This window comes from Rutidosis leptorrhynchoides, chromosome 9 (genome assembly GCF_046630445.1).
Source record: "Rutidosis leptorrhynchoides isolate AG116_Rl617_1_P2 chromosome 9, CSIRO_AGI_Rlap_v1, whole genome shotgun sequence".
Taxonomy (NCBI): domain Eukaryota; kingdom Viridiplantae; phylum Streptophyta; class Magnoliopsida; order Asterales; family Asteraceae; genus Rutidosis; species Rutidosis leptorrhynchoides.
Genome location: NC_092341.1, coordinates 231,150,077 through 231,222,165, shown reverse-complemented (window position 1 = coordinate 231,222,165; position 72,089 = coordinate 231,150,077). Strand labels below are relative to the sequence as shown.

At 31.9% G+C, this 72,089-nt stretch overlaps 3 protein-coding genes across 3 annotated transcripts; 1 reads left to right on the top strand and 2 right to left on the bottom strand.

The window, feature by feature from the left end:
- Nucleotides 1-24,210: 24,210 nt before the first annotated feature.
- On the bottom strand, nucleotides 24,211-34,710 carry LOC139868576 (uncharacterized). Its single transcript, XM_071856912.1, has 3 exons — nucleotides 34,120-34,710; nucleotides 24,442-24,533; nucleotides 24,211-24,352 (listed from the first exon to the last, which is right to left on the bottom strand). Exons 1-3 carry the CDS (start codon nucleotides 34,708-34,710, stop codon nucleotides 24,211-24,213), a joined length of 825 nt encoding a protein of 274 aa, XP_071713013.1.
- Nucleotides 34,711-34,717: 7 nt separating this feature from the next.
- Nucleotides 34,718-35,799, bottom strand: LOC139868575 (uncharacterized). The gene is made up of 3 exons (XM_071856910.1): nucleotides 35,519-35,799; nucleotides 35,040-35,381; nucleotides 34,718-34,979 (listed from the first exon to the last, which is right to left on the bottom strand). The coding sequence occupies exons 1-3, from the start codon at nucleotides 35,797-35,799 to the stop codon at nucleotides 34,718-34,720; spliced, it is 885 nt and encodes a 294-aa protein (XP_071713011.1).
- Nucleotides 35,800-51,279: 15,480 nt separating this feature from the next.
- LOC139868574 (uncharacterized) lies at nucleotides 51,280-70,255 on the top strand. Its single transcript, XM_071856909.1, has 8 exons — nucleotides 51,280-51,607; nucleotides 64,390-64,779; nucleotides 64,876-64,959; nucleotides 68,625-68,764; nucleotides 68,834-69,404; nucleotides 69,519-69,590; nucleotides 69,698-69,947; nucleotides 70,225-70,255. The coding sequence occupies exons 1-8, from the start codon at nucleotides 51,280-51,282 to the stop codon at nucleotides 70,253-70,255; spliced, it is 1,866 nt and encodes a 621-aa protein (XP_071713010.1).
- The last annotated feature ends 1,834 nt before the right edge of the window (nucleotides 70,256-72,089 follow it).

Here is a 72,089-nt window from a genome sequence, read left to right as displayed (position 1 = left end):
ATACTTTCACAACAATATCCATTCTTTCATATAAATCAAAAGAATCATACTCATTCAAATTCAATTACATATTCTGATTTTGAAATCGCACAATTCAATTCGAAATATAACTAGTATCATCACTCTTAGATTCCTATATCTTTCAAAGCTATACTTTGAATTCAAAACTGTATTAGAACATCATATGTATTAACGATTACAATATGTGCTCAAACCCTTCGAAATTCCTGAAGACACTTCAACTAAGGAACAATCGAGATGATGATCCAACCACATGTTACCCACAGTTATACACCTGAAAAACTCTCAAAACCCAAGTCATAGTTTGACACGTATCCGTGTTAGACCCTTTGGCATTTACTAGCTAAAATAACTTTTCAATTCCGTTTCAAAATAGACAGTTTTGTCACAGCTCCAGCAAGTCAACTTCGATTTCTCAATCAAAACAGTCTTATTATAACCTCGATAGATACGTGGCCCTTTCGCCGACGTTACCGGGAAATCGTTTATATTCACCACATTAGCAATAAACTTACCAACAACTTCACTGATCTTTCACTTTCCAAAAAAAAAAAAAAAAATCATTATAATTATCGAAACCCTATCATATACTCATTCGTACCTTATAACAAGAATTGCCATACCAATTGTTGAGAATCAGCAATCAGTATTTTGAAACCTCGTAGCATGTCTACATCAACAATTACATATACACACAACGTCTACCTCCAAGACTTACATTCTTTGAATGAGAAATTTCTGAAAAACACCCTAAACTGCGAACCAGTTCTCGAAATTTTGAAAAATGCTGATGAAGCAGCAAAAACTGTAAACGACCTTAACAGTAAAAAGTTGGATGATAAAGGATAGTATATTGGCAAAGCTCAGAAAAAGAGATGCTTTGGAACTGGAAAACGGATTGAGAAAAGTATGAAGGAGGCTGTGGACAAATCACAAAGGCTGAACCTGCCTTCAAAGAATCCAAATGATTCAGTACTTGCTGAAGTCATTAACGAATACCTTACTCCTGACTCTAAACCCCTGCGGACAATATCCTTCATCATCCTCTGATATTAGACATTCTGAGATATCATCGTATCTTTCATTATAAATATCATCCATACTTCTGAAGATATTTTTATAATTATTCTTATCTAAAATCATTTACCTCTTCGCGCTATCTGTATTATATCATAAAAGAAACTATTTTAGTTTCTAAATTCTGAAACATTCGAGTTTAAAATAGGAATATTCTTGAAGAAGTGTTGGGAGCTGAAGCATGAATTAGTATAATATAATGACACTTGATCAACGTGATTATATTACAGTAATTCATGCTGAGTTTCTAAATGAAACATGATGATTCACAGATCATAACGTCATCATGTGCTATGTTACACGACTCTTGTATTCTCTTTGATCTCGAAATATCAAGAAAATATTTCTTGATGATTCGTCCTTTTCCGAGGTATTATGGTAATTTGACAAGTCAAGATCGTGTCATTACAATTTTCTTCCTAGAACATTAACAATGTTCATTCCAAAATTTATATCTGCGAATTCTGGACCATTACAAGCGGTGCTTAATCGCAAGAAGAAGAAACGAAAGGACAAAGCTCCGAACTAGAAATGGGAGTATAAATCATAACAAATAGAAGAGAGCATTAACTGTGGATGACAGTGATTATAGAAGAAGCAAGGACTTTGAAATATAAGGGAAGATATAAAACCCAACAACAACCAGAAATCACAAACCGTATATATCAATGCATATAGCAATATAAAGACACGGGAGAACTAAAAACACTATAAAACCAAGAGTATAGTAGAAGTAAATAGATTCTTCCGGAGGCAGATGAAAAAGAAGAGCGACAGATATGAAAGTGAGGAGTATATCAAGAATCAGCACTGGATGAAGCATATTGACAAATACTTTAAAATATGAGTTGAGAAGGTGTCAGTTGTAAGAAAACAAATGAGGTGGATTTATAGTGAAATATCCGACAGAGAAATCAAAATGGATTATCGCATTAATTCGAAGAGGATCATAATTTCCTTAATCGCTGAATAATCAAATCTAATATAGATTACAAAGATTTTCTTTTCGGAGATCAATCGTGATGACGTCAAAAGATACGACGAATCACTATTATCTTATTTCATTCATTTACGATAACTTCACTCACACGCTTCGAGTAATCGAATTATTTTATCCATTCTTCTTGAACATGATAAAACTCTATAATCGTTATAATAACATCCTCATTGTTAGTCATGACGACCTCTATCAAATTTCGGGGACGAAATTTCTTTAACGGGTAGGTACTGTGACGACCCGGAAATTTTCGACCAAATTTAAACTTTAATCTTTATATTATTCCGACACGATAAGCAAAGTTTGTTAAGTTAAATCTCAAGAATTTTAAACTATGTTCATACATTCATTATAACCTCGACCAAATTCCGACGATTCACGAACCGTTATATATAAATAGATATGTATATGTATATATATATTATAACTTGAGAATATTAATAAAGTATTAAACGTATAATACTTTACACGAACGTATTTGTTTCAATATGATTTTCGACGAAAAAAAATATATTAAATGATTGAATTATCAGAAACATTGAATTATGATTACAAGTCTCTGTTGAGAGGTCCACTATGATTTGAGAAAATCTATTCCTCTTAACGATATTCAGAATAATTTGTAAAGCTATTTATAAATAAAAACAAAAAGTGTCATTTACGAAAGTTAGACAAAAGTTAGTGGAGAATTGGTTTCCATAATATTCTATTAATCTATTTTCAAACGTACAAAGACGTTTTCGGTTTAAAAAGAACTTTATTATTAAAACGTATATAACTTTTATAAATATCTAGAATCACTTTTGACAACTCATTACTTAACCAGTATAATAAATATAATGATATTTATATTTTATTTCATTAAATATATATAACGATTTAAATTAATATTATATATATTTATACGCGTATTATACATACATAGTTTTTATACTTTTACTATACTTTAACTTTACCTTGAATTTACTTTTACTTTACTTTAACTTTAATAATTCACTTTAATAATTCATACTTTAATAATTCACTTTAATAATTCATACTTTAATAATTCACTTTAATAATTCATACTTTAATAATTCACTTTAATAATTCAAAAATCTATTATAAATAGAATTCAATAGGTTTCATTATTTCATAGAAACTTAAAAATATAATTTTCTAAACTCTCTCAATCAATTTATATATATATATATATATATATATATATATATATATATATATATATATATATATATATATATATATATATATATATATATATATATATATATATATATATATATATATATATATATATATATATATATATATATATATATATATATATATATATATTTGCTCTGTATTATTTCAAGATATTATTAGTATACATAAAATATTACGACGGAGTGCTGTCCGAGTGATTTCAAAATAGTTTTTTTTGAATGAGTCGAAGCTAAGGAAATTATGGGTTATAGCTATGGAGGTGATGGGTATGGTTCATGGGTATGCTCGTGAGGTCAATCTAGTGTTTATTATCTCTGTTGCGTCTACGTACTTTTCTGCAATATTGAATCTCAATATTGATACGTTCGTGAATCCGAGGCCAACCTTGCACTTGTTAAATGACGTTATATGTATTTTTACTACGAAATACAGTATGGTGAGTTTCATTACTCCCTTTTTATATATATTTTTGGGCTGAGAATACATGCGTTGTTTTATAAATGTTTTACGAAATAGGCACAAGTACTAAAACTAATTCTATGTAGGTTTAAACCAGAAATATACCCTTAGCTTGGTAACATTAAACTACCTGTCTATGTACGGTAGGCGCGAATCCTAAAGATAGATCTATTGGGCCTGACAACCCTATCCTGACTATGGGATGCTTTAGTACTTCGAGGTTTATATAACACACCTGATTCGGTGTACTTTCAGAGGGTAAAACATGAACGTTAAGGCTTGTTACCGGGTGCCTACAACTTATAGAATACTTTTATACACTTGCGAGTGTATATATATTTATAAACGGAAATCTTGTGGTCTATTAATATATTGAAATGATTGTTATGATAAACCTATGAACTCACCAACCTTTTGGTTGACACTTTAAAGCATGTTTATTCTCAGGTATTAAAGAAATCTTCCGCTGTGCATTAGCTCATTTTAAGGATATTACTTGGAGTCATTCATGGCATATTTTGAAAGACGTTACATTCGAGTCATTGAGTTCATCAAGATTATTATTAAGTCAATTATAGTTGGATGTATTATGAAATGGTGTACATGCCGTCAACTTTCGTTGTAAAGAAAGTTTGTCTTTTAAAAACGAATGCAATGTTTGTAAAATGTATCATATAGAGGTCAAATACCTCGCGATGTAATCAACTATTGTGAATCGTTTATAATGTATATGAACGGGTCATTTCAGCAACGCCCCTGCAACCTTTCAAAGGTGCATGATGGCGATTTTTCACGACATGATAGAAGAATGCATGGAAGTTTTCATGGATGACTTTTCAGTCTTCGGTGATACATTTGAATCATGTCTAGTTAATCTTGAACGAATTCTTATTAGATGCAAACAATCAAATCTAGTACTTAATTGGGAGAAATGCCATTTCATGGTTAAAGAAGGCATCGTTCTTGGTCATAAAATTTCAAAGGAAGGAATTGAAGTAGATAGAGCTAAAGTAGATGTAATTGCTAAACTTCCACATCCCACCAATGTTAGAGGAGTTAGGAGTTTTCTAGGGCATGCCAGTTTTTACCGACGTTTCATAAAAGATTTTTCTAAAATTGCCACTCCTATGAATAAACTCCTAGAAAAGGATGCTCCATTCATCTTTTCAGATGAATGCATTAAATCTTTTAATATTCTTAAAGAAAAACTTACTAATGCGCCGATCATGATAACTCCAAATTAGAATCTACCGTTTGAACTAATGTGCGATGTAAGTGATTTTGCAATGGGAGCCGTTTTAGGACAAAGGATTGATAAACGATTTCAACCTATATATTATGCTAGTAAGACGTTACAAGGAGCACAAACGAATTACACAACTACTGAAAAAGAACTCCTTGCTATTGTCTTTGCTTTTGACAAATTTCGTTCATATCTCGTTCTAGCTAAAATGGTGGTCTATACCGACCATTCTGCTCTTAGATACCTATTTTCGAAATAAGATGCTAAACCACGATTAATCCGTTGGATCTTACTCTTACAAGAGTTCGATATTGAAATCCGAGATAAAAAGGGAGCAGAAAATATCGCCGCTGATCATCTTTCTCGTCTTGAAAATCCTGAATTAGAAGTTCTAAATGAATCGGCCATACAAGATAACTTTTCTGATGAATATCTATTGAAGATAGATTACATTGAAATTCCATGGTTTGCAGACAATGTAAAATACTTAGTATGTGGATTCCTTGAAAAAGGGTTGTCGTACCAAAAATGAAAGAAATTCTTTAGTGATATAAAACACTATTTCTGGAAAGATCCACATTTGTTTAAAAGTTGTCCCGATGGAATAATACGCCGATGTATATTCGTGGATGAAGCTAGTCAAATCTTAAACCATTGTCACACAGGACCAACAGGAGGGCATTATGGGCCTCAGCTCACAGCAAAAAAAGTTTACGATGCTGGATTCTATTGGCCTACAATTTTCAAAGACACACACCTTCTTTGCAAAATCCTGTGATGCTTGTCAAAGGGCCGGAAAAATAAGTCAACGTGATGAAATACCACAAAATGTCATTCTAGTATGTGAAGTATTTGACATTTGGGGTATTGACTTTATGGGCCCATTTTCAAAATCTCATAATAATCTCTACATTCTCGTTGCCATTGATTATGTATCTAAATGGGCGGAAGCACAAGCTCTCCTGACTAACGATGCACGAGTTGTAGTCAACTTCTTAAAACGTCTTTTTTCAAGGTTCGGAACACCGAAAGCTTTAATAAGTGATCGGGGTACTCATTTTTGTAACAATCAACTTGAGAAAGTTCTCAAAAGATATAGAGTAACTCATAAAATCTCAACTGCTTATCATCCACAAACAAGTGGACAAGTTGAAAATACCAACCGAGCTTTTAAACGTATTCTAGAGAAAACCGTGTGATCAAATCCAAAGGAATGGTCCATGAAATTGGAGGATGTACTCTGGGCTTTTAGAACAGGCTACAAAACTCCAATTGGAACCACATCTTTTAAACTCGTTTACGGAAAAGCATGTCATCTTCCAGTAGAAATTGAACACAAAGCATTTTGGGCTTTGAAGATATGTAATCTTGATTTACATGAAGCTGGATGTCTACGATTAAGTCAACTAAACGAATTAGAAGAATTACGACATGAAGCATACAAAAATTCGTTAATCTATAAAGAAAGAACGAAGAAATGGCATGATAAAAGAATCAGAAATTCAAAAGAATTTAAAGAAGGAGAAAGAGTTCTTCTTTTCAATTCAAGATTCAAGCTATTTCCTGGAAAATTGAAATCAAGATGGTCTGGACCATTTATAGTCAAAAGAGTTTTCCCATACGGAACAATAGAGTTAATAAATTCAAATGGGATTGAATTTAAAGTTAATGGTCACAAAGTTAAACATTACATACATGGTCCGATGGAAGTTGACAATGAAGTCAATCATAATTTCACCACCCAAGAAAACCTTCAAAATGAAAACATAAATATGTTATCAACAACATATGAAAAATCAAAATTGAAAAATGGGGAGGATTCAAATTGGAGTGATGAAGAAGAATTCTTATACAAACCTCCCATTCCAAGAAACGAAGAAAAATGTGAACAAGAAGTTCAAATAGAAGTGAAAGAACCAAGAAAAGAACACCCGAAAAAGGTTTACAAACCAACTCGACTTACTAAAGCAGGAGACCCGGGTGAATTTATCATTTCTTGCTTGCTTAATGATGGTGCTGTATATAATGGACTCGCAGATTTCGGAGCAAGTGCAAATATTATGCCTCTTTCCTTATACAAAAGATTAGGTATGGGTAAATTAAAACCAACCAAAATAGGTGTTCAATCATTTGACCTAACCATTAAACACCCGGTTGGAATAGCAAATAATTTACTTGTTAATGTGGGAAGTTTGACCTTTGTTGCAAACTTCATAGTGATTAATATGGAGGAAAACCTTGATATTCCTCTAATTTTAGGTCGCCCATTTTTAGCAACCACCGAGGCGTTCATTGAAGTAAGAGAAGGTAGAATGACACTTAGGGATGGTGATAAATCAATCACCTTTGTGAACCAAAAGTTTAGATCTCCACCAACCAAAACTGTTAGACCAATAAAAACACATAAGTGTGGGGAAGATGAAGAAACACTTAATGATGAACCGATCACAAAGAACCCCGTTGATGATACGAAATTAGATGAACCCGTTTTTAACAGTTCAACGAAGAAACTTTATAAACGGATTCACGATGCTAAGATTAAGGGAAACTTTAAGTTATGTAACCGATTAGTATCCAATTTATCACAAAAAGAAAAGGTGATGTTAGTTGAATTTGTGAAAGTTACGGAGAAAATCAACAAATGGATTGAAGCAAAAGTCAGAGATATACAAGTTGTTGATGATCCAATTGAAAATAACGTTAATCACAATTTCAGCACCACATCTAACTAAGTGTGAGAAAGTTTGAATCTTTTTAGGATAATATATATTTTTGTTAGAGTTAGATATTCTGTTTTCGTATAGTTTCCGAGAATGGAATCCGAATGGTCTTTCCCTAGCAGACCCTAAAGAACTAGTCTTCTCCCCCCATTCTGAATTTTTATTTTTTTTAGGTTTTACGAGATGAAGAATTCCTTTGATCTGAACCATGGTCTAATGCTACACGCTATGATTACTAAACGTAATAATGACACACTTTCGAGTGAACTGGTATCATTCATAAGAGGCAAAATGGACGGAGTAAGAAAAGAACTCAGGAAAGATCATCATAAAATACATTTTGGAAAAGGAAAATCAAAATCCGCAACAAAAAGAAGAGCACGACACCTTGAAAGATGTTATAAATGCGGAAAATGGTCACACGAAGGAAAATGCTCGACAAATCAGACATATTCCAATACCGAGTTCGTTACTTTATGCAGAGAAGGACCGTTCATATGTTTTGAAGAAAAATCGTTGAATGCTCGAGGTTATGCCTATGTAGCTATGGAAAACCAATTAGTCCGACTATCTTATGAGTGGGCTAAAGCAGGTCACTGAGAATTCTATCTCACAGGTAAGTATGTACAGTTTTTATTTTTATTCTATTGTTTTTAAACCTTTTGATAATAAACGCTGAATCGTTCGCTATAAAGTATTAAATTGGTATTCATTAAAATTAGGTATGCGTAACCGAAATTATTGATATCATACAAAAATTTATTACATCACTGCGAAATTTACCGTTTATTCTTAAGGTATAAATATCTTTAATCAATCAACCTAAAATATTTCAGAAATTCGTCAGGAGTAAAACTAGGAAATATAACCGAAATTACTTTACCGAAAAAGAGGGGCGTATATTTTTGATAATATTTGATTGATTAAAGTGGGATAAAAGACCAAAAAGATTTTTAATTTTTATTTTTACTTTGTTTTTAAAATTAATATATTAATATTAAATTATTATTGTAATTTTTTTTAAATCAATATATTTAAGTTTGTAAATATTTGAAAAATTAATATTTTTAATATAAGATTGTATGTATAAAAACAAAATTATAATATAAATTTGGTGTGAATTTTTAAAATTTTAATAATATGAATTTTTAATTTTATGCATTTTAAATTTAAGTTTGGTGTGAATTTAAAAACAAAAATTTACTTTATTTCGTTAAGTTAAAAATTGATTTTTAAAATTCGTAGTGAGTTGAAAACTAGGTCGTTGAATCGAAATTGCTCTACTCAAGGGAGGGACGAGAACTTTTATTATCATTATTTTTAATCTTATTGAATTAAAGTAAGCCAAAACATTAAAAAAATCAAAAATCTTTACTTTTAAAACCGCGCTTTGAATTAACAAATTTTAAAATTTTGTCGAGGGACGGACTAGGACAACGATCCGAAACACCCTCACTCCTAAAAAGAAACAAATTTTTAAAATTTTATTAATTTATGTTTTATTAGTATAAGGTTTTTATAAAAAAAAAAAAAAGGGGGACCTCATGCGATCGCATGAGATTTACCCTGTAACCTCATGCGATCGCATGAGGCTGAAAATCAGGCCAGAAACAAAAAGGGCAGCGAGCTGTTCTCTGTATCCACACACACATAAACACACGAACATACACCCCAAAACCTCTCAAATTTCATCATTTTTTCACCAAATTTCACCAAATTTCTCGCTATAATCCACTCTAAACATGAATTTGATAAGGAGTTTATCAAGAAGGGTAACAATTACATCCCTAAACCTCTTTAAATTTGATTTTTAGTGTTCTTGAGCTATATTTTTCCTAATTTGATTTTGTTAATTTCTAGTGTAATTAGAGTTAAATTGTTAGTATTTTATGCATGTATAACCTAGATTGATGTTATTTAACATGATTTGAAGCCAAAAACTTCAAATTTTTTAGGAATCTAGGGTTTGTGTTCTTGAGCAATTTGGGGCTTTTTGATATAAACAGGTTATGGCCGATTTTTGTCATGAATTATCGCTAAATTAAGTAATGTAACATGTTTAGGTAGCTAAATGATCCAAACTTTGATCCTAAACATGATTTTTGAGAATTAAAGTGGACTTTTTAGGTATAAAATTCATGAACTTGATTAAATTGATGTAAACGCCATTTGAAACTTGTTTAATTGCTAGTAATAGTTGTTTTAACATGTTATTTGAGTTAAATGCTTATGAACTTTGTAAACATTTTCATATATGCTTATTTGAAAAAGTGTAGAATTGTAAAAAATTGTGAAAATGTGTATAAGTTTAATTTTGATTTAACATGTTATTGTAATTGTTTCAATTTGTTATTTTGCTAACACTAATGCATATTTGGATGCACAAATTTTGTGTTTAATGTGTTTTGCAGAGATTTACAGATACTGATGGTGCATCATCATCATTCAGGCAACCTGCTCCAGAACTTGAACCAGAAATGTAATATGAACCTGAACAAGAACCACAACAGGAACCACAACAACAACCTGATCAACACGTACCTTATTATGATCCGCTACAATTTGTTGATTCCTTTATAGTATTTCTGATGCATCCGCCAGTAGAATAACCAACGATTCCTGAACACACGTTTCATCCTAATCTGAGATTTGAAAGAAGCTGGAGAGATTACCCGACATATCAAAGAAACAAATTCAAACTGATACCGAAAAATGTAGAAGTGCCAAGGGTAATCGATTGGGAGCCTTTAGAAAGGGTCCAACTTGCTAACTCAGTTAGGGAGCATCTGATCCAAAGGTATGGCAGTTCTTCTTTTCACGATTGGGAACGTCTATTCACCATTCGTAAACCTGTATATAAGGAATGGTGTATTGAGCTTATGAGTACTATAGCATTAAATGCAGATGTAGATAGGTTAGATGATAGAAGTTTTCTTAGGTTTATACTTGGCCGTAGGATGTACAGGATGTCCATGCTGGACATGGCCAGGGCATTACAGATTTACACTCCTGGTGAATTACTACTACCCAATTGTATGAATTTGATTTATCGTGGTGAAAGGGTAGATAGGAATTTTGACGCGAACGCCATCTGGAGGCGTATGTCAGATTATAATATTTTTACACTGGGAGGAAAACACTCCTACTTACATATTAATAAAGCGGAGCTTCGTATAATTCATAGATTTTTGGCTAACTCGAAAACATGGAGAGGTCACAACAAGGAGAAAATGACCTTACATGATTTATTTTACCTAAAGTGTATTCGAGACCCAAGAGGCTTTGTTAATATCCGTTACTGTGTTGGTTTTTATTTGTCTAAAATGGTAGAAGGAATACAGGAAGGGGGAATAATATGAGGAGGTATTTTTGTTACTCTCATTGGAGAGTATTTGGGTGTAGATAGGGACCAAGGGGGTCCACTTTTAGAATGTTGGGAACAGGTTGAGCCTTTAGGATTGAAGGTCTATCAGGGTGCTAAGGTATTAAAGAGCAGATGAAACCAGGCAGTACCCTATGAAGGTCGTCATCCATAGGTAGAGAGAGGATCAGATGAGGAAATGGAGGAAGCGGATGACATTAGGGATGTCATTAGGAAGGCTATGACTGATGTCTACCAGTGTGTAGATGAGGTAGATATGACAAACGGGGAGAGATTTAGTCGGATGGAGCAGTGGCAAGCCCGGAATGATTACGAGCATTCCAGGCAACGACAGCATGATAGATGGGACTATCATCAACGTCAGATCATGAGCCGGCTGTCACCTCAGGATCACTACGTACCGACCTGACTCGCTTACTATCCTCCACACCAGCCCGAGATGAGACAACCATATACTCTCTACGACCCTAACCAGGCCTACCAGTACTCCTATCACCAACTATGGAACCCGGACGATAACATGAACTGGAACCCCTATCCAGATTGATATAGTTACTGTTGGTAATTTTATGAATTTTATCTTTTTATTATTTCTATTTATTTATGTTTAAATACATTATATTTTGATACTTTTATGTATTGGTTAATATTTTAATTATTTTGTACTAATATTTCATATTTGATTTGAAAGTGAGATTTTAAGTACCATTTCAAATTACCATGCATGTTTATATTTGTATGTATGTATATTGTCAATTGTACACAACAGGGTAAAACAGCGCATTTTCAAAGACTGGCATTAAGTTCAGAAAAAGCTACTGATTTTGACGACAAAACGAAAAAAAAATGTGATATAATAACAAGACGGAATGAACAAATGATGTGCACCATTTATCATTCAGCAAATAAACGCCAATATGTTTGGAAACTTTGGTAAAATTTAATCATGTTTCTACGCTAATCACCCTCAATAATTTAAATTGTTACTGATTTCTTGCAAATGAGGGCATTGCAAGATCTTAAGTGTGGGAAGGGGTTAAATTATTTCGGATTTTTAAAATTTTTAACTTATACACTTGGTTACCATTAAAAACTAGTAACGCAGTAGTTGTATTAGAATCGAGTATTCTCTGATAATAAAGAACAACCCTAGTCTTATATACTAACTACCCAATTCTAGTAAAATTTTTCAAAATTTTCAAATTAAATGAACTGAAAATCATGTTTATACATATTTATGAACGATAAAACTAGGTGTTAACACCGAAATTATTGTTACCTCGGAAAGGACATAAATTGAGAAACAACTCAAAAAGTTAGAATTCATTTAAAATGAAATAGAGGACAATAAAAAGGCAAAAAAAGGAAAATAAAAGCCAAGTGTGGGAAAAATTACCAAGTTATTTAAAACATATATCACATATTTTTGTACAAATAACTGAATATACTTTTATTTTGGACTAAACTAATCAGTTTTACCCGATTTACTGTAATATATTTGTAAGAAAGATGGTTCTATACGATGAATCAATTCCATCATTAAAAGGAAGTAAAGTCTTCCGAAAAAGACACGCGTTTCTTGATTTAGGACAAGAAGTTGTCGTCCAGACCAGCTGTAGGTTGACGAAAAATCTAGAAAAGTCATCTCTAAAATTAGCAGGAAATCCACGGACCTTAGCATTAAACAAGGTCACCAAGTGGTCAGACTTATCCTAACCATGAGAGGATCTGTCTCGTAAAATGGGGAGGACGCCGTGCAAATTAGCTTGATAAGACTAATGAATCAGATTCCCAGAAAGGATAATCTCCTTAAAAGATCAAAAATCAGCTTTTAAGCCTGATATTACTCAATCCTAGAGATTGACTTTAAAGATTGAGAATTACAAACTCATGGAATTCGATGATATCTAAACTTGAGCTTGAACGAGAAAATATTTTGATCAAAATTACAAACCGATTTGTTTTCTGAAAACCTATTTTCAATGCGTTCATTACCATTGAATGTAAAATCCTAGGAATTTACCTGGAATTCATTAGGTCACCTGAACCAAATCGGGTGTCAACCGTAAGAACGGTGGTTGCATAACATGGTCAAAGACAGGACCTTATGCCACACTGAAAAACCATAAGGGTGAGCTTTACTATTGCTCCTACAAAGGATAGTAATTGCATCCGACACGATATAGACCATAATTAAAAGCATGCCAGGGGACATTGCCTCAACAGTTGCTTGTTCAACGCTTTCCTTTACAACTGGATGGTAGTTTACCGAAAGGTAATATACGGAGCAAGTATACTGGACATGTTGCTTTCCTAATACAAGGTTAGCAAGTGGGTGACACAAAACCGCAAGTTTTGAGCTAAAATTTACAAATCTGAAACCCACCAAACCCACAAAAATAATTTCACAAACACCGGTGAAGGGTTATTCTGGAAAACTTATCTAGGGTAAAAGCTAGATTGAATTTTCAAAAGATCAAATGTTTTCATAAAGATCCAATTTCCTTAAGGATCTAAATTTTTATAGTCATGTGGGACTGTAAACCACATCGTTACTACCATTGTTCATAACGCCGTATAAAAATCACAGATGTACAAAGCGTGAAGAATAAAGAAGTGATTCTAGTATTTTTATTTCAAGACTATATTGCTTGAGGACAAGCAACGCTCAAGTGTGGGAATATTTGATAATGCTAAAAACGAACATATATTTCATAGCATTATCCCTCAAGAAAGACAAGCTTTTAGTTGCAATTGTTCTATTTACAAGCAATATTCGTTTAAATAATAAAAGGTGAAGACAAAAGACAGATTCGACGAATTGAAGACGCAAACGACCAAAAAGCTCAAAAGTACAAAGTACAATCAAAGTGGTTCAAATTTTTGAGGAGAAACGTCCCGAAATTACAAGAGTACAAGATGCAAAGCGCAAAGTACAAGATATTAAATTGTACGCAAGGACTTTTGAAAATCCGGAACCGGGACCAGAGTCAACTCTCAACGCTCGACGCAACAGACTAAAAATTACAAGTCAACTATGCACATGAATATAATATAATATATAATTAATTCTTAAAATTATATATATTATATTATATTTATAAAACCGTCAGCAAGAAGAAACAAACTCATGTGAGCTGGAAAAAGAGGCCATGCGATCGCATGGCCTGGTAGTTATAATACCATGCGATCGCATGGTGAATAGTAACTGGCCACATCCCTATAAATTTCGCAGTTTGGTTAATCAAAATATATCATTTCCATCTATCTCTCACTCGTACATATATATATATATATATATATATATATATATATATATATATATATATATATATATATATATATATATATATATATATATATATATATATATATTATATTTTAATTTTAATTTTAAATTCTAATAATAAGGGTATGTTAGCGAATGTTGTAAGTGTGTAATGTGATGACCCGGGAATTTCCGACCAAATTTAAACTTGAATCTTATATGGTTTCGACACGATAAGCAAAGTCTGTAATATTGAGTCTCGAAAGTTTTGAAATCTATATTCATGTAATCAATTACCCTTTGACCATGCCCGACGATTCACGAACAAATAATTATATATATGTATATAAAAATAAATATAAATATAAACGTATTTATAATATCTTGAATTAATGATGTATACTTTAATCAGTTAGAATTAAAAATATAAAATAATAAACAAACAAGTAAGTAAGTTATTAGTAAAATGAAGATATATAACTAGATACATAAAATTATTACAAAACTATATAGATATATATAAAATATAATTAGAGTCAAATATAATCGATATAGTACCTTCGATAATTAAAATCAATATTAGTATTATTGATAATATTATGTTAGATATATAACCTATAGATCTGAAAGTTAATATATATATTAGTATATTAATTTTATTACTAATATTATTATTATCACTATTAAACATAATCAGTATTACTAAAATCATAAAATCATTATTATTAATAATATTATAATACAACCTATTACTATTATTAACATCATTAATATCATTGTAAATATCATTGTTAACAATATTATTAATAATTATCATTATATTTATCATTTATGATATTATTGATATTTTTTCTTTTTGTATTATTATTAATATTAATATTAAAAGTATTATTATTATTACTATTATTGTATTTATAATTCCTAATTATAAATAATAACTATAAACACAGATTGATGATTGTAATCTGTTAGAAATCCCTATCCAACTTTAATGGTAATAGGATCCTGTTTGAAATCTTGCTTGTACGAAATCAAATCACAGATAATAACAAAATCAGTTGAAGGTCCATTTCACTTTTATTTTATTTTTTCTTTTTTCTTCTGACAGATTGAAACTTGTCGACTCATTAAGCTACAAAACAAAAACTAATTGATTCCATGACACTGCAATCTATTAGCCTTCATATAATACTCAGTAAGTGCAATTCGATTGATAACAGCAAAAATCAGAATTTTATTTGAAAAACACACCATTATTCTTCTCGAGAACAACTGGCCACGTTTATGTTTTCAGTTCACAACTACACCAAACACCATCACAAACAGACTACAGCTACTACAGCTTATGTTCTTTACTTCTTTCGTACAAACCCAATTACACCTATATCCGTTTCTGTCTTAGTTCAAAACAAACACCACTTCCAAACAACACTTTGAACCATCACAACAACCAAGCAAATGATGTATATATCCACTTCTGCTTCTTTTTTTTGTTTCTTGAATTCGAAATAAACTACCACACATCATTTAAAATCTTAGATGTTGTCTGCTCCTACTTCACAATTATTCGAACCCATGAACAACCAAAACGCCTTTATATTTAGAAAATGTTTTCAAATTGTGCTGCTACTACTGGATAGCTGCAAAACTACCACCACCACTATCATTTTTCTTTCGTTGCTGTTTCTATCCGACGAACCAAGCACCCATAAACAGCACCGCGAACTCCCATCACCAACACCACTAAACCGCCATCTAACAATCAAGAAACTCACATGAAATCATGAAACCGCTACATGAGTTATCTCCTGTTGTGCGGTGAAAACCGAGACCCATATTACCACCCAGCCACCGTGAACTTACAATCCAAACCGTCACCTTTAATCACAACCTCACTCTCTTCTCTCTCTCTCTTCTTTCTTATTGTCTTTCTTCTACATGAACCACCATTAAACGCCACCATTAAACTGAGGTAAATGCTTATTATACTTCCGTTTCTGCTTCGTGTACTGTTGGTTGCTAAATTTTTTCTATTTCGGTTAAATAGAAGAGATGATTAAAGTGTGATGTATGCTTTTTAGTGGACAAATACTAGTGGGATTATTATGGTCTTCCAATTACAGAAGCAAAGGCCACCTATTCCATCTTTTATTAATTTAATATGAGTAGTGGAATTTCCATGTTGCAATTAAAAAAAAAACAAATATATCGACTAAGTTAAGTGTTTGAATGAAATACGGGACTAGGATGGGACTTGGGCCATGCACGTTTTTTTTTTAAAATCGATTGTGGGCTTAGATATTATATGGGTCGTGACTATTCAGTTGGGCTGTTGTAAGATTGATACATAAAATGATGATAACAGTGGACGGAACAGTGATGGTGATAATAGATAATAATTAATATCGTGATGATGGTAGCCGGGCATGATTATGATTTATGATTAAGAATACGATTCATAATCATGATTATGATTTATATTTATGATTAAGATATTGATAATGATACATAAAGATGATAATGATAATAACTAGTTAATGAAAATAATGATGATGAATGTGATGAAGGAGAAGAAACAGGAACATTATAAGTAGAATTAATATCTGAAATAAAACAGAAAGAAAAAGATGGAAGAGTGGTTTGGGTTGTTGGTGTTTAAGCAAGAGGTCCTGGGTTCGAACCCAGGCCACTACAATATTTTTTTTAAAGTATCAAGAGAAGCTGTTGGGACGAAAGTTATTGGGCCAAGGATTAAGTTAACTGTTGAGCTCGCGAAATTGTGTTGGGCTCTTTAAATCGGGTTAAATAGTGGTGGGTAGCAGATGAAATCAGAAAAGCAACAGTGGTCGTATGGTTAAGGTTATTTGCGAGTGAGCGCGAGGTCGTGTGTTCGAGCCCGGGCAAGGGCACTTATTTTTTTGGAACTTATTCTTCGAGGTAGTTATATAATTTAATTACTTTTATTATTACTATTATTCTTATCTTTATTATCATTATAGTTATTAAAATAAATATTTTCTATATAAGGGTATATATATTACAACTACCATAATATTACATATAATCATATATATTAAGATTACTTATATAAATTTACATATAACAAATTATTGATTTTAAATATAATAGTTATCTATATAAATATTAACTATTTTAAATATATGCAAATTAAATATATAAGATATATAAATTAAGATATAATATATGAATTTATTTGATTACAACTATATGTGTTAATATATATATATATATATATATATATATATATATATATATATATATATATATATATATATATATATATATATATATATATATATATATATATATATATATATATATATATATATAAATGATATAGGATTGTGAATCAGAGGTCAACCTTACATTTGTTCAATGTCGTAATATGTATTTTTACTACAAAATACAGTATGGTGAGTTTCATTTGATTCCCTTTTTAAATGCGCCTTTATAAATGTTTGACGCAATAGACACAAGTACCTTAACTGTATTCTATGAAAGAATTATCTGGGATTGGGGTTGATTATTATGACACGCATTAGCCCCCGGTTTCCGTTAGAGCGTATGAGCTCCCGAGCCGGGTGGATGGTTTATTATTTATGAAATTTTGGCACCGGTTGTCCTATATTTTATAAACATGTGTTCAGCCGTGGGGTGTAAAGATCGGCACAGAGGTTCTATATTTTGAAGGCACATGTATTCAGCCGTGGGGTGAAAGACCGGCACAGATGGTTACTATTATATTTTGAATCCTCACCAGGTGTTCTACATATGAAAGATATTTTTTTGTGTAGTTGGAATGGGACGTCTGCACGTTTTATAATATTTAAAATCTTGTGGTCTATTAAAATGATGAAAATGAAATGATTACTATAAACTGATGAACTCACCAACCTTTTGATTGACACTTGAAAGCATGTTTATTCTCAGGTCTGAAAGAAATCTTCCGCTGTGCATTTGCTCATTTTAGATATATTACTTGAAGTCATTCATGACATATTTCAAAAGACGTTGCATTCGAGTCGTCGAGTTCATCAAGATTATTATTAAGTCATTTATAGATGGTTATATTACGAAAGAATATGCATGCTATCAACTTTTGATGTAAATGAAAGTTTGTCTTTTAAAAACGAATGCAATGTTTGTAAAATGTATCATATAGAGGTCAAGTACCTCGCGATGTAATCAACTGTTGTGAATTGTTTATAATCAATATGGACTTCATCCGGATGGATTAGGACGGGTCTCTACAGTTGGTATCAGAGCGGTGGTCTTAGTGAACCAGGTCTGCATTAGTGTGTATAACTGATAAGTCGTTAGGATGCATTAGTGAGTCTGGACTTCGATCGTGTCTGCATGTCAAAAGCTTTGCTTATCATTAGTGTCGAATATTATTTGCTTATCATCCTTAAAGTCTAGAAACATCTTACTGCCTCTATTGCATAGACAATGTATAGATAAATTCACATCTTAGCGTATCTGTTATTGTTACCTTTGCCTGACAGCTCCTGTAGATTCCTCTGTAACGTATGGGATTTTAGTATTATATATGCATATGTAAATTATGTATTGCAGGATACTAATCTACATTCTATAATTTATTTCTTATCAAAAATCCTTCATCTGATCGTACGAGATGAACCCCTCCACCAGTTCGAGTCCCTCTGATTTCGATAGCTATTCCGACAGTTATTCCGACAGCTATTCCGACATGGATTTTCACTCAAGCTTCGAAAGTAGTATAACCAGAATGGATCAACCATTTAGCCATCATCTATTCTGGATGAATTGAGGATGGGTTCATAGTTGACTTAATCCCTGGAGACGCGAAGAAACGATCCTTTCCATCAACCAAATTCACCTCTTAGTGAAGAACCTGAAACACTTACCGGCGAATCAGTCCGAAACACTATTTTCACCCTCATTTCCTGGATATCTTGTAACTACTATATATTATCCACAATTCTAAACCTTATGCATCCGCTCGTCCCGACCGACAATCATCCTGGAGTAATGGAAGAAGTCAACGAGCTTAGCGCCCGAGTAATAAATTCAAAAAATATGGTGCAAAACATACCAGCTTCAGCAACAACACCGGCACCAACAGTACCATCAGTAACAGCACCAGTACCACCAATAACCCAAGCTTCAACAATCCATGCCTTAACATCTCATTCTGTACCCTGAGTATAATCATCGTTCTACGAATCGTTCTACATCAATTACCTTCGTTCGACATGGCAATTATGTAATCTCTAATGTTTTAGAGATTATATATATTCTTGTTCTAACGGTAAATCAAATGAGTTTAATATCATATTGACTCATTAAATCTATGATTACATCTGAAGAAAATATATATGTATATATATTTTCATAAAAATTGTAACTAAAAATTCTTTTGTACAAACTGTTAATGGTGAAAATATTTTAACGGGTAGATAATACCCGAGGAATATTTAGATTCCACATTAATAAGTTACACTGTACATTCTCCAAATCTGATTCGACGATCATTTACTATCATATTTACCTCCACAGCTATACGTATCCATTCACCGCAGAATAACCATTTTCATTCAATTTCATATTTGGATTTTGACCTATCAGAATCCAACAAGTGGCATAATGAAGAAAACATTGGACAAAATAAAATTTGTTAGAAACAAACAAGTTAACTATGAGAAATTTTGTTAAGAATCCACGCTAACAAAATCCTAGCTAACTGTACCTAGCTAACTGTTAATTCCTTATTATATTTTATTATCGCAATTTATTTATCGCAGTTTATTTATCGCAATTTTATTATCTCAATTTTATTTATCGTCATTTAATTTCTGTTATTTACTTTATGCACTTTATTTATCGTCATTTAATTTCTGTTATTTATTTTATGCATTTAAATATCGGGACACGTACACAAGGTTTTGACATATCATATCGAAGCATCTATATATATTATTTGGAATAACCATAGACACTCTATATGCTATAATGATTGAGTTTGCTATACAGGGTTGAGGTTGATTCTACAATAATATATATAGTTTGAGTTGTGATCGAGTCTGAGACGTATACGGGTCACGACACGTATTAATTAATTCGAATATTATACATTAAACTATATATGAATTATTGAACTGTTAACTGTGGACTATCGGATGTGGACTATCAAGATTGGACAATTAAAAATGAATTAAAATATTGATTATAACATATGAAACTAAACAATTCTTCAAGTTTGCCACTTGATCTCATTTTAAACCTCATTTGTATCTTGACGATTACAATCTGCGTTCAAACCTTTCATGATTCTTGAAAACATCTCAATCAAGAGGATGAACCAACCGCACATCATTTACGGAAGGAAAGAATGATGCATATAGCTATGCACCTGAAAACACTCGGAACCTGAGTAAACATTTAACATGTATCTGTGTTAGATCCTTTAGCATTATTATTACCCAAAATAACTTTCCAATCCCTTTTCAAGGTAGTAAATTTTGTCACAGCTCCAACAAGTCAACTTCGACTTTTCACTCGGATTAGCTTATTATAACCTTGATGTATACGATTGCCTTTTCATCAACGTTACTGGGGAACCTTTTATATTCTACCATATTACCAGCAGATGTACCAGCAACCTCGTTGCTCCTTGGTTTAAATCCCTCCGACAAATCACTATAGTTATCTATTGAAGTCTCATCATGTACTCATCCGCGTCTTGTAACAAGAATTGCCATACCAATTACCAGGAATCAGCAAATCTGTATTGTGAGTCTCACAACGTTTCCACATCAACAGTTATATGTATCCATATAACATTTATCTCTTAGAATTATGATCTTCCATTCTGAAATTCTGAAAAACTGAATACAGTAGCAAAAACTCTACCCGACCTTAACCGTCGAAAGTTTGATGATAAAGAATGGAGTATTGGAAACACTCAATAGAAAATTTAGTACTGAAAAGCGGATTATGCGAAACTATGAAGGAAACCGTGGACAAATCACAAAGAATAAGTTTGACTTCAAAGAATCCAAATGATTCAATGCCTGCTGAAGTCTTTAGCGAATATCTTGCTCCTTACTCTAAACCCTGCCTGCTGAAGTCTTTAGCGAATATCTTGCTCCTTACTCTAAACCCTTGCGGACAATAGTTTCTATCATCCTCTGATATTAGATATTCCATGATATTATCGTATCTTTCATTATAAATATCCTCGATATTTCTGAATATATTTTCATAACTAATCTTATCTGAAATCATTAATCTCTTCGTGCTATCAGTATTACATCATATAGAAACTGTTAGTTTCTATATTCTGTAAACTTTCGAGCTTAAAATATGAATGTTATTGAAGTAATGTTGGGAACTGATGTATGAGTTAGTATAATATAATGACACTTGATCAACGTGATTATATTACAGTAAGTCATGCTGAGTTTCTAATGGGACGTGATGATTCACAGATCCTAACGTCATCACGTGCCATGTTACATAACTCTTTCATTCTACTTAACTTCTGAACATATCAAGAAAATATATTCTTGATAGTTCTATTCTCAGTGATTCTGGAAATTTGACAAATCAAATCATGCTAATACGTTCTTTCTTGTTTAGAACATGATGTTCATTCGAAACTCCATACTTATGAATTCTGGACTATTACTCGCTTTACTAGAGGACGAGAGGAGAATAAAAAGGCAAAGAGCTCCAAAATATAAGAGAAAATATAAAGCCCAATAACAACACGGAGGTTACAAACCATGGATATTAATACGAATAGCAATATAAAGACACGGTATAGTTAAGAATAGTATCACCCCAATGTAATAGTAAAAAGGAATAGATTCCTCTGGGGGTAGTTGAAAAAGAAGAGTGATTGATACGAAAATCAAGAAGATATTAAGGATTAGAACTGGATTAAGGATTTTCACAATCTTTTGGATGTATGAACTAAGAAAGAAAGTACAGGAATGGTGAGAATAATGGAACGGAGGAGTTTTATTTATAATGGAAATACCAGATAAAGTAATCGAGGCAGATCACCGTATTTAATTATAGAGATCTTAATCTCCTTAGTCACTGAACAATCAAATCTCTCAGATTTGGAAGATTTTCTTTAAATCCCTTAAATTCCGGAATTCAATCGCGACTACCTCAAAGTTATGGAAAATATCCACTTCTTCATCTCGGTCTTTTGTGATAGCTTCATTCATACGCTTCGATTAATCGAATCATTTTTTCCATATTACTCAATGATGATAAAACTCTATTTATCAACTCATATACGTCATGAAAACATTTTTATAGTTCACCATGAACACCTCACTCAAATTTCGGGACGAAATTTCTTTAACGGGTAGGTACTGTGATAACCCGGGAATTTCCGAACAAATTTAAACTTGAATCTTATATGGTTTCGACACGATAAGCAAAGTCTGTAATGTTGAGTCTCGAAAGTTTTGAAATCTATATTCATGTAATCAATTACCCTTTGACCATGCCCGACGATTCACGAACAAATAATTATATATATGTATATAAAAATAAATATAATATAAATGTATTTATAATATCTTGAATTAATGATGTATACTTTAATCAGTTAGAATTAAAAATATAAAATAACAAATAAACAAGTAAGTAAGTTATTAGTAAAATGAAGATATATAACTAGATACATAAAATTATTACAAAACTATATAGATATATATAAAATATAATTAGAGTCAAATATAATCGATATAGTACCTTTGATAATTAAAATCAATATTAGTATTATTGATAATATTATGTTAGATATATAACCTATAGATCTGAAAGTTAATATATATATTAGTATATTAATTTTATTACTAATATTATTATTATCACTATTAAACATAATCAGTATTACTAAAATCATAAAATCATTATTATTAATAATATTATAATACAACCTATTACTATTATTAACATCATTAATATCATTGTAAATATCATTGTTAACAATATTATTAATAATTATCATTATATTTATCATTTATGATATTATTGATATTTTTTCTTTTTGTATTAATATTAATATTAATATTAAAAGTATTATTATTATTACTATTATTGTATTTATAATTCCTAATTATAATTATAAATAATAACTATAAACACAGATTGATGATTGTAATCTGTTAGAAATCCCTATCCAACTTTAATGGTAATAGGATCCTGTTTGAAATCTTGCTTGTACGAAATCAAATCACAGATAATAACAAAATCAGTTGAAGGTCCATTTCATTATTTTATTTTTTCTTTTTTCTTCTGACAGATTGAAACTTGTCGACTCATTAAGCTACAAAACAAAAACTAATTGATTCCATGACACTGCAATCTATTAGCCTTCATATAATACTCAGTAAGTGCAATTCGATTGATAACAGCAAAAATCAGAATTTTATTTGAAAAACACACCATTATTCTTCTCGAGAACAACTGGCCAAGTTTATGTTTTCAGTTCACAACTACACCAAACACCATCACAAACAGACTATAGCTACTACAGCTTATGTTCTTTATTTCTTTCGTACAAACCCAATTACACCTATATCCGTTTCTGTCTTAGTTCAAAACAAACACCACTTCCAACCAACACTTTGAACCATCACAACAAGCAAGAAAACGATGTATATATCCACTTCTGCTTCTTTTTTTTTGTTTCTTGAATTCGAAATAAACTACCACACATCATTTAAAATCTTAGAAGTTATCTGCTCCTACTTCACAATTATTCGAACCCATGAACAACCAAAACGCCTTTATATTTAGAAAATGTTTTCAAATTGTGCTGCTACTACTTGATAGCTGCAAAACTACCACCACCACTATCATTTTTCTTTTGTTGCTATTTCTATCCGACGAACCAAGCACCCATAAACAGCACCGCGAACTCCCATCACCAACACCACTAAACCGCCATCTAACAATCAAGAAACTCACATGAAATCATGAAACCGCTACATGAGCTATCTCCTGTTGTGCGGTGAAAACCGAGACCCATATTACCACCCAGCCACCATGAACTTACAATCCAAACCGTCACCTTTAATCACAACCTCACTCTCTTCTCTCTCTCTCTCTTCTTTCTTATTGTCTTTCTTCTACATGAACCACCATTAAACGCCACCATTAAACTGAGGTAAATGCTTATCATACTTCCGTTTCTGCTTCGTGTACTGTTGGCTGCTAAATTTTTTTCTGTTTCGGTTAAATAGAAGAGACGATTAAAGTGTGATGTATGCTTTTTAGTGGACAAATACTAGTGGGATTATTATGGTCTTCCAATTACAGAAGCAAAGGCCACCTATTCCATCTTTTATTAATTTAATATGAGTAGTGGAATTTCCATGTTGCAATTAAAAAAAAAACAAATATATCGACTAAGTTAAGTGTTTGAATGAAATACGGGACTAGGATGGGACTTGGGCCATGCACGTTTTTTTTTTAAAATCGATTGTGGGCTTAGATATTATATGGGTCGTGACTATTCAGTTGGGCTGTTGTAAGAGTGATACATAAAATGATGATAATAGTGGACGGAACAGTGATGGTGATAATAGATAATAATTAATATTGTGATGATGGTAGCCGGGCATGATTATGATTTATGATTAAGAATACGATTCATAATCATGATTATGATTTATATTTATGATTAAGATATTGATAATGATACATAAAGATGATAATGATAATAATCAGTTAATGAAAATAATGATGATGAATGTGATGAAGGAGAAGAAACAGGTGTAGTGGCCCGAACTTTTCCATGTTTATATATATTAATTGAGATTGATATTTACATGATTAAATGTTTCCAACATGTTAAGCAATCAAACTTATTAAGACTTGATTAATTGAAATAGGTTTCATATAGACAATTGACCACCCAAGTTGACCGGTGATTCACGAACGTTAAAACTTGTAAAAACTATATGATGACATATATATATGGTTATATATATAGTTAACATGATATTATGATAAGTAAACATATCATTAAGTATATTAACAATGAACTACATATGTAAAAACAAGACTACTAACTTAATGATTTTGAAACGAGACATATATGTAACGATTATCGTTGTAACGACATTTAATGTATATATATCATATTAAGAGATATTCGTACATCATAATATCATGATAATATAATAATTTAAAATCTCTTTTGATATTATAAACATTGGGTTAACAACATTTAACAAGATCGTTAACCTAAAGGTTTCAAAACAACATTTACATGTAACGACTAACGATGACTTAACGACTCAGTTAAAATGTATATACATGTAGTGTTTTAATATGTATTCATACACTTTTGAAAGACTTCAAGACACTTATCAAAATACTTCTACTTAACAAAAATTCTTACAATTACATCCTCGTTCAGTTTCATCAACAATTCTACTCGTATGCACCCGTATTCGTACTCGTACAATACACAGCTTTTAGATGTATGTACTATTGGTATATACACTCCAATGATCAGCTCTTAGCAGCCCATGTGAGTCACCTAACACATGTGGGAACCATCATTTGGCAACTAGCATGAAATATCTCATAAAATTACAAAAATATGAGTAATCATTCATGACTTATTTACATGAAAACAAAATTACATATCCTTTATATCTAATCCATACACCAACGACCAAAAACACCTACAAACACTTTCATTCTTCAATTTTCTTCATCTAATTGATCTCTCTCAAGTTCTATCTTCAAGTTCTAAGTGTTCTTCATAAATTCCAAAAGTTCTAGTTTCATAAAATCAAGAATACTTTCAAGTTTGCTAGCTCACTTCCAATCTTGTAAGGTGATCATCCAACCTCAAGAAATCTTTGTTTCTTACAGTAGGTTATCATTATAATACAAGGTAATAATCATATTCAAACTTTGGTTCAATTTCTATAACTATAACAATCTTATTTCAAGTGATGATCTTACTTGAACTTGTTTTCGTGTCATGATTCTGCTTCAAGAACTTCGAGCCATCCAAGGATCCGTTGAAGCTAGATCCATTTTTCTCTTTTCCAGTAGGTTTATCCAAGGAACTTAAGGTAGTAATGATGTTCATAACATCATTCGATTCATACATATAAAGCTATCTTATTCGAAGGTTTAAACTTGTAATCACTAGAACATAGTTTAGTTAATTCTAAACTTGTTCGCAAACAAAAGTTAATCCTTCTAACTTGACTTTTAAAATTAACTAAACACATGTTCTATATCTATATGATATGCTAACTTAATGATTTAAAACCTGGAAACACGAAAAACACCGTAAAACCGAATTTACGCCGTCGTAGTAACACCGCGGGCTGTTTTGGGTTAGTTAATTAAAAATTATGATAAACTTTGATTTAAAAGTTGTTATTCTGAGAAAATGATTTTTATTATGAACATGAAACTATATCCAAAAATTATGGTTAAACTCAAAGTGGAAGTATGTTTTCTAAAATGGTCATCTAGACGTCGTTCTTTCGACTGAAATGACTACCTTTACAAAAACGACTTGTAACTTATTTTTCCGACTATAAACCTATACTTTTTCTGTTTATATTCATAAAATAGAGTTCAATATGAAACCATAGCAATTTGATTCACTCAAAACGGATTTAGAATGAAGAAGTTATGGGTAAAACAAGATTGGATAATTTTTCTCATTTTAGCTACGTGAAAATTGGTAACAAATCTATTCCAACCATAACTTAATCAACTTGTATTGTATATTATGTAATCTTGAGATACCATAGACACGTATACAATGTTTCGACCTATCATGTCGACACATCTATATATATTTCGGAACAACCATAGACACTCTATATGTGAATGTTGGAGTTAGCTATACAGAGTTGAGGTTGATTCCAAAATATATATAGTTTGAGTTGTGATCAATACTGAGATACGTATACACTGGGTCGTGGATTGATTCAAGATAATATTTATCGATTTATTTCTGTACATCTAACTGTGGACAACTAGTTGTAGGTTACTAACGAGGACAACTGACTTAATAAACTTAAAACATCAAAATATATTAAAAGTGTTGTAAATATATTTTGAACATACTTTGATATATATGTATATATTGTTATAGGTTCGTGAATCAACCAGTGGCCAAGTCTTACTTCCCGACGAAGTAAAAATCTGTGAAAGTGAGTTATAGTCCCACTTTTAAAATCTAATATTTTTGGGATGAGAATACATGCAGGTTTTATAAATGATTTACAAAATAGACACAAGTACGTGAAACTACATTCTATGGTTGAATTATCGAAATCGAATATGCCCCTTTTTATTAAGTCTGGTAATCTAAGAATTAGGGAACAGACACCCTAATTGACGCGAATCCTAAATATAGATCTATTGGGCCTAACAAACCCCATTCAAAGTACCGGATGCTTTAGTACTTCGAAATTTATATCATATCCGAAGGGTGTCCCGGAATGATGGGGATATTCTTATATATGCATCTTGTTAATGTCGGTTACCAGGTGTTCACCATATGCATGATTTTTATCTCTATGTATGGGATGTGTATTGAAATATGAAATCTTGTGGTCTATTATTATGATTTGATATATATAGGTTAAACCTATAACTCACCAACATTTTTGTTGACGTTTTAAGCATGTTTATTCTCAGGTGATTATTAAGAGCTTCCGCTGTCGCATACTTAAATAAGGACGAGATTTGGAGTCCATGCTTGTATAATATTGTGTAAAAACTGCATTCAAGAAACTTATTTTGTTGTAACATATTTGTATTGTAAACCATTATGTAATGGTCGTGTGTAAACCGGATATTTTAGATTATCATTATTTGATAATCTACGTAAAGCTTTTTAAAACCTTTATCTATGAAATAAAGGTTATGGTTTGTTTTAAAAATGAATGCAGTCTTTGAAAAACGTCTCATATAGAGGTCAAAACCTCGCAACGAAATCAATTAATATGGAACGTTTTTAATCAATAAGAACGGGACATTTCAACAGGAACATTATAAGTAGAATTAATATCTGAAATAAAACAGAAAGAAAAAAATGGAAGAGTGGTTTGGGTTGTTGGTGTTTAAGCAAGAGGTCCTGGGTTCGAACCCAGGCCACTACAATATTTTTTTTTAAAGTATCAAGAGAAGCTGTTGGGACGAAAGTTGTTGGGCCAAGGATTAAGTTAACTGTTGAGCTCGTGAAATTGTGTTGGGCTCTTTAAATCGGGTTAAATAGTGGTGGGTAGCAGATGAAATCAGAAAAGCAACAGTGGTCGTATGGTTAAGGTTATTTGCGAGTGAGCGCGAGGTCGTGTGTTCGAGCCCGGGCAAGGGTACTTATTTTTTTTGGAACTTATTCTTCGAGGTAGTTATATAATTTAATTACTTTTATTATTACTATTATTCTTATCTTTATTATCATTATAGTTATTAAAATAAATATTTTCTATATATGGGTATATATATTACAACTACCATAATATTACATATAATCATATATATTAAGATTACTTATATAAATTTGCATATAACAAATTATTGATTTAAAATATAATAGTAAACTATATAAATATTAACTATTTTAAATATATGCAAATTAAGTATATAAGATATATAAATTAAGATATAATATATGAATTTATTTGATTACAACTATATGTGTTAATATATATATATATATATATATATATATATATATATATATATATATATATATATATATATATATATATATATATATATATATATATATATATATATATATATATGATATAGGTTCGTGAATCAGAGGTCAACCTTACATTTGTTCAATGTCGTAATATGTATTTTGACTACAAAATACAGTATGGTGAGTTTCATTTGATTCCCTTTTTACTCTTTACATTTTTGGGACTGAGAATACATGCGCTTTTATAAATGTTTGACGCAATAGACACAAGTACCTTAACTGTATTCTATGAAAGAATTATCTGGGATTGGGGTTGATTATTATGACACGCATTAGCCCCCCAGTTTTCGTTAGAGCGTATGAGCTTCCGAGCCCGGTGGATGGTTTATTATTTATGACATTTTGGCACCGGTTGTCCTATATTTTATAAACATGTGTTCAGCCGTGGGGTGTAAAGACCGGCACAGAGGTTCTATATTTTGAAGGCACATGTATTCAGCCGTGGGGTGTAAAACCGGCACAGATGGTTACTATTATATTTTGAATCCTCACCAGGTGTTCTTCATATGAAAGATATTTTTTTGTGCAGTTGGAATGGGACTTCTGCACATTTTATAATATTTAAAATCTTATGGTCTATTAAAATGATGAAAATGAAATGATTACTATAAACTGATGAATTCACCAACCTTTTGGTTGACACTTGAAAGCATGTTTATTCTCAGGTATGAAAGAAATCTTCCGCTGTGCATTTGCTCATTTTAGAGATATTACTTGAAGTCATTCATGACATATTTCAAAAGACGTTGCATTCAATTCGTCGAGTTCATCAAGATTATTATTAAGTCATTTATAGATGGTTATATTACGAAAGAATATGCATGCCGTCAACTTTTGATGTAAATGAAAGTTTGTCTTTTAAAAACGAATGCAATATTTTTAAAATGTATCATATAGAGGTCAAGTACCTCGCGATGTAATCAACTGTTGTGAATCGTTTATAATCGATATGGACTTCATCCGGATGGATTAGGATGGGTCTCTACATGTAAGTCGAAATTCTCTCCGTGTAACGCTACGCTATTATTAATCATTGTAAGTTATGTTCAACCTTTTTAAATTAATGTCTCGTAGCTAAGTTATTATTATGCTTATTTAAATTGAAGTAATCGTGATGTTGGGCTAAAAATATTAAAATTGGGTAATTGGGCTTTGGACCATAATTGGGGTTTGGATAAAAGAACGACACTTGTAGAAATTAGATTATTATAATTTGACGTATTTATATATAACCACATACGCTTGACTGGGTACGGTGGGCGGGATATCTATAAACACCAATAATTGTTCATTTTACTGGACACGGAACTGGATTAATAGTTAATAGACTTGTTGAAACAGGGGTGGATTACATTCAAGGGTAATCGGTGTAATTGTTAACAAAGTAGTAAAACCTTGGACTACACGCAGTCGATAACCTGGTGTACTCATTAAACAAAGTATTAAGACCTTGTTACAATTCGAATCCCTAATTAGTTGGAATATTTGACTTCGGGAATAAGAATAATTTGACGAAGACTCTCGCACTTTATGATTATGACTGATGGACTATTATGGACAAATCCGTATGGACATATCGAATAATCCAGGACAAAGGACAATTAACCCATGGGAATAAACTAAAAACAACACATCGAACATCATGATTACGGAAGTTTAAATAAGCATAATTCCTTTATTTCATATTTAATTTCCTTTATTTCATATTTAATTGCACTTTTAATTATCGCACTTTTATTTATTGTCATTGTATTTAATTGCACTTTTAATTATCGTACTCTTTAATTATCGTACTTTTTATTTATCGTATTTTTATTTATCGCAATTTCATTATCGTTATTTACTTTACGCTTTAAATTAAGTTATATTTATTTTTAATATTTTACTTTAGGTTTTAACTGCGACTAAAGTTTTAAAAATGACAAACCGGTCATTAAACGGTAAAAACCCCCTTTTATAATAATAATACTACTTATATATATTTTTGCATTTTTACAATCATAAGTTAAAAATATAGCGTTAAACTTGGCTAAGTCTCCCTGTGGAACGAACCGGACTTACTAAAAACTACACTACTGTACGATTAGGTACACTGCCTATAAGTGTTGTAGCAAGGTTTAAGTATATCCATTCTATAAATAAATAAATATCTTGTGTAAAATTGTATCGTATTTAATAGTATTTTGTAGCAAAAATATAACTATTTCCTAGTACGCCTCGCACACATCAGTTTTCCCCTTCATCATCGTTACCGGAGAACCGTTTATATTCCACCACATTAGCAGTAAACTTACCAGCAACTTCATTACTCATTGGCTTAAGTCTCTCCGAAGAACCATTATATTTGTTCGTTAAAACCTATTCATATACTCATCCACATCTTGTAACAAGAAGTACCGTATCAATTATCGGGAATTAACAATCAGTATTTTGAATCTCGCAGCATTACTACATCAACAGTTATATGTATACATATAACATTTATCTCTTAGAATTATGATCTTCCATTCTGAAATTCTGAAAAGCACTCAGTCCACGAATCAATACTTTGAATGTTGAAAAAGCTGAATGAAGCAGCAGAATCTGTAGACAACCGTAAATGACTTTAACAGTCGGAAGTTTGATGATAAAGAATAATATGTTGGCGAAGCTCAGAAAAGTTGGAACTGGAAAACGGATTGAGCAAACCATGAAGGAGGCTGTGGACAAATCACAAATACTAAACCTGCCTTCAAAGAATCCAAATGATTTAGTATCTGCTGAAGTCATTAACGAATACCTTGCTCCTGACTCTACACTTTACAGACAAATCTTCATCATCATCCATCGATATTAGAAATTTTAAGATATCATCGTATTTTTCATTATAAATATCTTCGATATTTCTGAAGATATTTTCATAACAATTCTTATCTGAAATCATTATCTCTTCACGCTATCTGTATTATAAAGGAAACTGTTTAGTTTCTATATTCTATAAACCTTTAAGTTTAAAATAGGAATGATATTGAAGTAGTGTTGGGAACTGAATCATGAGTTAGTATAATATAATGACACTTGATCAACGTTATTATATTACAGTAAGTCATGCTGAGTTTCTAATGGAATGTGATGATTCACAGATCATATCATCATCATGTGCCATGTTACACGACTCTTACAACAACAACAATAACAACAACAAAACTCAATCCCATATGAATGGGGTATGGGGGAGGTGTGACGTAGACAATCCTTCCTCTATCCTTGAATAAAGAGAAATCGTTTCTCCACCCCGAGTGAAACACTCACAAGAGTAGAGAGTCATCCCTCTCTCGATTCGACGGATAAAGAGATTGCTTCTAAGCGGACCTCCGGCCAAAAAGTAGAGGAAATTTAAAATTTTAAAAATAAATAAATAAATAAATAAATAAATAGATAAAAATAAAATAATAAATATATAAAAGTAAATAAAGAAAAAAATAATAAAAAATAAAAAATAAAAAACAAAAAAATAAATAAATAAAGACACCATGAAAATGGTAAAATCAAATTTTCTTAGGTTTTAGAACATGCCTGGAGTTCAATTTAGGCTCTAAGCAGCAGTCAGGCGCCATTAAGTCGACGCTAGCTATTGCCTCACTTAATAGAGCCATAAAAAAGAAAAATAAAATGTATTTATAAGTATGTATGTATGTATATATGTATATATGTATATGTATATGTATATGTATATGTATATGTATATGTATATATATATATATATATATAAATATATATATATATATATATATATATATATATATATATATATATATATATATATATATATATATATATATATATATATATATATATATATAGAAAACGTACCTTAGGCCGCCTTGGGGTGCTTAAGGCATACAGGGAAAAGCTACACTAAAAGAACAATAACCATAAATGATAAACACACCTAAACATGCATATCTACATTATACATACATACATACCTACATCCGGACCTAAACATACACAACACATATAAAAAAGGAATATACATACATACATACATACATACATACATACACCACATACCTACTTACATACATACATACATACATACATACATACATACAAACTAGCATACCTACATACGCATACATACATAAAAAAAAACATACTAACATACGTCCACAAAGATACAAATATGAAACCATATATGCACACATACAAACAAACGCACACAAGCATACCCAAAAACATACATACATAGACAATCATGCATCCATACCTAAAACCCAAAACATGCGTACGTACATACAAACACAAACACCCATACATACAACAACATACATGCACAAACAAACATACCCAATACCAAGAGGGGGTCCTGGTAAAATAAAATACACAAAACATGAAGATACATACTATACATAAACAATCATACGTAGATCACTCTAAAAGGGGACACATACACACAATCACCCGTACCTGTAAACCTACAAACATACAGACCCACATACACACCTACGTACCTAAACCTACTCGTCTATTCTAATTATAGTCCTCCACGCATTCCTATCAGAGGTCATGTCCTCGGTCAATAAAATATCCTTCAAGTCGAACTTTATTCTGTCCTCCCACCTACGTGTAGGTCTACCCCTTCTCCTTACACCATCAACCGTAAGTGCCTCGACTCTCCTAACAGGTGCTGTAAGAGGTCGCCTCCTCACATGCCCAAACCATCGAAGTCGTTCTTCTCTTAGCTTGTCGATGATGCTTCTAACTTTCATGTTCTCCCTAAAAACACTATTTGGAGTCATATCCAACATGGTTTTACCGCATGTCCACCTAAGCATCCTCATCTCTGCCACCTCCATCCTTCTCTCTTGCGCCTTCGTCAATGGCCAACACTCTAATCCGTATAGCATGGCAGGTCTAATTGCCACCTTGAAGAATTTTCCTTTCAGCTTAAGGGGGATCTTCTTGTCGCATAAGACTCTAGTCGCTGCCCTCCACTTCACCCATCCTACTCTAATGCGATGCGATACGTCTTCATCTATCCTCCCTGATTTGTGAAGCACCGAGCCTGGACATCTAAACGAAGTTTGTGGATGCAGGATCTGGTCTCCAATGCAGATGTTTACTCCATCATCTTGTTCATCATCGTTCCTATGGAAATCACATCTTAGATATTCCATTTTTTGTCTACTAACTTTAAGACCATTGCTTTCTAAGGCCACCCTCCATTGCTCCAGTCTTCTATTTATCTCCTCCTTAGATTCAGAAACAAGCACAATATCATCGGCAAAAATCATGCACCAAGGGATACACTCTTGTATCCCTCGAGAAAGTTCGCCAAGGATCAAAGCGAAAAGAAAAGGGCTAACAGTCGATCCCTGATGCAAACCTACTTCTATTGGGAAAGCTTCGGTATTTCCCACATGCGTCCCAACGCAAGACTTTGCCCCTTCGTACATATCCCTAATAACACTAATATATTTACTTGGGATACTTCTAGCATTAAGGGTTTTCCAAATCAAGTTTCGTGGAAAGCAATCGTAGGCCTTTTCCAAGTCAATGAAAACCATCTCTAAGTTATTTTTTTTCTCTATACTTCTCCATCAGGTTCCTAATAATATGAATTAGATCAATCGATGAGCGCCCTGGCATGAAACCAAATTGGTTCTCCGAAATACTTGTTATGCGTCGAAGTCTAGTCTCTATCACTCTCTCCCACAGCTTCGTAGTATGACTAAGTAGTTTTATGCCTCTATAACTACCGCATATTTGAGCATTCCCCTTGTTCTTATAGATGGGGATAGTCTCACTTAGTCTCCATTCCATAGGCATTTTAGAGCTTCAAAATGTCATATTGAAAAAGCAAGTCAGCCACCTAACACCATCGTCGCCAAGGCACCTCCACGCCTCAATGGGGATCTGGTCCGGTCCCACAGCTTTATTTCTTCCCATCTTTCGTAGTGCCACTCGTACTTCCTTTTGGTTGATCCTCTCACAATCCATGTTGTTCTGGGATTGTTCTATATCAAACTCTTGCAGATCTTCGAGATGCCCAGATCTTTCCCCAATGAAAAGAGATGAGAAATACCATTCCCTTCTTTTCCTAATTTCGTCTTCCTTTACTAAGGTTTGACCAACTTCTTCTTTGATACACTTGATGCTATCAAGATCCCTGCGCCTTCGCTCCCTAGCTTTGGCTATCCTGTTGATATCGTTTACTTCCTCTTTGGAGTCTAGTTTCCTGTACAAATCTTCGTATGCTTTTTCCTTGCGCAGGCCACAACCTTCTTGGCTTCTCTTTTGGCTTCTTTATATCTCTCTTTGGCCCTAGTTGTATCCACCGGGGTCTCATCCCGACAAGTGATGAGCTCCCTAAACCTTAGTTGTTTAAGCGCGACTTTGATTTGAACCTCATCACTAATCCACCATGATTCTCTATCAGACTTGTGTCCTCTCGATGTTCCTACTGCCACACCCAAAGCTTCCTTGGCTACTTCTCTAATGGTGGACGCCAGACGATTCCACATCTGATCCGCGTCAACGTGGGATACCGAGGTTTTAAAATACTCTGCCTTCTCTCCGTTCAACTTCTTCCACAAGATTTTAGGTTTAACGGGTCTCACACTCTTGGTGGCCCGTCTCTGGAGAACCAAATCCATGACCAACAATCTTTGTTGGGAGGAACAAGTCAAGTAAGTCAGGACCTTACAGTCTCTACAAGTCAAGTCAAGTACGTCTAGTATCTATCTTACCCTATGGAACCGGATCGACAAAAAGAAAAGAATAAAAGAAAAAAGAAATGACAAAAGGAATACAACAAATAATAATAATAATAATAATAATAATAATAATAATAATAATAATAATAATAATAATAGTAATAATAATAGTAATAGTAATAATAATAATAATAATAATAATAATAATAATAATAATAATAATAATAATAATAATAATAATAATAATAATAATAATAATAATAATAATAATAATAATAATAATAATGGATCTAAGCAGAAGCAATAATGACTAAAAACTAACCATAAGACAAAATAGATTAACAGGAATAATAATTAAAATCAATTTATTACTACCAAATCTATACACAGTCCTAATTCAATAAAAGCAGAGGAAGCAAGTAATAAAGCAACAGTAGAAGCAAGCATATACAGTTTCAAAAATCTGTCCTAAAAATAAGTGGATTTATACTAAAACGAGTAATAGAGAAAAATAAGTCTAAAAGGGAGAATACGATGGGAAGGAGAGGCAAAACCAGTCGGGGTACGGTCGAGTTGCGGTGGTCAGAATTTCCCAGTAGTTGAAAGCAAAAGCAAACAACAACAAGAAGCGTGGCAATTTCAGCGCACCCCAAGGTCGACAAGCAGGTCGAAAAATTCTGGGAAATTATGCCGGAGAACACAAAAATGCCGAGAATGGGTTTAGCGCGTGGCAGCATGTTGAGGAACCAGAGGTGGTAAAACTGGTACGGGTGTGTTCGGGAAACAAATAGGAATAAAGTGGTGGTGGTGGCTTGGTCTAGATCTCTCTAGTTTGAGAGAAAAAATGGAGTAAGAGTAAAAGGAGTTTTGGAGAAGGTAAAAGGAGATGCAGGTGAACGTTAGACAGAGAGAGAGTTTCACCAAATGAACAAAACGATTATAATGTTACACGACTCTTACATTCTATCTAATCTCTAAACACATCAAGAACATATTTTCTTGATAGTTCTATCTTCTCTCTTGAATTCTAGTAATTTAACCAATCAAGGTCGTGCTATCGCTCTCTTAGAACATTAGTCATGTTCATTTGACACGTTATATCTACGAATTCTGGACCATTACTTGCTCTATTTAAAGTCGGGAAGAGAAAAGAAAAGCATGGAGCTCCGAAATATAAGGGAGAATATAAAGCCCAATAACAACATATAAATTACAAACCGTGTATATCAATGTTTATCTCAACATAAAGACACGAGAGGATTAAAAACACTATAACCTCAAGGGCGAAGTAGAAGTAAATAGATTCCTCTGGTAGAAGTTGGAAAAGGAGAATGATTGTTGCGATAGTTAGGATAAAGACAAGGATTAGAACTGGATTAAGCATTCTCACAATCTTTTGAGATGTATGAACTAAGAAAGAAAGTATAGGAATGGTGAGAATAATGAAATGGAAGAGTTTAATTTATAAAGAAAAAATCAGACGTAACAATCGAGATAGATGATCGCATTTAATTAAAGAGATCCTAATTCCCTTAAATCCCGAAGAATCAGATCTTATAGATTTCGAAGATTTTCTTTAATCCCTTGAATTCCGAATTTCAACCCTGACTATGTCAAAAGCTAAGGCGAATCTCTATTCAAATCTTTTGTGATAGCTTCACTCGTACGCTTCGAGCAATCGAATTGTTTCATCCATACTACTCAATGGTGATAAAATTCAAATTTCCAACTTGTATGAGTCATGAAAACATTCTTACTGTTAGCCATGACAACCTCACTCAAATTTCGAGACGAAATTTCTTTAACGGGTAGGTACTGTGACGACCTGGAAATTTTCGACCAAATTTAAACTTGATCTTTATATGCTTCCGACACGATAAGCAAAGTCTGTAATGTTAAATCTCAAATTTTTTGAACTGTTTCGTATATTCAATTGACCTTCGACCATTCTCGATGATTCACGAACATCTATTTGTGATTAGATACATACATATATATATATATATATATATATATATATATATATATATATATATATATATATATATATATATATATATATATATATATATATATATATATATATATATAGCAATTTGGAAATATAACTAGAAATATTATATGAGTTAATTATTAGAACTAATTGTGTAAAATAATATACAATAAAATAAACACTTGTTATTAAAATGTATCTATATATAAGAAGTATATTGAATATAATATCTAAACAAAAATAATACCTGTTTGTCATTCCGAATGTTATTAAACAAGATTTGTACATTTATGAGAATTATAAAGTTTAGATTAAATTATTAATTTTGTTGTTTTAATTGATTGTTTTAGGTAGTTTGGTCCTCTACAAATTAACATGCTTGTGAAACCGTTTAGTGTGAGTAAAGTGTCAATAGCATAAAATAATTAAAACTCACGAGAATAATATTAGTGGCTTGTGAGATATGATTTTGTTAACATTTCAGTTTAACTGAGTTATCATACTATCATATATCAATATATCATATATTCATAATATATTTACATATAGAGATATAATGGAAAACAACCAATCTCACTTACTTTCTTTTGATTAACACACTAACACTAAACATTATTCAGTTTAAAGGCACTAAATATATTATTCTCATATAAATATCAACATCTATATATGTATACACACATATGAATAACAGAACACCCACATTATTATATATATACAATATACTTACACATATATTACATACACATATATGCAAAACCCATTTCGGTTCTCTGAAAACATCATTGATCACCTTGATCCCCACCATCCACTTTATATTCTTATTTCATTCAAGAATTTGTTACCAGTCTCTTTCAAACTTTATTCATATCGATTAATAATTTATAACTATTATAATTTTAATTCTATATAACTTATACATACACATGGGATAGATGCAACATAATATAACCATCACTGTCTTCTCCTTTCCTTCTTACCCGGCAGCCTTCATCATCATCCTAACTCGAACCATAACCGCTACCCTTGATAATCCCTTCCTCTCTCTCATCATCTCTCACTTCTATTCAATTTTACAAACCACCATCCACCTTTAAAACCACGAAAATGGCTTCTTGTTGCTACTGCAGTTATTACTGAAGAACAACACCACCAACACCATTAAGCCATAACCACCATCAATAATCTTAAATATCAAAGGTATTCCACTATTACTCTTCCAATTTTTTTTTCTCTTCAATACAAAAACAATTAACATTTAAAGTTTAAGATAAAACTACACATTATAACGAATACACTATAACTAAATACCTAATAACAACATTACCAGTTTCATGATTTAGACTATAGACAGACTCGATGAACTCATTTCCAGTTTACTCACCATCACTTTGTTTCCAGCTGCAAATCATCATCAGTAGCATCACTTTTGCGTTTTCCTATTTCTTCTCCTTCCACCTGCAAAACACCACACAAATAATCACTGCTCATAATTAACTAGCCTGCAATAGCTGCTATAAAACTGCTACGTCTGTTTCTGGCTGTCAAACAAACCCAAACCACCTTCACGTTTATGTTTTTGCAACACCACCATTAACAACCACCTCCATCTCTTTCTCTCCCTATCTTCTCTGATTGAAACAACCACCATAAACCGCCCAAATCATCATCAAAACCTTTCCTTTCTGCTACTACTATTTGTTTCGTTAGAACCACAAAGAAAACCCACACCTGCAACACCCATCTTGATCGACCCAATTCAAAATACCACAACCACATTAAGCTATTATACTTGTTTATCCTGTTTTCCTATCAAAACAACCCAAATTCACCTTCGATTTATAATCACACAACCAAAACCTGGTTACTTATTAATAAGCACGACAAAGTTCATTAATTACTAATTTATTCAATCAACCAAAAACCATATAACCTTTGTAAACTGCTGCTGCATTGTGTTAACTTTACAATCGAGCTTTTCCATCGATAAACCTGCAACATTTTATTAATTTTTGCTGTTCTTACTCACGAAGAACCACCACAAAAAACCTACCATTCGATCATCAAAACCTACCATTTATTCTCTGTTTCGAATGAACACCCCAAACCTAGAAACTAGAAACCCTCGATATTGCCATTCAAGAACCTGCAACTAATCTGTTATTGTGAGATGACGATGATGATGAATTTATGATGAATTGATGATTATGATGACACGAGAATGATACGAAGAAGATTGATGATGATTACCTGCTATTCATGATGATTGGTGCTCGAACAATGATGATAATGAACCAAAGATTGATTTCTTGATCAATTGATCGAACCAAAAATTTCATGAACCATCGCAATGATTTTTTTCCCCTTCCTGCGTTTTGCTCTGACTAATCTCGATCTATTTTAGAGCCAACAAACAAAATGCGTAATTTCATTATTTAGGCATTATTATTATCATTATCATTATTATTATTATTATTATTATTATTATTATTATTATTATTATTATTATTATTATTATTATTATTATTATTATTATTATTATTATTATTATGAAAGTAATACAAATTATTATTATTATCATTAATATTAGGATTATTATCATTCTATAATTTTTATTATCATCATCATCATCATTATTATTATTATTATTATTATTATTATTATTATTATTATTATTATTATTATTATTATTATTATTATTAATATAAGTAATATTATAAATATTATCATTATTATTATTAATATGATTATCATTATTAGTATTATTATTATTAAAATTACTAGCATTATTATCATTAATAATAAAATTATTATATTAGTAATATTATTATTATTATCATTATTTTATCATTATTATAATTATCATTTTTACAAACAAAAGATATCTATATAATATATATATATATATATATTACATATATTATAAGTATATTAATATTAGATTTTTCTAACTAATAAAATATTATTTATATTAATATCACATTTATTAAAATATATATATCGGATAAGTATTATAACAAATAATAAGAATTAATATAATTATATATAAGGATATTAAACTATATATTATAAAATGTATATATATAAACTTAGTTGATTAATATTACAACGTGTTAACATATATACTTAATATAGGTTCGTGAATCTGAGGCCAACCCTGCATTGTTCAGTTCCGTCATATGTATTTTTACTACAAAATACAGTATTGTGAGTTTCATCTGCTCCCTTTTTAAATGCTTTTGCAATATATATTTTTGGGACTGAGAATAAATGCGCTGCTTTTATAAATGTTTTACGAAATAGACACAAGTAATCGAAACTACATTCTATGGTTGGATTATCGAATCGAATATGCCCCTTTTTAGCTTGGTAGCCTAAGAATTGGTGTTTATTATAATTGCCACCAATTGACGCGAACCCTAAAGATAGATCTATGGACCTCGACAAGTCCCATTCGGGTTACGAATGCTTTAGTACTTCGATTATCATATCCGATGAGAGTCCCGGAATGATGGGGATATTCGATATGCATCTTGTTAGTTCGGTTATCAAGCGTTCACCATATGAATGAATTTTAATTCGCGGGTTACGCGTGTTATTATGTACTCGGGTTACGTGTACAATTAAATATCTAAAATCTTGTGGTATATTAAAATGATGGAAATGAATGTTTACGATAAACTAATGAACTCACCAACCTTTTGGTTAACACTTTAAAGTATGTTTATTCTCAGGTATGAAAGAAATCTTCTGCTGTGCATTTACTCATTTTAAAGACATTACTTGGAGTCGATCATCGCAATGGGACCAAATGTTGATGACTTCATCCAGATGGATTAGGACGGGGTACGACAGATTCTTCGTTCACCATTCATTGAACAACAAGCTTACAAGATTAATGGTGATTCTGATCTCATCCTTGCAGCCTCAATGGGTGTTCTAGGTGCATGGAAATATCATAAGAAACCTGAAAACCAGAAAACCTCAAAGCTTATTTGATTGTTCGCAACAAATTTAAATTCAAGAATGAAGAGAAACTTTAAGAACAGCAAAATTCAGAGATCAAAAGCATAAATAAGATCTTGATGATCAACAAGGATGGAGTAAAGCACCGCTTTTCTATGTGACAAGAATGGATGAAGAGGACTATTAGTTCTCAGAGGTAGATTTCGATAAACTAAAGATGGACGACATTATCTACATCTACAATTACTTAACTGACTTGGATGAATCTGCAACAATTTATCATGCTACTGCAATGAAGGCGATCTACAGATTTATTCTTGATTCAATGAGATGGATGTCAGTTCATGATTTTCAGATGGGTTTGGAATCCGGACACACAAAGATTGGAATTAAACCACCAAATCAAGTGATTGAAAAGCTAAGATACATGTCCTTTCTTGAAGTAAGTGACTGTCCATATGGGTTTGTATTTGTCAATTCTCATTACACAAAGGTCTTCATCAGAGTTTCAAATTTCAGAAGATACTCGGATGGAACGTTGATGTATGCTTTCAAATATCTGAGATGGTGACTAATCAACAAATGCTACTCATCAGAAGATAATGAGATTGTCAAATACATCCTCACAAGACTGAAGAGTCATCTCAAAACAAGGATGAATATAAGAAGATATGAGAGTCTCAGAGGATTTAAATCGCAAGTTCATTTCAGAGGAACAAAGTTCCTTTAGATGATTTTGATAGGATTACATTGTAATTTTCACATTTAACACTAAGGGAGAGATTGTTAGGACCCCGAAGTATGTATAGTGTTAATGTGAAACATGCTTATTAGAATTTTTCTTAAAAGAGGGCTATATAAGGAACCTAAGTAGTCATAATTAGATATCCATTGCAATGTAAACTAGGTTAAGAAGTTGTGGAATGTAAATATATCGATTCTGTCTAATACCGAATATGTTCATACCTTACCGAGTCTCATTCTAACTCATCACATCTTCTAATCTCACTATGATGTGACCTATCACGGTGACGTTATCCAGGCTAAGTGGATGAGAGTTGTAACATCTCGTTTTTCAGTTACGCGTTATTTTGGACGTCATTTGAATTACGAGGCATGTAATTATATATTTCGACCCAAAATAAACTTTGAGTTAATGTTTTAGAATCTTTCCATTCTAAATTAGACCTTATTAGGTTTCCAACGATATTTGATTCATCAAAAACGGAGTTACGGTCTAAAAGTTACGACCAAAACAAGTGTCAAAAAAATGGAAAAATGGACCATGCGTAAATTACGGCTGGTAGGCGTAATTTACGGCGGGCTGGGATTCCTCAGCACCCAAAGGGGTGCATTTTTTCGGCTCACATTTGTGGCCCGGCCGTAATTTACGGCCAGGAGGCGTAAATTATGGGTGGAACATATTTTTGGTGCTTTTCTTGATATTTTGAGTTTTAATGAGGCGATTAATGGTTTTTTCACTTTGGGGTCGGTTTGGAATCATCAAAACCGATCTATAACTCAATTGGAGCTCATTATCACCCATACAAAACACTCCCATCTTATTTTAGAGAGAGAGGGTGACTTTTAGAGTGAGAAAGCTTGGATTGGAGAAGAAGTGGAAATCTCACCAAAGTGCTAGTGTTAAAGTTGTTCATCTCATTCCTAGCTACATTTTGGTAGTGATGGTAAGTTCTAACTCCGAATTTTATTGTTTAATTTGAAGTATGTTAGGGTTTGTCCTAGTTAGGGTTATAAACCCCATTTCTTATGAAATTTGGGGGTTTTGAGTATTGTTAGTTTAAGTGAACCCGATTATTATAGGTTTAGGGTTTGATGATGAATTTGGATGTATTTGTCATGGTTTGGGTGTTAAATCACTAGATTGTAAACGTGTTAGTGTTTTGAGGTTCTTAAGAACAAATTTGCTAATCAAAATGGGTGTTGACTTTGATTTAGTGTCAAACTAAGATTTGAGTCAAGTTTTAGTGAATCGAGTATGTAAATACTTGGTTTAGGTGTTAATTAATATTTTGAAAATATAATCACTAGCCGTTAGTGACTTTGGGTGTTTTTGGGACTTATGTTAAAATGGGTAAATTGAATTGGGTCAAATTTGATGATGACCCTAGTTGTTGTCAAATGGATGTTTAAACACATGTGTTAAGTGTTAAATGGCATTTTTGAAAGTAATCGCTCATGAGAAGTTATTTTGAGTCAAAGTGATGTTTTAACATAAGTCAAATGTGGTCAAGTGCAATATGGTTCAAGTTGGACTTATAGGTTGATTTTGTAAAGTTAAGTGCAATGAGTGTTAGTTTGTGCTTGTTTGAATGAGTCAGAATTACCACCCATAATGGTAATTGGTAAAGTCCATTCTAGGGGTCTAAATGGGCGGGTGGTTGTGAGCTAGACGAAAACCCTTGGTTAAGGGTGTTGGTGTAAATTCTCATTTAGAGAATGTGTGTTTATGTGTATTGTACCTATATGTGTATTATAGGTTGTGATGCCCCGTTCAAATCCCTTTAGACGTAGTACATCATTCATCGATTTCACTGCGAGGTATTGACCTCTATATGATACGTTTTATAAGTATTGCATTCTTTTAAAAGACACATCGTCAATAAATATATATATCCAAGGTTTTCAACATCTGATGGTATCTATGTATAGACAATCACCATAAATAATAGTTTACAATAATACACCTGTGACAATCCATATATGATACATGGTGATGATTTTGAATGCAACGTCTTTTGAAAATATGTCATGAATGACTCAATGTAATATCTTTTTGAATTAGCAAATACACAGCGGAATACTTCTAGGACCTGAGAATAAATATGCTAAAGTGTCAACATAAAGGTTGGTGAGTTCATAGGTTTATCATAAGTAATGATTTCAGTAATATTAATAGACCACAAGATTTCAGTTTCCATAAATATCCTTACACCGCGGTGTAGTAAAAACATTCTAAAACCATGGGCACTCGGTAACAAGCCTTAACAATAATAATGATGAATACCCCTGAATATATAAAGTGCACCGAATCAAGTGCGATAATAACCTCGAAGTACTAAACACCCTTCTTCTAAGTCAAAATCATTGACTAGTACAACATTCTGGGTAGTGATGTTAAACTCGATAGATCTATCTTTAGGATTCGCGCCTACCAGTTCATAAACCAATAGATTAATGTTACCAAGCTAGGGGAATATTTTTGATTCTAACCTAGGTAGAATTTATTTTAGTGCTTGTGTCTATTTTTTAAAACATTTATAAAACATTGCATGTATTCTCAGTCCAAAAATATATATTGCAAAAAGCAATTAAAAAGGGAGATTATAAACTCACTTGTGATTTGAAGAGGGTAAATAACAAGACTTTTCAATAAGTTGAAAAATAAGACTTGGCCTTCGACAGTATTCACGAACCTATAATAATAATAATATATATCAAATATACTACAATTATATTCGAATAATAATTATATCATACTTATATGATTCTTTTAATTAATCAAGTTAGTAGTCCAAGTCATAATGTCCAATATGTAATTTTAGAATTAATCAAAGCGTGTTGTATACTTATTGTTGTAGACTCAATCACGACCCATCGTACACGTGTTGTTTTAGACTCAATCGTGACTCATTGTATACGTATTGTTTTAGAGTCAATCACGACCCATTGTACACGTGTTGTCTTAGAATTAACCAAGACGTATTGTATACATGGTGTCTTATGATTTATCCAAACGTATTGCATACATGTTGTCTTATGATCTATCCAAACATGTTGTATACATGTTGTCTTATGATTTATCCAACGTATTGTAGACGTGTTGTCTTAACTAATCAATACTATATTATATTGTCCCAGAATTAACCAAGACTAGTATATTACAAGGAAATAGTCATGACATGTGTAAATACATGTCAGATATAGGAAAAATTAGCTAGGATATTGTTAGTATAGATTTTATCAAATCAAAACCGTAGCTAAAGCTAGCCATTTCTAACCAATATTATTTTGCCCATAATTTCTTCGTTACAAATCAGATTTGAGTGAATCGAATTGCTATGGTTTTGTAATGAACTCAATTTTTCAAAACCAAACTGTAAAAGTATAGGTTTTAAGTCAGGGGTACATGTTACATATCAATTTAAAAGAAGGTGGTCATATCCATCGCAAGAAAACGACATCTTGATGACCATTTTGATAAACATAATTCCATTTTGAGTTTAGCTATGATTTTTGGATATGTTATCATGTCCATATGAAATAAAATTTTTTCAGAATATGAACTTCCAATTCAAAGTTTAAGATAGGTTTTAAATATCCAACCCAAAACAGTCCCCGATTTCTCTACGACGGCGTATGTTCAGTTTTAAGGTGTTCTTCATATATGCAAGTTATATATACTTATGTTATCATATCATACTATCATAATACATATATTTTAGTGTTTTAAGAGTCAAGTTAAAAGGATTAATTTAGTTTGCAAACAAGTTTAGAATTAACCAAACTATATTGTTGTTATTACATGTTATATATATGTATATATATATATATGTATATATATATATATATATATATATATATATATATATATATATATATATATATATATATATATATATATATGTATATATATATATATATATATATAGGAATTGAACAAGATTTTGAATAAGGTTACTACCTCAAGTTTAAAGAGTAAATCTACTGAAAGAATAAGAGAAAATTCTTGAGCTTGAAGTATCCTTGATAGCTTGGAAATCTTGGAGTAGAAGCTTGGAATCAACAAAAGTTTCAAGTGAGAATTCTATCTTGTTTTAAGATAGTTATGATTATATGAATTGAACCAAAGCTTGAATATTTTTATTACCTTGATTAAAATTTAGAAGTTAGCTGAGATGATTAAAGATTTCTTGTTCTCAAAAGAGTTCTTGGAATGGATTCAAAAGCTTGAAAGTATAAACTTGAAATGGATGGTTTTCTTGAAGTGTTCTTGAATGATTCTTATAAGATGATTATAGATTGGATTTTTGATCAAAGGAATGAAGATTTAAGTGATTTTGGTCGTGGTTTATGATGGAGGGAGGAAGAAGAATGAAAAAATATAGTTTAAAGTGTGTAAGTATGTAATATATACACACTACAAGAAAATTGTTATCTTAGGACTCCCAAAAGGGTCCTAAAAACCCTATTCTTAGGACCTTTGGCCTAATAGGACCCTCAAACCATTGGACGTATATGTGTGCGTCGTATTAACCAAAAAGGGTCTTAAAGTTTATAGGACCGTTTTCATGAGTCCTATTAACAACATAAAAAATGTCCTTATAGAAGACCATCTTATGACCCTTTATAATATAATCTGACGCATAAATTTGTGTTGTTAGAACACATTAGGACTTCAAAAAAGTGTACTAATATAATTTAGTACCACAAAAAAGGGTCCTAATATAACTAGATGTTAATTAAGTACCACAAAAAGGGTCCTAATATAATTTAGTACCACAAAAAAGGGTCCTAATATAATTTTGTACCACAAAATAGGGTCCTAATATAATTTAGTACCACAAAAAGGGTCCTAATAAAACTAGATGTTAATTAAGTACCACAGAAAAGGGTCCTAATATAATTTAGTACCACAAAAAGGGTCCTAAGTTAACTATATGTTAATTAAGTACCACAAAAAAGAGTCCTAATATAAGTAGATGTTAATTTTGTACCACAAAAAAGGGTCCTGAGATATGTATATGTTAGTACCAAAAAAGGGGTCCTAACAAGTAATAGGAGTTTCGAATATCCGGTTCAGATATTCGGGTCGATTTCGGGTTTTGGGCTTGGATATGGTAATTGGGCCTTTCTAGCCCAGTTCAGATAATTGGGCCTTTTGAATTTGCTTCAGCTATCTGGGCCTGTCACCACGTTTAATCTTACTGGGCCTTTTGTGCCTGGTAATGCTATTTGGGCCTTACGGGCCTGATTCAGCCATTTTGGGCCTTTCGGGCCTGCTTCAGCCATTTGGTCCTTTTGGTCCTGGTTCGGATCCAGTTTTCTTTTGCTGCATCAATTTATTATTCATTACAATTACAATAAATTTAAAATTACAAAACAAATATTAATATTGTTGCAATCCAAATAATATTACAGATTACAGATTATAATATTGTTTCAACACCACAAATGCAAGAATATTTCTAGGTAACATCAACATATTACAGATCATTGTCTCAAACACACAAACTCATAAAATAATTAATATTCATGTTCAAACATTATAATCAAACTGGCTAGCATTACAAAACACACAAACTCTTCAATCCATCACCAATCTATCTTGATCAGTCATCAAAATCTGCCACCTACAATTAAACCATCCACGTATAAGCATAAAGGTGCACGTTATAAAAATGAATTCATAATTTTAGTACAAAATTAACAAAGACATACCTCGATCAACGCAGTAGGCCAAGCAATAGACGTACCAATGACGTCATGAATGTATCTCATATGCTCATATGGCCTAAACAAAACTTCATTTCTTTCGATGGCCACTTGAAGCTCTACCTCACACCAACCAGCTCCAAGTTCTGTCGGCAAAACAACCGTAGTTGGATCCATGCTTACCAACTTTCCTCTTGCTACCTTGTTGTTTGTAATGCTTTTCACATACACTTCATCTCTCACCTAAAATTTAGTTTCCAAAAAAAAAACATTTATGAAGGTTAAAAGGGTATAAAAACAGTAAGGTAAGCTATTAAATTGAAATATACCTTTAAACGTTTAACAAATGAACCATTATCCTGATGACCTGAACCTTCATTCTCAACACCAGAACCATTATTCTTCCGAGCCAACTGGGCTTTTAACCTTGAATTTTCATTCTCAAGTTCTGCCTTATCAGACTTGAGTTGAGCATTCTCCTTACAAACGGCTGATCGACCAGGTACTACGCCCACAAGTCTTTAGCACGAACGCCAAGTCCATACGTTTAGGAAGAACCAGAATTATTGCGCCCCATTACCTGGGAAAAAACATCGTCTGGTCCAGGTGTATCAGTTTCACCGTCCACAAGTTTTTCCGTAAGTTCTTTCATTTGTTTTTGCATAAAAAAATTAATATTTAAACAGGCATATAAATATATGTCATGCAACATATTTCGGTATGACAGAAATGATTATACTCTAGTATTCAATATATGCAATGCCCAATCAAAGTATAGCCCAATCACACCCAGATATTCGATATATATCCAATGCTTAACGTATTAATGCTAGACTAGAATTTTGGGATTTCGACATTAATACATAATGAAAAGCAAGTGGTGACTATCAATTGAAGACTCTATTAATATTCACCTCAAATAAATTGGCTAGAAGGTTATCAAGTGGTTTATGGTGATTAACATATAAATATACAACTAATTAACTTAAAAGATAAAATAACCCAACTGAAGTGCAGGAACATATCACAAAGGTAAAAGTCACTAAAAGTCTACTTCAAATGCAATAAAATCCTCATAGGTGGTTTATGGTGATTAACATATAAATATACATATACTGATATCACGTATAGGATATATTTGATCCACTTTTGATTCTTTCATACATCATAATAGTATTTGTAAAATTACTTACGAGTACAGTTACAGCTTCACCATCAGCACTTCCACTTGTAAAACATTTCTTAAACATATCTACCCGAGTAGGTTCTCTTCTGAAACTTGTCTGCAATGAGTAAAAACGAGGTAACTATTAACAATGTATATTCAAAAGCTATACTATAGTAATAATTTCCCCATGATATTACCTTCAGTTCTTCACGGATTCTTGCAAAACTTTTTTTCCTGGTCACTTGCGTCAACTTCTTGTTAGGCCTATTGGATTTATTTTTGTCGGTCATCGCCTAAAAAAAATATTAAATATTCTAATATGAAAATAATATAATATAAAAAAAGTTACACCAAGTGTAAGATTATTTCATACCTTCACCCTTTCTCTACTCCAATATTCAAGAAGTCTTCTCTAATGTCTTTTGGTCAGTTCTTCAGGTGGTGAATTCAATTGAACCTCCATTGATAAAGACGGATCAAAGTAGGCTTCCTTTATTCTCGCCCTCCAATTTTTCATTTTTTGACCATATGACTAGAGTATCCAAGAATAAGCAATTTGTGGAATATCAAACTTTGTCTACAATTTATAAAAAGAGAAAACATATCACATGAGAAGTAAAAAAGGCTTATTATCACACAGATTTTAAAATACGCACCCTTACAAAGTTGAGTAGCTTATCTTTTTTTTGTGTGTTTTAACTTGATTCCACGGTCTATAAATAATGGTGTATCCTATTGTATACACGCATAAAGGCACAATATTCGCATGAAAATAGCATCAGGAACACTGAGAACAATGGTTTTGTAAAACTGTCCGCCAAGCGTTCTCCGCTGGGCAGGCTTCTTCCATCATGCATAAGTCCTGAAGGTTGCCTAGTGCTTAAGCCCTGGATGGAGAGCGCCACATTCAGCGTAAACTTCGGATCATGAATAACAGAACGTATCATCATCTGACACGTGTCCCCGAAAAATTCGGTGGACCTGTCACTATAAATAGACCCCTTGGGTCATCATTTTACACATTCAGACATTCTGACAACTTGTGCAGAGACTTTACTTTTCTCTCTCACATAGCACTTTCTCTCACTAGAAGTCATCCGGCTAACAGCAAAACGCTAAACGGACAACAGATTGATTAAGCCACCCCACAGATTTCTAGATCTGTGTATCGGTTCTGCAGGGATTATTTCCCAAGGGTAAAAATCAATCGGCAACACTCCCCCACCTTTAGCTAGATCACTTCTAGTATTGTGCTAACACACTAAGGCTTACGCCATAAGAAAATAGGTGTTAACAATGGCGCCATCCGTTATTAAGACGAATCATCTCACCAACACTGACAAAGAAGGCGAGGGTAACGAATTGGTACCCATGGAAGTAGGCATGATCCATCCATGGAAAGCTGGGCAACGGAGGAATGCAGAAGTGTTAGAAGATTGGGAAGAGCAATTAATATCATTTCCTTCTATGTTTGACACAAATCCATCCGATGGTCCAGTGGTTATAGAAGCACGAGTTGCTAATTGCTTAATACACAACATTTATACTAATACAGGAGCTGGAGTAGACATTATGTATGAACATTGCTTCATACAGCTTCCCAAAGATGTGCAAGAAAAAAATGAAGGAAACATATGTGCCGTTAGCAAGTTTTACAAGTGAACCGTCTTGGTCTGAAGGAAGTATTCTACTTGAAGTAACCTTGGGCAAGTCACCCTTAAGATGCACAACCAACATTGAGTTCCTGGTAGTTAAAGCAAATTCACAATACAATATAATTTTGGGAAGAACTGCTTTAATGACGTTTGGGGCTGTAACATCAAATGTGCATGGTATGATGAAGTTTCCAATGCCAGGCAGAATAGCAACGTTGTATGCAGAACGGCAGAAGTTAATTGAGTGTTCTCAAGTAACAAAAGCAATAATTAAGCGAATAATACATGATGATGGGTCAATTTCGCCAAATCCACAGTTTCCAGATCAAAAAATCATAATTGGGCATACGTTATCTACGGCATGTAAAGAAAAATTGTACAACATTTTAGCAACAAATTTAGACGTTTTTGCATGGCAACCGTCTGATATGACCGGTGTCCCAAGGGAAGTGGCAGAACATAGGTTAAATGTGAATCCTAACATGCATCCTATTTGTCAAAAGAAACTAGGCATGGCGCCAGAAAGAAGCAAATACCTCCGTGATGAGGTACGAAGTTTGGTAGATGCTAGGATCTTGCGAGAGGTAAAATATCAGACATGGGTGGCCAATCCAGTCATGGTTAGGAAGCCGGACAACTCATGGCGGATGTGTGTGGATTTCACAGATATCAATAAAGCATGCCCAAAGGATAATTATCCCTTACCTGAAATCGATTGGAAGGTTGAATCATTGGCAGGGTATCTGTGATGACCCAGAAATTTTCGACCAAATTTAAACCTAATTCTTAAATGATTTCGATAAGATAAGCAAAGTCTATTAAATTGTGTCTCGAAAACTCTGAACTGTTTACATGTAATCAATTACCCTTCGACTGTTCCTGACGATTCACGAACAACTATCTGTAAATAGAAAAGTATATATACATATATATATATATATATAAATAAATATATTTATATAATAAATGCTATTAATCGTCTGTATGAATTTATTATTATAAATAAATACTAATGTCAAGGTTAATATCAATAATATGAATATTATTAATTTAACCTAATATAGATATAAAAAAATTTGATATACTTAAAAGGTTATGTCAGTATTAATATTAATAATATTATTGTTATTATTATTAATAAGATATATATATATATATTGATTATCATTAATATTGTGTTTACTATTATTATATAAAATATGATTTTAGTTATTAAGACAATTATTATTATTATGAGTAATAACTTGATATTATTATTATTATTATTAATTATTAATTCTATTATTATTAGTATTCTTATTAAATTTATTAATAAAGTTATTATTATTATTAATAGAATTATTATTATTATTTATATATTTATATTTATTAATTATTAATATTAATTATATAGATATATATATATATATATATATATATATATATATATATATATATATATATATATATATATATTATAAAAATCATATTCAATTATATGAATCTGTTTCACCTCTTCATCTGATCCAATTTCTTTTGTATTACTTGATTTCTTCTGTCTCTACATCAGTACAAATCACAAATCAAACAACGGTATAATCCAAATTCTCTTAGATATAATTTTCTGTTTTATTTAGTTTATTCCACTGATAGAAAATGAAGTGTACTTCTTGTCTACCCAATTGCTGAGTGTCGATTTCACATATCAATTAGGATCTAATACAACTGTTAAATCACATGAACTATACAAGATATTGGATCAAGCCTTCCTTTTACCTATCGCCATTATCAAATAAAAACAACACAAAACCATCGAAACCCATCACCTTTCAATACCTTAAAATCACCACCTTTTACAATTTTTACGAGTATCTTCTTTCCTGCTACACGATACTAGTTATTTCTGTTTTGATATCGAGTACTTTTACATCTGTTATTGTGTCATTCATGACCACAATCCAAACTATCATCAACGATCATCACCATCTCAAAAACGCCATCTTCATCTTTGTCACCCTACCCTCCAATCATCACCTTAGCTTGATCACCATAAGTTGTTTGCTTCAACCTTCTGGCCTAGAAAAAGAACAGACACAATAATCACAATTAACCACAATACCACCACACTCATCTAATCGAAAATATATAGCTGTATTGGATCCATCTCATGACCATGAACCTTCACAACCATCATATAATCACAACGTGATTCCTTGTTTGTTACGACTTACGATTATAAAACCAAATCAACTCATCCTTGCTCGCCACCATTACTACAGAGATGAAGAAAAGGAAAACGAAGATTTATTGATGATGAAAATTATCGCTGTTTTCATATTTTTTTTCCAATTCAACTAATACAGTGACATATATAAAGGAAGGATGAGATAATGAAGATTGATAAAAGATGTTTTCACGAACCCTTTTTCTTTTACCTTGAGGTCGACAGATACCAACCAAAGGAGCCCTACAACTCACGATTCAATTTAAAAATATGCATAACGTGTCTGAGTCGGTCGAATTAAAAGGAATAAGGAAAAGAGGAACCAAACCCTCAATCCAAATTAAATAATACGTACTCCATGATGGCGGATTTTTATATTGTTTGTTGGGCCAGGATTAAATTTTACTTTTCCTTATTTGTTGGCCACCACTACTTTATGAGTACATCTGGCCAGATTCGTTATATAATTATTTTGCTGTGGGATCAGAACTGTTCGAAAGAGAAGCAAAAGAACCAATCTATCTTCATCATTTGTTTGTTGGGCCAAGGTATATGATTTTCTGACTTGGGTCGTATTATCTTATTTATTAGATTTGTGTTTTGCTGTTGGACGAATTAAAATAGATGATGAAATGATTATGGTAATGGCAAGATAAATGATGAAGGTGACAACGAGATTATATGATGATGAGAATGGCGTATGATTATGATTAGATGATGATGATAAGGTTAGATGATAGGAATGATGTTTATGTTATATGATCATGCATATGATTATAATTATGATTACGTTATGATTATGATTATGATAATGATAACATAAATAAGATTATTAGGATTAAGTTATGATTATGATAAGTTGATAATATAGAATAAGGAAATGATAATGGATACCGAATAGTTTGAAATTCCAGTTGATTAATTAAGAAGGAGAAGAACAGACAAGATACGTTACATAGTTTTAATTCTGGATTATATATCAAAAAAGAACAAACAGCTTGATGGTTGGTGTCTGTTGGTGTTTAACCGAAAGGTCCCAGGTTCGAAACTAGAAGTTGGCGATTTCAAATATATTTTTTTAAAATAAAAGCTGGGCTGTTGTGATTGCTTGAGCCTGTTGGGCCGTGTTTTTCTATTGGGCCATTAGAGTAGTAAATGGATTTATGGAGTTAATAAATTGGTCTTGGTTAATTAAAGAAGAAGATTTAAGAAACAGAAAGAATGAGTTAAAAATATTATTCGAATATTATTAATTCAGAAAATCAGAAATGGAGGAATGGTTAAGGAATGTTGTAGGTTTAGCGAGAGGTCTCAAGTTCGAGCCCTATCTAAGACAGTTATTTTCTTTTTGGAGCATTTTCATGTGAGGTAGTATTATTATTATTATTATTATTATTATTATTATTATTATTATTATTATTATTATTATTATTATTATTATTATTATTATTAATATTATTATTATTATTATTATTATTATTATTATTATTATTATTACTAATATTGTTATCATTATTATTAATTTTATTATTAAAATATTCTTATTGTTAAAAAAATAATATCATTATTAGTAAAATTATCATATTTACTAAATTTATCATTTTATTTTCATTAACACTATCATTACTATTATATATCATTATTAATATTCTTATTATTAGTACAAAAAACATTATTCATCTAACATGTATCTACTACATATCTATACTAATATTACATAGTTTTATATTTTTAAACAAAATATTATTTTTATTAATTGATACATAATATATAGATATATTATACAATATAGATAGTAATATGATTATATATGTAAAAGAATTAATCTTAATACATTATAAACCTAGTTGATTAATATTATACGTGTTAATATATGAATGATATAGGTTCGTGAATCCGAGGCCAACCTTACACTTGTTCAATGATGTTATATGTATTTTTACTACGAAATACAGTATGGTGAGTTTCATTTGCTCCCCTTTTACTCTTTACATTTTTGGGGCTGAGAATACATGCGCTTTTATAAATGTTTGATGCAATAGACACAAGTACCTTAACTGCATTCTATGATAGAATTATCTGGGATTGGGGATGATTATTATGACACGGATTAGTCCCCGGTTTTCCGTTAGAGTGTATGAGCTCCCGAGCCGGGTGGATGGTTTATTATTTATGATATTTTGGCACCGGTTGTCCTATATTTTATAAACATGTGTTCAGCCGTGGGGTGTAAAGACCGGTGCAGAGGTTCTATATTTTGAAGGCACATGTATTCAGCCGTGGGGTGAAAGACCGGCACAGATGGTTACTATTATATTTTGAATCCTCACCAGGTGTTCTTCATATGAAAGTTATTTTTTTGTGCAGTTGGAATGGGACTTCTGCACGTTTTATAATATTTAAAATCTTGTGGTCTATTAAAATGATGAAAATGAAATGATTACTATAAACTAATGAACTCACCAACCTTTTGGTTGACACTTGAAAGCATGTTTATTCTCAGGTTTGAAAGAAATCTTCCGCTGTGCATTAGCTCATTTTAAGGATATTACTTGGAGTTATTCATGACATATTTCAATAGACGTTGCATTCAAGTCATTGAAGTTCACTAGATATTATTAAGTAAATGACGGATTAGGTCATTTATAGTTGGATATTATGAAATGGTATGCATAACTGTCAACTTTCGATGTAATGAAAGTTTGTCTTTTAAAAACGAATGCAATGTTTGTAAAATGTATCATTTAGAGGTCAAGTACCTCGCGATGTAATCAACTATTATGAATTGTTTATAATCAATATGGACTTCATCCGGATGGATTAGGATGGGGCGTTTCAGTTGGCATCAGAGCGGTGGTCTTAGCGAACCAGGTCTGCATTAGTGTGCCTAACAGGTAGTTGTTAGTATGCATTAGTGAGTCTGCATTAGTGTGTCTAATAAGTAGTTGTTAGGATGAATTAGTGAGTCTGCATTAGTATGTCTAACAGGTAGTTGTTAGGATGCATTAGTGAAGTCTGGACTTCGACCTAGTAGTTGTTAGGTTATATTATTAAGTCTGGACTTGAACCTGGTCCGCATGTCAAAAGTTTTGCTTATCATTTCGTGTCAAAAATTACCTGCTTATCATTCTTAGCCTAGACACATCTTACTACATTCATTGCATAGATAGTGTATAGACAAAATTCATATCTTAGCGTATCTGCTAAATCATATCTTAGCGTATCTGTTACTGTAGACTTTATCTGACACGTTTCCTTAATTCCCTTCGTAATCTACGAAAATCTTCCGTACTATGTATAGGTATTCTATGTAATTAGAATATCATCCGATATCCGAAAATTATTTCATATCAAAAAATCCTTTATTCAATCGTACGCAATGGAACTCACAACTAGTTCAAGTCCCTCGGATTCTGATATAGAGTCCCACTCCAGCTCCGAAAGCAGCGTCACCAGAATGAATCAATCAATCAGCCATCCCCAATTCATCTGATGAGTTCGTAGTCGACTTAATCAATGGAGACGAGAAGAAGGCGATCTTTTTCACCAACCGAATTCACCTTTTGGCAAAGAACCTGAATCACTTATCGGCGAACCAATTCGAAACACCATTTCACCCTCATTTTCCAAATATCTCGCTATGATTATATACTATCTCAAATTCAAAACTTTATTCACTCGCTTGTTCCTTCCGACAATCATCCCGGAGTAATAAGTCAACGAGCTTCGCACACTAGTTGTAGCCTTGAAAAATATGGTGCAAAATGTACCAGCTTCAGCAATATTACCGGCACCAACAGTACCACCAACAACAACATTCGTATCCCAAGCCTCAATATCACAATCTGTTCCACGAACATCAACATCATACGCACCATGGATACCAAGGAGTACCAACAGCAATTAACAATGAAGTATTGAACCATAACTTCATTAATATTCTGCGAAGAATATGTGGATCCTAATAATTAACGATGAAGTATTGGACCATAACTTTATTAATATTCTGCGAAGAATATGTGGATCCTAATAGTTTTAGAGATTACTTATTCTAGCTCAAATCGAAAATCAAATGAGTCTAATATTATATTGACTCATTAAATCCATAATTACATCTGAAGAAAATATATATGTATATATATTTTCATAAAGATTATGATTAAAAATTCTTTCATACAAACTGTTAATGATGAAAATATTTAACGGGTAGGTAATACCCGAGGAATATTTAAGATTTCACATTAATAAGTCACATTGTACATTCTTCAAATCTGATTCAACTGTCATTTCCTATCCTACTTACATCCACAGATATATAAATCCGTTCACCACAGAAAACTATTTCCATTCAAATTTCATATTTGGATTTTGACCTATCAGAATCTAACGAGTGGCATAATGAATAAAACATTTAACGGAATAAAATTCGTTAGAAACAAACAAATTAACTATGAGAAAATTTTGTTAAGAATCCACGCTAACAAAATCCTAGCTAACTGTTCCTAGCTAACTGTGGACTAATCAACTGAGGACTACCAACAGTGGACAATTAAAATGAATTAAAATATTGATTATAACATATGAAACTAAACAATTCTTCAAGTTTGCCACTTGATTTTCATCTTAAACCTTATTTGTATCTCAACGATTACAATCTGCGTTCAAACCTTTCATGATTCTTGAAAATACCTCAATCGAGAAGATGAACCAACCGCACTTCATCTACGAAAGGAAAGATTTATACATATAGTTATGCACCTGAAAAACTCTCGGAAACTGAGTAAACGTTTAACACGTAGCTGTGCTAATTCCTTTAGCGTTATTATTACCGAAAATAACTTTTCAATCTCTTTCCAAATTAGCCAATTTTGTCACAGCTCCAGCAAGTCCGTTTCGACTTTTCATTCGAAACAACCTTATTATAATCTTGATATAACTACGTGCTCTTTTATTGTTACCGGGGGACCGTTTACACCTCATCACATTATCAGAAAACTTAGCAGCAACTTCATTACTCATTGACTTAAGTCTATCCGAAGAACCATTATGGTTATCCATTAAAACCTTACCATATACTCATCCATATCTTATAACGAGAATTGTCATACCAATTACAGGAAATCAGCAATCAGTATTTTGAATCTCGTAGCATCTCTACATCAAAAGTTATATGTATACATATAACATTTATCTCATAGAATTATGAACTTTCATTCTGAAATTCTGAAAAGCACTCTAGTTTACGAATCAGGTCTCTGAGTTCTGAAAAATGAATCGAGCAAATATGAAGGAGATCAAGGACAAATACAAGGACCAAACCCTGTAATTAAAGAATCCTGATGATTTTATTTCTGATGAAATCTTTAGCGAATACTATACTCCTTAACCGCTCTAAATCATCATGAATGAATTTCTTCATCACAATTTGGTTCTAACATTCCAAAATATTATCGTATCTTTCATTGTAAATATCCTCAATATTTCTGAAGATATCTTCATAAATATTCTCGTCTGATATTAATTATCTCTCCACGCTATCTGTGTTATCTCATAAAAGGAAACTGTTTTAGTTTCTATATTCTATAAATCTTTGAATTTAAATTATGAATGTTTTTGAAGTAGTTTTGGGAACTGATGCATGAGTTAGTATAATATAATGACACTTGATCAACGTGATTATATTACAGTAATTCATGCTGAGTTTCTAATGAAACGTGATGATTCTCAGTACCATCATCATGTACCATTTACATGACTCTTGCATTCTACTCAATCTTTAAACATAGTAAGAACATATCTTCTTGATAGTTCTATCTTTTTGAATATTCTAGTAATTTGACAAATCAAGATCGTGCCATTATGATTTCCTTCTTAGAACATTAACTATGTTCATTTCAAAATCCATATGAATTCTGGACCATTATTCGCTTGACTTGTAGTCGGGAAGAGAAAACAAAAGTATGAATTAATAAAGAAAAAATAGAAGGTATGAGCTGTGGAAATAAGTAAATAAAGAGGGTGGATTTATAGAAAAATATCCGACAAAGAAATCAAGACAGATTATTGCATTTAACAAAAAGGGATTCTAATTTCCTTAATTACCGAAGAATCAAATTTTATTTCGAAGATTTTCTTTTAATCCCTTGAATTCCAGAAAAATCAACCGTGGCAATGTCACCGGTTAAGTCAAATCTTCACTTACTCATTTTCATTCTTTTGTGATAGCTTCACTTATACTCTTCATATAATCAAATTGTTTGATCTATATTAATCAATGATGATAAAACTCTATTCATCGACTCATATTCGTCATGAAAACATTTTTATAGTTAGTCATGACGACCTCGATCAAATTTCGGGACGAAATTTCTTTAACGGGTAGGTACTGTGATGACCTGGAAATTTTTCGACCAAATTTAAACCTAATTCTTAAATGATTTCGATAAGACAAGCAAAGTCTATTAAATTGTGTCTCGAAAACTCTGAACTGTTTACATGTAATCAATTACCCTTCGACTGTTCCCGACGATTCACGAACAACTATCTGTAAATAGATATGTATATATACATACATATATATATATATATATATATATATATATATATATATATATATATATATATATATATATATATATATATATATATATATATATATATAAGATAAGCAAAGTCTATTAAATTGTGTCTCGAAAACTCTGAACTGTTTACATGTAATCAATTACCCTTCGACTGTTCCCGACGATTCACGAACAACTATCTGTAAATAGATAAGTATATATACATACATATACATATATATATATATATATATATATATATATATATATATATATATATATATATATATATATATATATATAATAAATTTTATTAATCGTCTGTATGAATTTATTGTTATAAATAAATACTAATGTCAAGGTTAATATCAATAATATGAATATTATTAATTTAACCTAATATAGATATAAAAAAATTTGATATACTTAAAAGGTTATGTCAGTATTAATATTACTAATATTATTGTTATTATTATTAATAAGATATATATATTGATTATCATTAATATTGTGTTTACTATTATTATATAAAATATGATTTTAGTTATTAAGACAATTATTATTATTATGAGTAATAACTTGATATTATTATTATTATTATTAATTATTAATTCTATTATTATTAGTATTCTTATTAAATTTATTAATAAAGTTATTGTTATTATTAATAGAATTATTATTATTATTTATATATTTATATTTATTAATTATTAATATTAATTATATATATATATATATATATATATATATATATATATATATATATATATATTATAAAAATCAGATTCAATTATATGAATCTGTTTCACGTCTCCATCTGATCTAATTTCTTTTGTATTACTTGATTTCTTCTGTCTCTACATCAGTACAAATCACAAATCAAACAACGGTATAATCTAAATTCTGTTAGATATAATTATCTGTTTTATTTAGTTTATTCCACTGATAGAAAATGAAGTGTACTTCTTGTCTACCCAATTGCTGAGTGTCAATTTCACATATCAATTAGGATTTAATACAACTGTTAAATCACATGAACTATACAAGATATTGGATCAAGCCTTCCTTTTACCTATCGCCATTATCAAATAAAAATAACACAAAACCATCGAAACCCATCACCTTTCAATACCTTAAAATCACCACCTTTTACAATTTTTACGAGTATCTTCTTTCCTGCTACATGATATTAGATATTTCTGTTTTGATATCGAGTACTTTTACATCTGTTATTGTGTCATTCGTGACCACAATCCAAACTATCATCAACGATCATCACCATCTCAAAAACGCCATCTTCATCTTTGTCACCCTACCCTCCAACCATCACCTTAGCTTGATCACCATAAGTCGTTCGCTTCAACCTTCTGGCCTAGAAAAAGAACAGACACAATAATCACAATTAACCACAATACCACCACACTCATCCAATCGAAAATATATAGCTGTATTGGATCCATCTCATGACCATGAACCTTCACAACCATCATGTAATCACAACGTGATTCCTTGTTTGTTACGACTTACGATTATAAAACCAAATCAACTCATCCTTGCTCGCCACCATTACTACAGAGATGAAGAAAAGGAAAACGAAGATTTATTGATGATGAAAATTATCGCTGTTTTCATATTTTTTTTTTCCAATTCAACTAATACAGTGACATATATGAAGGAAGGATGAGATGATGAAGATTGATAAAAGATGTTTTCACGAACCCTTTTTCTTTTACCTTGAGGTCGACAGATACCAACCAAAGGAGACCTACAACCCACGATTCAATTTAAAAATATGCATAACGTGTCTGAGTCGGTCGAATTAAAAGGAATAAGGAAAAGAGGAACCAAACCCTCAATCCAAATTAAATAATACATACTCCATGATGGTGGATTTTTATATTGTTTGTTGGGCCAGGATTAAATTTTGCTTATCCTTATTTATTGGCCACCACTGCTTTATGAGTACATCTGGCCAGATTCGTTATATAATTATTTTGCTGTGGGATCAGAACTGTTCGGAAGAGAAGCAAAAGAACCGATCTATCTCCATCATTTGTTTGTTGGGCCAGGGTATGTGATTTTCTGACTTGGGTCGTATTATCTTATTTATTAGATTTGTGTTTTGCTATTGGACGAATTAAAATAGATGATGAAATGATTATGGTAATGGCATGATAAATGATGAAGGTGACAACGAGATTATATGATGATGAGAATGGCGTATGATTATGATTAGATGATGATGATATGGTTAGATGATAGGAATGATGTTTATGTTATATGATCATGAGTATGATTATAATTATGATTACGTTATGATTATGATTATGATAATGATAACATAAATAAGATTATTAGGATTAAGTTATGATTATGATAAATTGATAATATAGAATAAGGAAATGATAATGGATACCGACTAGTTTGAAATTCCAGTTGATTAATTAAGAAGGAGAAGAACAGACAAGATACGTTACATAGTTTTAATTCTGGATTATATATCAGAAAAGAACAAACAGCTTGATGGTTGGTGTCTGTTGGTGTTTAACCGAAAGGTCCCAGGTTCGAAACTAGAAGTTGGCGATTTCAAATATATTTTTTTACAATAAAAGCTGGGCTGTTGTGATTGCTTGAGCCTGTTGGGCCGTGTTTTTCTATTGGGCCATTAGAGTAGTAAATGGATTTATGGAGTTAATAAATTGGTTTTGGTTAATTAAAGAAGAAGATTTAAGAAACAGAAAGAATGAGTTAAAAATATTATTCGAATATTATTAATTCAGAAAATCAGAAATGGAGGAATGGTTAAGGAATGTTGTGGGTTTAGCGAGAGGTCTCAAGTTCGAGCCCTATCTAAGACAGTTATTTTCTTTTTGGAGCATTTTCATGTGAGGTATTATTATTATTATTATTATTATTATTATTATTATTATTATTATTATTATTATTATTATTATTATTATTATTATTATTATTATTATTATTATTATTATTATTATTATTATTATTATTATTATTATTATTCTTATTACTAATATTGTTATCATTATTATTATTATTATTATAAAAAGTATTCTTATTGTTAAAAAAAATATCATTATTTGTAAAATTATCATATTTACTAAATTTATCATTTTATTTTCATTAACACTATCATTACTATTATATATCATTATTAATATTCTTATTATTAGTACAACAAACATTATTCATCTAACATGTATCTACTACATATCTATACTAATATTACATAGTTTTATATTTTTAAACAAAATATTATTTTTATTAAGTGATACATAATATATAGATATATTATACAATATAGATAGTAATATGATTATATATGTAAAATAATTAATCTTAATGCATTATAAACCTAGTTGATTAATATTATATGTGTTAATATATGAATGATATAGGTTCGTGAATCCGAGGCCAACCTTACACTTGTTCAATGATTTTATATGTATTTTTACTACGAAATACAGTATGGTGAGTTTCATTTGCTCCCCTTTTACTCTTTACATTTTTGGGGCTGAGAATACATGCGCTTTTATAAATGTTTGATGCAATAGACACAAGTACCTTAACTGCATTCTATAATAGAATTATCTGGGATTGGGGATGATTATTATGACACGCATTAGTCCCCGGTTTTCCGTTAGAGCGTATGAGCTCCCGAGCCGGGTGGATGGTTTATTATTTATGATATTTTGGCACCGGTTGTCCCATATTTTATAAACATGTGTTCAGCCGTGGGGTGTAAAGACCGGCACAGAGGTTCTATATTTTGAAGGCACATGTATTCAGTCGTGGGGTGAAAGACCGGCACAGATGGTTACTATTATATTTTGAATCCTCACCAGGTGTTCTTCATATGAAAGTTATTTTTTTTGTGCAGTTGGAATGGGACTTCTGCACGTTTTATAATATTTAAAATCTTGTGGTCTATTAAAATGATGAAAATGAAATGATTACTATAAACTAATGAACTCACCAACCTTTTGGTTGACACTTGAAAGCATGTTTATTCTCAGCTTTGAAAGAAATCTTTCGCTGTGCATTAGCTCATTTTAAGGATAATACTTGGAGTCATTCATGACATATTTCAATTCATGACATATTTCAACAGACGTTACATTCGAGTCATTGAAGTTCATTAGAGATTATTAAGTAAATGACGGATTAGGTCATTTATAGTTGGATATTATGAAATGGTATGCATACCTGTCAACTTTCGATGTAATGAAAGTTTGTCTTTAAAAAAGGAATGCAATGTTTGTAAAATGTATCATTTAGAGGTCAAGTACCTCGCGATGTAATCAACTATTATGAATCGTTTATAATCAATATGGACTTCGTCCAGATGGATTAGGACGGGGCGTTTCAGTATCGATTTAAATATTTCTTAGATGCAGCTAAGGGGTATCATCAAATACCTATGGCTTTAAATGATGAATACAAAACGTCTTTTCACATGACGGAAGGGATATTCTGTTACATGAAAATGCCTTTTGGACTGAAAAATGCAGGAGCAACATATCAGCGACTTATTGTTATGGCTTTTAAGGATCAAATTGGGCAAAATCTGGAAGCGTATGTGGACGATATTGTTATAAAAAGTCATACTGAAGAAAAGATGTTACGAGATATGCAAGAAACTTTTGCATCCTTGCGAAAAATCAACATGAAATTAAATCCCAAGAAGTGTACGTTTGGTGTAGAGGAAGGAAATTTTTTAGGACATATAGTTACAGAATGGGGTATTAAAGCTAATCCTAAGAAAATTCAAGCAATTGAAGACATAAAATCGCCGGTCAGCAAGAAAGACGTTCAAAGATTACATGGATGTTTAGCAGCATTAACAAGATTTCTGTCCAAAGCAGCTGAAAAGTCACTTCCATTCATGAAAGTGTTAAAAGGTTATTTAAACAAAAAGGATTTTGTATGGAAAGCGGAAGCCGAAAATGCATTCCAAGAGGTCAAGCAGTTGTTGAAAATGTTACCTACATTAACAGCACCGAAAGAAGGAGAGACCTTAATTTTGTATTTAGCTGTCTCAAAAGAAGCTATTAGTTCTGTCTTAATCGCAGAACGGAATGGTGTGCAAATGCCTATATATTTTGTTAGCAAAGTATTGTAGCTCAGTGAAATGAATTATCCACCACTTCATCGCATGATTTATGTCCTTGTTGAAATCTCCCATTCATGTTGATTATAAACGTTCCATATTAATTGATTTCGTCGCGAGGTTTTGACCTCTATATGAGACGTTTTTCAAAGACTGCATTCGATTTTAAATCAAACCATAACCTTTAAAATATTATGACGATTATCAAATAATGATAATCTAAAATATAGCGTTTTTCACACGACCATTACATAATGGTTTACAATAATATTACACATCAACATAAGTCTTCGAATGCAGTTTTTAAACAATATTATACAAGCATGGACTCCAAATCTTGTCCTTAATTTAGTATGCAACAGCCGAAGCTCTTAATAATCACCTGAGAATAAACATGCTTAAAACGTCAACAAAATTGTTGGTGAGTTATAGGTTTAACCTACATATTATTAAATCATAATAATAGACCACAAGATTTCATTTTTATAAAACATCTCTTATCAGGCATTTTGCAAACTGCATAGAGATAAAAATCATTCATATGTTGAACACCTGGTAACCGACGTTAACTTAATGCATAGAATATCCCCAAAACAGAACCTCTCGTCTGTATAATAATCTCGAAGTACTAAACCATCCATAACCTGAATGGGAGTTTGTTAAGCCCAATAGATCTATCTTTAGGATTCGCATCAATAATCCAACCATAGAATGTAGTTTTGCGTACTTGTGTCTATTTTGTAAAACATTTATAAAGTTGCATGTATTCTCATCCCAAAATATTAGATTTTAAAAGTGGGACTATAACTCACTTTCACATATTTTATTTCGTCGGGAAGTAAGACTTGGCCACTGGTCGATTCACAAACCTATAACAAATATGTACATATATATCAAATTATGTTAAAAATATATTTACAACATTTTTTAATACGTTTTAATGTTTTAAATATTTTCAGTCAGCTGTCCTCTTTAGTTGTCCATAGTTAGATATACAGAAATAAATTAATATATATTATCTTGACCCAATCCACGACCCAGTGTATATACGTCTCAGGCTAGATCACAACTTAAAGTATATATATTTTTGGAATCAACCTCAACCCTGTATAGCTAACTCCAACATTACTGCATATAGAGTGTCTATGGTTGTTCCAAATAATATATATATATATATGGGTCGATATGATATGTCAAAACATTTGCATACGTGTCTATGGTATCCCAAGATTACATAATATATTAGAATACATGTATAATACAATATAAGTTAGCTAGGATATGATTTGTATAGATTTGTTACCAATTTTCACGTAGCTACAACAAGTAAAAATATCCAATCTTGTTTTACCCAAAACTTCTTCGTTTTAAATCCGTTTTGAGTGAATCCAATTTCTATGGTTTCATATTGAACTTAAGTTTATGAATCTATACAGAAAAAGTATAAGTTTATAGTCGGAAATACATGTTACAAGTCATTTTTGTAAAGGTAGTCATTTCAGTCGAAAGAATGACGTCTAGATGACCATTTTGGAAAACATACTTCCACTTTGAGTTTAATCATGATTTTCGGATATAGTTTATGTTCATAAGAAAAATCATTTTCCCAGATGAATAACTTTTAAATCAAAGTTTATCATAGTTTTTAATTAAGTAACCCAAAACAGCCCACGGTGTTACTACGACGGCGTATATCCAGTTTTACGGTGTTTTTTGTGTTTTCAGGTTTTAAATCATTAAGTTAGCATATCATATAGATATAGAACATGTGTTTAGTTGATTTTAAAAGTCAAGTTAGAAGGATTAACTTTTGTTTGCCAACAAGTTTAGAATTAACTAAACTATGTTCTAGTGATTACAAGTTTACAACTTCGAATAAGGTAGTTTTATATATATGAATCGAATGATGTTATGAACACCATTACTACCTAAAGTTTTGTGGATAAACCTACTAGAAATGAGAAAAATATATCTAGCTTCAAAGGATCCTTGGATGGCTTGAAAGTTCTTGAAGCAGAATCATGACACGAAAACAAGTTCAAGTAAGATTTCCACTCGAAATAAGATTGTTATAGTTATAGAAATTTAATCAAAGTTTGAATATGAGTATTACCTTGTATTAGAAAGATATCTTACTGTAAATAAGAAAGATTTCTTGAGGTTGGATGATCACTTTACAAGATTGGAAGTAAGCTAGCAAACTTGGAAGTATTCTTGATTTTATGAAACTAGAACTTATAGAATTTATGAAGAACACTTAGAACTTGAAGATAGAACTTGAGAGAGATCAATTTGATGAAGAAAATTGATGAATGAAAGTGTTTGTAGGTGTTTTTGGTCGTTGGTATATGGATTAGATATAAAGGATGTGTAATTTTGTTTACATGTAAGTAAGTCATGAATGATTACTATTAGTTTTGTAATTTTATGAGATATTTCATACTAGTTGCCACATAATGGTTCCCACATGTGTTAGGTGACTCACATGGGCTGCTAAGAGCTGATCATTGGAGTGTATATACCAATAGTACATACGTCTAAAAGTTGTGTGTTGTACAAGTACGAATACGGGTGCATATGAGTAGAATTGTTGATGAAACTGGACGAGGATGTAATTGTAAGTATTTTTGTTAAGTAGAAGTATTTTGATAAGTGTCTTGAAGTCTTTCAAAAGTGTATAAATATATATTAAAACACTACATGTATATACATTTTAACTGAGTCATTAAGTCATCGTTAGTCGTTACATATAAATGTTATTTTGAAGCCTTTAGGTTAACGATCCTGTTAAGTGTTGTTAACCCATTGTTTATTATATCAAATGAGATGTTAAATTATTACATTATCATGATATTATGATATATTAATATATCTTAATATGATATATATATATAATTAAATGTCGTTACAATGATAATCGTTACATATATGTCTCGTTTCGAAATCATTAAGCTAGTAGTCTTGTTTTTACATATGTAGTTCATTGTTAATATACTTAATGATATGTTTACTTATCATAATACCATGTTAACTATATATATATATCCATATATATGACATCATATAGTTTTTACAAGTTTTAACGTTCGTGAATCACCGGTCAACTTGGGTGGTCAATTGTCTATATAAAACCTATTTCAATTAATCAAGTCTTAACAAGCTTGATTGCTTAACATGTTGGAAACACTTAATCATATAAATATCAATTTCATTTAATATATATATACATGGAAAAGTTCGGGTCACTACACTTGTGCATACTGCACGACGTTTACGAAGGTATTTTCAAGGTCATCCTATCTTGGTGTTAACAGATCAACCATTGAAGCAAATACTCCGGTGTCCAGAATCATCTGGCCATCTAGCAAAATGGACCATCGAGTTAGGGGAATATGAAATCAATTTTGCTCCCCGGAATGCAGTTAAAGGACAAATTTTGGCAGATTTTCTCTTGGAAACAAATGAAAAAGTGGAATACGACAATAAAATGGCACCACAACAGCATGTGTGGAATTACACACTGATGGGGCCTCCAGTGAAGAGGGAACAGGTGCAGGACTGGTTTTAACAAGTCCAGACGGAGAAGAGTATACTTATGCATTGAAATTTTGTTTTATGCATCCAACAACGAAGCAGAGTATGAGGCATTACTCTCCGGCTTACGCATAGCAGTGGAAATGGGCATAACAAATTTACGAGCATTTGTTGATTCTCGAATTGTGGCCCAGCAGGTTAATGGAACGTTTGATGCAATGGATACATCAATGAGGCAATATGTAAAGTTGGTGGAGGCAATTTCAAAGAAATTTGATAACCTTGAAGTCGTGCAAATCCCTCGAAATAAGAATAAGAAGGCTGACGTTTTAAGCAAACTAGCTACTTTAACATTTGACCATTTGCACAAACGAGTGTTGGTTGAAGAACTTAAAGAAAAATCAATACATGAAAAACCAATTATGATGATAGTTAACGGTGTCAAAGAAACTTGGATGACTCCATATTTATGGTATTTGCACGACGGAGAGTTACCCGTTGACAAGACGGAAGCCAGAAGGATAAGAGTAACAACACCAATGTATGAAGTGATTAATGGTGTCCTTTATCGAAAGTCTTACAATGGTCTGTTGTTAAGATGTTTAACCAATGATGAAGCATTAAAGGTAGTCAAAGAAATGCATGAAGGAGTCTGTTCTCAACACTCCGGCTTCCATACTGTAGCATCATGGATTATGCGGCAAGGATATTTTTGGCCTTCCCTTTATCGAGAAGTTGCAGAGATCATCAAAGCATGTGAGAATTGTCAGCGGCATGGTACAGTTCAGCGTCTCCAAAAATATGACTTGATACCAGGGTCATCTGCTTGGCCGTTCTGCAAGTGGGTGATAGATATTGTGGGACCATTCAATAGAAGCACTGGCAATGCTAAGTTCTTGGTGGTAGCAATTTATTTTTTCACAAAGTGGGTTGAAGCAAAGGCTTTAGCAAAGATTACAGGAGAAAATGTCAAGAAGTTTGTGTGGCATGATATAGTGTGCCGTTATGGGGTTCCAAATGAAATAGTCAGTGACAATGGCAAGCAATTTGTAGAAAATCCATTTCGAAGTTGGTGTGAAGAGCTGGGAATAAAGCAAAACTTTACATCTGTTGCTCATCCTCAAGCAAATGGGTAAGTGGAGGTTACCAACAAAGAAATTTTTACTGGAATTAAGGCACGGTTAGGGTTAAGTCAAACTGGTTGGGTGGACGAACTGCCAAATGTGTTATGGGCACACCAGACAACTCCAAAGCGGAGCAAGGGGAAACACCCTTCAGTCTGGTATATGGTACAGAAGCAGTAATACCAGCTGAAATATGTGTCCCAACACAGCGCATTATGGAATTTGATATTGAAGCTAATTTTGAAGCATTAAGAGACAATCTCAATTTGTTGGAGGAAAGACGATTGATGGCCGCCATCCGGCAAGCAGATCACAAGCATAAAATGGCAAAATATTATAACAAGAAAGTAAAGCATACACAATTTGCAGTTGGTGATTTGGTGCTACGGGATAATGAGGCAAGCAGATAAATCAAATTTGTAAAGTTAGCACTAAAATAGGAAGGACCTTATAGGGTTACAAAAGTAAATCAGAACGGATCGTACATGCATGCTGCGCCATCCGGCGAGCAATATGAAAGAGCTTGGAATGCAATGAATTTAAAGAAATTTTATGCGTAGTACTATATGCATGGGCAGCTTGATCACTTGTCAAATGTATGAGATATAGTCATAAATGTAAAAATTTCTTTACGAATATGAATAATAGAAATTATTCTTATGGCAATATTTTTTCATAATTTTTATCCGGCCAAGGATTTTTTAGCCCAGGTGTCGCATAGCTGTGTGTCATCCCTGCCTGCAGAAAGAAAGATAACCTTTCGGTGGTAGAAGTGCAATCATACTCAAAATGGTTGTATCGATAGTGAGACATGTAGAACTCACTAAAACATCGAAGCGTTAAAGCGAATCTACAAAAATGTCATGACACAAAACTTAAATATACAAACTACAAAGCAAAATGGGTAATGGACAATAGCATCCTACAAGATATTTGAAGGCAAAAATAGTTCACAACTTTTCCTCATGAGTTTCATGACGGAAAGCGTATAATGGAAAATACAAATCCAATGTATGAAAGCATAATGGTTGCAAAGTAGCATATTCATATTACATGCATTTTTTTCTCTGAATGTGTTAAAAGCTTCAAACATTTTACTAGTAATTATAGCAAGAACAATATTAGAAAAGCATATATAAACATATTTTCATTCATTTTGTGGGGTGTAATTCAGTACATCGTCTATAGTTACATTCGGATTTTTACCCAGATTTTCAAGATCAGAAAACCTCATATTTTCTATTGAAGCACCGGCTGCATCAGCTTCTGAGATAGCGTTTTTATTGATTTTTGATGTAATAACCTCAGGCAGAGGATTTAGAAGTTCTGGTAGTTTTCTCTTCATAAAGTTGAAAAAATTTAAGCGTTCAGCAGACTTAGCAAGGCGGCCGAACTCACGGATCATGTGAGATAGTGCCTGGTAGTTAAAAATACGGTTAACAAGGGCAGGAATCCCAGCAATTATACGTTTTTCATTATCCTCTTTGGCTTTAAGTTGTTCTTTCAGAGCATTATTCTCCTTTACCAATTCTTCAATCCTGCTTAAGTGTTGATTTTCTCTGAAAGATAGTTCTTTCACTTGTTTACTATATTCTGCCTTCTGCGTGTTACAGTGCTCATAATGCCTCTTCATCATATCATAATCTTTCTTTAAAGATGTAGCTACTTGTTCCAGCTTGGTTATTTTCTCTTTTTCAGCCGATAGTTCCTTCTTGGTGGTAATTTCATTGCTTTGTAACTCAGATAGGCGTTGAAGGTCATTTAACCCAGAGGCAATGCTAAGAACGATACTTTGTGCCTTAACCTTCTTAGCATATGCATCAGAAAGGCTGCTAAAAAATTGGGCTAGTGAAGGACATACCATGGCATTCAAAAAATTCATGAAATCTTCATAAGAATGTGGTGATCCCTTTAGAAAGGAGGAAAGTGTATTTGTATCAAGGTTGGGAAGCATAATTTATTGTTGAAAAGAACTAGTGCCGGCTTCTTGTTGAGCGGATGGCGGAGCGTTTTGACCAGTTCTTCTTCTCTTGGCAGAAGGCGGAAGAGTTACTAGTGTAGTGCCTTGGTGTGATGCAGTAGCTGTTGGAGATAAAGGGAAATTGTTACTTATAAAAGAGTTCCAATACGATTCACAAGATTTCAAAGGTGGCATAATGTATAAAGAGGGGTTTGGATTATAAAATCCACCAGTACTAGGCCTAAAAGAAAACAAATTCAGCTTTTGGTCTAGTATTTTACATAATTTAGTCCTATCATTCTCATTACCCGAGGCACGACGTTCTCTAAAAGCAATTCAATTCATACCTATGTCCACTTCTTCATCCTCTTCTTCTTCTTCCTCCCTTGCATCATCCTTTTCAGGTATGGGAGTGTCATCAATAATTTTTTTGGTGGTAAACTTAAGTTGTGAATAAGATGATGATCGCATGGCGGTAAGCAG

Excerpts from the sequence above, each read along its gene's own strand:
- LOC139868575 (XM_071856910.1), bottom strand. The coding sequence starts at position 35,799 with ATGGATTTGGTTCTCCAGAGACGGGCCACCAAGAGTGTGAGACCCGTT. Across the intron at positions 35,382-35,518 it reads GTCGCGCTTAAACAACTAAG|GAAACTAGACTCCAAAGAGG; the intron begins GTTTAGGGAGCT and ends AGATTTGTACAG. Across the intron at positions 34,980-35,039 it reads ATCCCCATTGAGGCGTGGAG|CTCTAAAATGCCTATGGAAT; the intron begins GTGCCTTGGCGA and ends GACATTTTGAAG.
- LOC139868576 (XM_071856912.1), bottom strand. The coding sequence starts at position 34,710 with ATGGTTTTCATTGACTTGGAAAAGGCCTACGATTGCTTTCCACGAAAC. Across the intron at positions 24,534-34,119 it reads AGTGGAGGGCAGCGACTAGA|AAGAAAGACAATAAGAAAGA; the intron begins GTCTTATGCGAC and ends TGGTTCATGTAG. Across the intron at positions 24,353-24,441 it reads TGTAAGTTCATGGTGGCTGG|ATGGCGGTTTAGTGGTGTTG; the intron begins GTGGTAATATGG and ends CTTGATTGTTAG.
- LOC139868574 (XM_071856909.1), top strand. The coding sequence starts at position 51,280 with ATGAAGTTTCCAATGCCAGGCAGAATAGCAACGTTGTATGCAGAACGG. Across the intron at positions 51,608-64,389 it reads TATTTGTCAAAAGAAACTAG|GAGCAACATATCAGCGACTT; the intron begins GCATGGCGCCAG and ends TGAAAAATGCAG. Across the intron at positions 68,765-68,833 it reads ATACATCAATGAGGCAATAT|AATAAGAAGGCTGACGTTTT; the intron begins GTAAAGTTGGTG and ends CCTCGAAATAAG.